At 42.8% G+C, this 72,089-nt stretch overlaps 1 long non-coding RNA gene and 1 other non-coding gene across 2 annotated transcripts; one reads left to right on the top strand and one right to left on the bottom strand.

Moving 5' to 3' along the window:
* The first annotated feature begins 13,565 nt into the window (after nt 1-13,565).
* LOC138740197 (U6 spliceosomal RNA) lies at nt 13,566-13,672 on the top strand. The gene has a single exon (XR_011342736.1). It is a non-coding gene; the product is annotated as a U6 spliceosomal RNA (small nuclear RNA).
* A 33,670-nt stretch (nt 13,673-47,342) lies between these two features.
* On the bottom strand, nt 47,343-67,476 carry LOC138739802 (uncharacterized). The gene is made up of 5 exons (XR_011342431.1): nt 67,421-67,476; nt 58,562-58,752; nt 54,710-54,808; nt 51,443-51,713; nt 47,343-47,437 (listed from the first exon to the last, which is right to left on the bottom strand). It is a non-coding gene; the product is annotated as an uncharacterized lncRNA (long non-coding RNA).
* Between the last annotated feature and the right edge of the window lie 4,613 nt (nt 67,477-72,089).

Raw genomic sequence — 72,089 nt, 5'->3', positions numbered from 1 at the left:
ACCCTTTGGAGCATTGATGTACTGAGACATGTTGGGGTGCAAGGTCCATAGCTTCATGAAAGTGGCAATGCAGGTAAAGAAGGCATACTTGCCTTCATCAGTTGGGACATTGAGTATAAATGTTGGGAGGTTATGCCAGAGCTTTGGTGAGAAAGTATTTAAAGTGTTGTGTGCAGTTCCAGTCATAGCTCTACAGAAAGAGTGCGGTACAGAAGAACGTCACAGCAATGTTGTTGAGAGGAGAGGTTGAGCAAACTTGCTTAGTTTTCTCTGGAACTGCCGAGTCTGAAGGGTGGCCTGATAGAAGTATATAAAATTTTGAAAGGTGTCGGCAGGGTAGATAGTCCCAGCGTGGAAATGTCAAAGACTGGAGGGCATAGGTTTAAGGTGGTGGTGGTGGGGGGGTGGAGTTTAAAGGAGATATGGGAGGTACAAAGAGTGGTTGCATGGCTGCCAGGGGAGATGGTGGAAAGAGAGGTGTGGGCAACATTTCAGAGGAATTTAGACAGGTAGGAAATAGAAAGTAAGTGAAGGCAGATTTGCAGTTAGAATTAGTGTCATGATGGGTGCAGACATGATGGGCAAAAGGACCTTTTCCTAGGATGTCAGTTTGTTTTATCTCTTTGAGACTTCTCATGATAATCATTCAAATCTCCGTTAATTCCAAAACTCCAGCATTGTTGGATCTGCCACATCAATGTAATTTTCTTCATATATTTTCTCTTCACCCTTTCTTGTGCTGTGGTGTGGCAATGAGAACTGTGCACAGCATTCCCATGGTGATCTATACATTTCCAACATGACCGATCTGCTCTTGCATTTAATGTCATTGATTTTCACTTTCCAACAGCGAAAAATATCAAGACTTCAGACTTTCAAAACAAAAATTGCTGTCCTCTCCGGCAAGTTAAAAAAAATGTATTCATTTACCATCTCTTTTACCAATTGCCCACCCATTCAAATGCTTCAATGTTCTCTGCTGGAGGGTATTTATAGGATCTCTTTCAGGTTAATACATTACCTGTTACTGATAGCTTTGAACCAAGTGCAATATAGAAACTTAGGAAAGGTGCCCTTCAGGCCTATGTTGTCATTCAATAAGACAGTGTTTGACCTGCAACCTAACTCTAACTATCTGGCCCCATTCAATACCCTTGGCAAGCAAGCTTTCAGCTCGCACCGACTGCTTTTACTTTGCAAGGAATGGTTGCACACAGCAGCAAAAGATTGGAAGAAAGAAGATAAATAGTCTTGAGACCTGTTCTTCCATTATATAGCATGGCTGGTCTGATTTTGGCCTCAAATTCACTTTCTTGATGGTTCTAGACCAACGTCAACTGTGATGGTCCAAACATCTATCTATCTCAACCTTGAATATATTCACCTTCCATATCTCTTTGCGAAGTCAAAAGGTTCACACGGAGAGAAGATATTTTTCTCTCCTCCGAAAATCCTTTCATGATTTTTCCGATCAAATTCCAAGAAGTTCACCTCTCAGTCTCCTCAATTACAGCCTCAAAAGGTCACCTGCTGAAGTAAATCAAAGGGTCAAGTTGCCGTGGTGGGGGGGGGGGGGGGGGGAGGTAAAAGGTACTATCAACGTTAAAGGACAAAGACCTTCACCAAGATTCTATAAATGACTAGAGCGAAACACAAAATCTGTAGATGCTGTGATTGTAGAGGAAATGCTGGAGGAACTCAGTCTCTCCAGTATTTCTGTGGGTTTTTTTCCCTATAAACAAACAAAGGCCTTCCCTCCAAATCAATGTCAGAACTGGGGGCATTCGGTGACGATTATTCTATGTTCAATTCCATTCACTCCAATACATCCAAGCACAAGCTGATGATTGGCAAGTAACATTTGCATTATACAACTGCCAGGTAATTCCTATCTCCAGCACGAAGGAGTCCAAGACTCATCCCTTGATAGTTAATGACATCATCATTTCCAAGTCCTCCAATATCAGCTTTCTCTTAGTCATCACTGATCTTGGTTTCTTTGGCAGCACAGCTCTATTACAGAGCCAGTGACCTGGGTTTGTATCTGGTGCTGTCTGTAAGGAGTTTGTTCGTTCTCCGCCTGTCTGTGTGGGTTTACCTCGGGTGCTCCGGTTTCCTCCCATCTCCAAAACACGTAGAATTATAGGCTAATTGTGTGTAGTAGGGAAGCATGCTTTTAAATGTCCAGCAATGCTGTTTATCATGTTGTAAATAAAATTTAAAATTAAAAACAAAACTGCACCAGCCATGTGAATTTTGGTGGCAACAGGTACCTGTCTCCGCTGTGAGCAACTCAACTTTTGACACACCAAAGCCTTTCCATCATCTTCCAAGTGAGAGATCAGGTGTGTGATGGATACTCCCCACTTGCTTGATGAGTGCATTCATAGACACAAAGAGTTATGGTGTCATACAGCATAGTAATAGAGGCCATTCAGCCCAACTTGTCCATGCGGATCAACAAATCTTATTTGCCTGCCCTCAGCCCACATTCCACAAAATCTTCCTATCCATGCACGTATCTTTTGAACATGACAATTGTCTCCATTTCTACCACATCATCTGGTAGCTCATTCCATACCCCCACCACCTTCAGTTATGTGTCCCTCAGGTCACTTTCAAACCTCTCCCCTTTCACCTTAAATCTATGCCCTCTTGCTTTGGGATCCCTTATCCCAGGGGGGGAAATACGGCTATTTAAGAAGACCTGTGAGGAGCTTGATCGAAACAGGACAACAAGATTGGCATCTACTCAAACACCCTAAATATTCATTCTCTCCACCAATAGTAGAGTTCTGGTGCTCACCAACTGAAACATGTCCCATACCTTCTCCCTTTGGCTGCCCTTTCTGCATCTCCCAAAGGTGCAAATACTTCTTAAGAAATAGTAAAGGGACAGGCTATTTGGTTCCTCCAGCCTACTCCATCATTTTTTATATTTAAATTTTAAATTTTGATGTACAGCATGATAACAGGCCATTCTGGCCCAGGAGCCTGTGGCACCCAATCACACCCAATTGACGTACAATTTCAGTATATTTTTAAGGGTGGGAGGACAAAGGGGCACCTAGAGGGAACCCAGGCAGACATGGGGCTTTACAAACTCCTTACAGACAGTGTCGGATTCAAACTCGGGTCACAGGCGCTGTAATAACATTGCTCTAACTGCTACAGTATCCATGCTGCCCATTGATCATTGCTGACCACTGCTTTCCAGCAAAAAAAAATGCACATGTCCTTCATTATTTCTCAAGGCTGATGCGGAGAGGTAATCGGGAGGTGGTTGCTGCTGTGGCGGAGGTAGTAGTGGTCAAGCCCACTGCAAGAAAATCCGTGGTTATGCAGAAAACAAGAGGAGAGGAAAACACCAGTATGAACAAGGAGAGCATGATGCCTATCCAGGGGTGTACCAGGAGGTAGTTAAAGCAGCTTTGGATGTCGCTCTTATCAGGAATATGAAGTTAAAAAAGAAACTCTCACTCAAAACCAAGGAGCTGATTGTAGATTTTAGGAAGGAAAAACCAGAGGTCATTATGGGATCAGAGGTGGAAAAGCTGAGCAAATTAAAATTCCTGGGAGTCACTATTTAGGAGGACCTATCCTGGACCCAACATTGTAATGGCACCATGAATAAAACATATTTGGCACTTCTACTTCCTCAGGAGTTTGTGGAGGTTCAGTGTGACAATAGAAACTTTGGAAAACTTCTACAGATGTGCAGTAGAATGTATGCTGACTGGCTACATCATAGCCTGGTATGGGGGTACCAATACCTATGAACAGTGAGCCATACAAAAGGTAGTGGACACAGCCCAGGACATCACATGCAAAAGCCTCCCCACCATTGAGAACATCTACATGGAAGGCTGCCGTTGGAGAGCAACAGCGATCATCAAGGATCCACACCATCCTGCAAAAATTTCACTAATCTATTTGCCAAGGCTTTGGCAACGATCTTATAATCTGAATTTAACAGTGAAATAGGTCTATAAGATGATGGTTTAATGGAACTCTGTCTTTTTGTTTGGTATTATGGTAATTATCCCCGTTGAGTATGATTCTGGGAGGGTATGTGTTTCTGGCCTAACACCTCCATAAAAAGAGGAAATGGCAAATATTTAATTTCTTGATAAAATTCAGGGGGGACAACCACCCACCACCTCCATATGGGTAAAGGAGGCATTAAGTTCTACCTGCAATTCTCGGTCTAACCTTGGAAGCTTAATTCGTGAGAGAAACTCTTCTATCTTATTAATGTCTCCTTGAGATTCTGATTGGTATAACCTGAAGTAAAATTGCCTAAAAGTCTCATTAATTTCTTGAAGCCTGTATTTGCATCTGTTTTTATTGCATTGATCATTCTTGAGACTTGTTCTGTTTTCAACTGCCAAGAAAGTACTTTATGGGCTTTTTCACCTAGTTCATAATACATCTGTTTAGTTCTTGTTATTGCTTTTTCTATTCTATAAATTTGCAATTTGTTATACTGTTTTATTAATAAACTGTCTATGCTTCTCTTCAGAACACCTCATCTGAAGGTCCTTTTTCAGATTAAGTGTATTTCTTTCCAATTGCTCCACCTCTCTTGTATATTCCTTCTTGATCTTAGAAGTATAGCTTATAAACAACAAACTCAATCAGAGACTCAGTTAAGGATTCTTATTTTGCACATTATTTATTACTGAATATTTATATTTCCTTTTTTGCACAGTTTGTTTGCATTTCCCTCTTTTGTAATTTGTATCTTTCTTCTTATGTACAGATTACAGTTACTGATAAGTAGAAATTCTGCCTGACCCAAAGGAAAAAGGATCTCAGGGTTATATGTGAAGTCATGTATGTATTCTAAAAATAAATTTGAAATGCTAAATTCCCCGTTCAAGGGCTGCTACGATTAATCTTTGTACCTGTTGTTTACTTACCATGTGAACTGGTGAACACAAAAAGGTGTTGGAGAGTGGTGACATTTTTGCAAGTTGCCTGGTTAGCGTGCTAAACTAAGCCTTCCACTGTATCTCTGTACACATGACAAATAAATGGAGCTAACCGTCTGGAAAAAGGTAGCCGGCATTTAGAAATGTAATCGTCACAGTCTCCCTTGAAGGAAAAGGTGTCGAGGTTCTGTCATTGCCGGCGATTTAGCTAATGGGATATCCCTACCCAATAGAACCCTCGGAACATAGATCTCGATGGTACTTCACTGCCTTGGTCTTGGGAGTAATTAAGGATGGGTAATAACTGTCAGCTTTAGCAAGTTCCCACAACTTGCAAATCAGGGCCAGATTAACATAGTTTCAAGAGTAACAAATGCTATGTGCTCCATAATTTCAAGGGCCCTAGCATTTATGAATTATGAGAAACATTTTAATTTTCATCTTTGTGAAGCGGCTGTGAGATACCACACTGATAGCCTGTGTTAATAACCCCATTTAAAGGTGATAATTGCCTAAAATCGCTGACCTTAAATTTAATCGGGTTAGTAACAGATTATCCCCGGCAGCTTGTGCAATAGCTCAATGTGGGAGCAATGGCCATCTTGGTTACCCATAATCCCCCATGCAGCTAGTACCACTGTGCTAGTGTCAGCGCCAGGGAAATGCAGAGTGGTTCCAGATGTGTGGGGGATTATGGGTAATAAAGACATCCATTGATCCCCATGCTGCTTTACACTGTCGTCATCTCCCTTGTAAGTTTTATTTTAACAGGGAGAGGTTGTGTCCCCCAGCCCCTTCCTCGTCCCACTGGGCAGAGAAAGGTCGCATCCCCCTGCTCCGTCCCCCACTCCACTGAGCAGGGAGATGTTGCGTCCCCCGTCCCGCTGGGCAGGGAGAAGTGGCGTCCCCCGTCCCGCTGGCCAGGGAGAAGTCACATCCCCATCCCGCTCGGCAGGGAGACGTCCCTGTTCTCCCCTTAAGGAGAAGGGAGGGGAGTAATTTCAGTTTAGGCGCTTCCCCCTCACTGCGCAGTGAGGGCCCCTTTAAAATATTTGCTGCAAGCCCCACAATACCTTAATCTGGCACTGCTGTAAATAAGTAAAACATTTAATTTCCTTCCAAGCTTAAGTGCAGTTATCTTCACCCACACCACCAACCCCCCCCCCCCCACCCCAGCCCCCACCCTCCCCCCCAATCACCACCCCCCATGATTTCTAATGTCTTAACCAGATCAGGAATTTCACTTTAATTTCATGTTTTAATTTTAGCTTACAAGTGCTTATGTGAATGCATTTGCAAGTTCATCTAAATTACATCCCAAGATATTCCCCAGTCTACTTTAGTTACTCTCTCAAAAAATATTCAATTAATTTTGTTACGCTTGACCTATTCTTTTCTTATCCAAGTTGGCTCCCTCTAATCAGCTCAAATTTCTTTTAAGTGCTCAGTCACTGTGTCCTCAATTCTGGATTCCAATAAACTCGCCGTAACCAATGTTCAAATAACAGGCCCCTAATCTCCTGCTTTTCTCTCACCTTTCTTAAATAACTTAGTTGCATTTACAATTATCTAATCAAAAGAGGGCAATTCCTGAACTGGATGAGGATTAAAGTGGAAATGACTGCAATTTCCTCAGCTGCTTCCTTTTTAGCCCTTGGGGTGGAAACCATCAGGTTACGGGGATTTGCGTTTGTTAGCGTCACAATTCTCTTTTAAATGTCTTCTTAATACCATTTATTTTTGCGAGTTCTCATTCCTGATTCCTTATTTGTTTCCCCGGAATGTCAGGTATATTATTCTCTTCCTCCCCTGTGAAAACTGCCACAAAGTAATTACTCACTGTCTGCCATTTCCTTATTTTCATTTCGAATATTATTCCCATCTGCTTTTGAAGGTTTCTCCATTATGCTTTTGCTAATATAATGGGAAACTTTGACATCGCTTACAAATTCTGCATTCATGAGTTGATTTGGCAATCTAGTGTTGAGGCATGGCAGAGCTGTGACATTTCAGGGCATTGTTCATTAAGCCTCATTCACAACTGGATCCTGGCACATATCCCAAGGTCGTAAAGACCAGGATCCTACAAAGTTCAAGGACTCAGCTATGGATCTGAATGAATCGGCCACTCTGGTGACCAAATTTATCAGAAAATATGTGGCCGGGTCTGTTTCTTCTCAGATTAGCCTGTTGTATCCTCACTAGAAGCCATGGATGAACTAACAGATCTGTAAACAGTTGAAGATCAGATCTGTGCCATTCAGATCCAGAGATTCAGAAATATGCATGTTCAAGTTTATTTGTCATCCGATTGCACAAGAGAAACCCGACAAAACAGCCTTCTCTGGTCCTTGGTGCAAAACATGCAAAAATACAACCAGATATAACCTACATACAGACAAGTGAAAGACATGCAGGACAAATATACATATAAATAAATAGATAGATAGATAGATAGATAGATAGATAGATAGATAGATAGATAGATAGATGTATATATAGAGTCTTCGATGGTTATTGTGAGCAGTTCCTTTGGTCATTCTGCATTCTTACTGCCTGTGGGAAAAATCTGTTCCTCAGCCTGATGGTTCTGGCTCTGATACTCCTGTATCTCTTTCCCAACAGGAGCAGCTGAAAGATGGTGGTGGGAGGTGCAAGGGGTCCTCAATGATTTTGCACGGCCTCTTCAGACAATGATCCCAGTAGATCACACTGATGGAGGTTGAGGGATACACCAATGATCTTCTCTGCCACTCTTATGGTTGTGTAGATTGACCTCAGATCCAATTGTCTACAGAAACCATACCACACTGTGATGCAGCCAGCCAGGACCTTCTCGATGGAGCTCCTGTAGAAAGTTGACGTGATGGTGACTGGTAGCCTTGCCCACTTCAGTCTTCTCAGGAAGTACAGTTGCTGTAGTGACATCCTGACAAGTGAGGAGATGTTGTGTGTCCAGAATAGGTTACTTGTTGAGTGGAGTCTGAGGATCTTGGTGCTCTCCACTCTCTCCAATACTGAGTTATTAACGTGTAGTGGAGGCTGAAGTATCAGGTGCAATTTCTGGAGGGCCCATCAACATTGCAAAGAGATAAGTCCCGACCTAATTGAAATCTCAGACAGATATTTGACAGTTGTGGCCTCACATCTGATAAGGCAAAACAAGGCTGTATCATAAACTGCAATACGTCCCTTCCAGAAAAGCACAATGCCTTCTCTGCTCACTTCCAAAATGTAAACAATGAAGAACCATCATAAGCCCCTACATCCCCTGGTGGCCTATACTCCCAGTCGCTGAAGCTGAGATGAATTTAGTTCAATGGAAACTATGATAGTTATAGTTTATAAGGACCTGTTCAACTGCAGCATGTAAAAATTTCAGTACATATGTACATTGTACAATGTATATGACAAGAAACATTACAGTAGTTTCACAAGCTAGCAGGACTATGGCAGGGCTTCTGCAATGTTCGACAGCCCACTAACCTCCACAATATCCCTATACTCTCTGACAATAAGTGCCTCCCTTCTTAGCTGAGCACTTACAGGGTCTTCTATAATTGGTGATCAAATCACTAACTAGTTGCCATTTTCTGGAGTGTTAAATCAAGATGGGCATCCACCCTAAACAAAAATGTTTCACGGTTTGCATCATTGGTTAAAAAAAAAATACCACAATCAGAAATCCAGGTAAGTAATTGGCAGTGATGAACATGCCAAAATACACCTACAAACCAGAGAATCACAGAACATAGGTAAAAGCGTAGGCTATTCAGCCCTTCAAGTCTGCACCATTAGTAAAATATTATCAAGACTGATCATGTGACCTCAGTACATGATCCATCACCTTTGGTCCCTTCCACCATAAGGGCCAGATCCAACATCCTTTAAGAATATATCTGCTGAAATGGCCTCTACAACTTTCTGCGGCAGGGAGTTCCACACGTTCACAGCTCTCTGAGTGAAGTTCTTCCTCATCCCAGTCCTTAGTGGGTTATCCTTGAACATTAGAGTGTCACACCCCCCCCCCCACCATCCTGGGATTTTCCCAATATTAGGAGCGTTCTTCCCGCTTCTTACCTATCTAGTCCTGTCAGAGTTTTATAGGTCTCCATTAGATCTTCTTTCAATCTTCTAAATTCCAATGAGTGTATTTTTTTAAATTTTATTCACAGCATGGCAGAAGCTTATTATGCCCATTTAAACCCATGCGGCCCAATTTCACCCAAATTAACCTACAAACCCGTATGTTTTGGACGGTGGGAGGAAAGCGGAGCACCTAGAGGAAAACCCATGAAGACAGAGAGAGAATGTACAAACTCCTTACAAACAATGCTGGATTTGAACCCTCTTCACTATCACTGTAATAACATTGCACTAACTGCCCGCAGTCTACAACCCTAGTCTATCCAGTCTTTCTTCATCTGTTAGACCTGCTATTCCAGGAATCATTCTCTGAACCTTCACCGCACTCCCTCAATGGCAAGTATGTATTTCCTCAGATTAGGAGAATAGAACTGCAGAAAATACTCAAAGGATGGTCTCCCCAAGGCCCAATACAACTGCAGTAAGATGCTCCTGCTTCTATATTCAAAACCTTTCACTATAAAGGCCAGCATGCTCTTTCCTTTTTTCATCTCCTGTACTTTCAACCCAACTTTCAATGGTTGAGGGCATCGTGTCCCCAGCTTTCTATGAACCTTCCCTTTTCCTGATTCCTCACCATTCAGATAATAATCCACCTGCCTGCTATTACCACCAAAGAGGATAACCTCCCATTTGTCTTCAATACATTGTAATGTGTCTGCCATGCCCCCCTTCCTATCTGTCCAAATAACCCTGTAGTCTCTCTGGATCTACCTCAGATGCCAGACAAAGGGAGAGAGGGGCAAGATAAACCAAGGGTTCAGGTGGAGGGAGATAACTCATGCAGGGTGGACTGGGTAATCAGAGGTAAAGCTGCCAGTACTGGTATCAGAGATGAAGGGAAGGTGAGCATGGTGGTATGAAGAATGCCCTAATGGAACCGAGGGGACTAGGAGAGGAGAGTGGATTGTGAGGCTCAATGCAAACTAGAGCAATACCTCATATTCCGCTAGGTCATGCTACAGTATGATCATAGAATTACCTCATTTTAGGTGTTGTGTTGCCCTTCTATGGGGTCATTTCATATTTCCACTCTCTCTCCTTTTTTTGACCTCTTTCCTGATCACCTCCATCCAGCCTCTCGCCTATACTCATTACACCCTCTTCTATTTCTCTCCCTTCCCCTCTCATCTCCTCACTGGACCCTTCCAGTCTCCACTCCACTCCCTGCCCTTACTTCCCTCTGGTCCTCTGGTCTATTTTATCATCACCATTCTCACTCTCCACTTATCAAATCCCAGCACTGGCAGCCTGATCATGCACTCCCCCTATATGACTCAACTCACTTCCAACTGAATCCTTTGTTTTTCTGATTTCCCTTCAGCACCACTCTCCATTTCATTTCCCCATCACATCCCCTAGTTGACATGCATGGTTTCCATGCACTGCCAGACTGAGACCACCCACAAATTGGAGGTACAACCCCTCATCTTCAGTCTGGGCTTGCTCCAATTGGATGGCATTAACAACAAGTTCTCCAGCTTCCATTAAACACCACCTCCCCCTCTTCTGCCTGTCTTCTTTCCTCTTGTTCTGCCTCTCTCTCTCTCTTTCTCTTGGATGGCACAGTTGGCAAAGCAATTAGCGCATTGCCTTTACATAGCCAACAATCGGGACCAGGATTCAAATCCCGTGCTATCTGTAAAGAGTTTTTACATTCTCCGGTAGCTTCAGTTTCCCCCCACCATTCATTCGAAATGTACCATGGTTGAAGGTTGGGGGTAAATTGGGTGGCACAGACTCGTGGGCCAAAATGGCCCATTACTGCGCTTTGTGTCTAATATTTTTTTAATTAAAAATTCCCTTTTCCCTCTGTCTCCTTTCACAGAGCCAAAATTAATGCTCACCTTTCCTCTGATCATATCCAAGTTACACCTATCTGGACCCTTTCTCCTCCCATTCTTCCCCCTTTCTCTACCCAGTCTTTAATTCAGAGACTGCCTGCATTTTGTTAATTCCTTGAAGAAGGGCTCAGGCCTGAAACATGGGTAATATATCTTTACCTGCTATGGACACTGTGAGACTGGCTGAGTTCCCCCAGCATTTCAGTGTGTTTTTTACTCTGCCTCTGGTTCATCATGTTTTACCTCTGTCTGGTTGGCCCATCCCATCTCTGGATCCTGTCACTCCCCTCCCACCTAGTCCTCTCTACACTAACTTTCCTCAGGTCCAATGAAGAGTTTCGGCTAGAAACGATAAACATTCTTTATCCCCCACTGATGCTGCTCAACTTTGCTGAGTTCTTCCAGCCGTATGCATTTGACTGGGCAAATGTCACACAGCACAGAACATGCTCTTCAGCCGGGGAGGATGTACAAACTCCTTCCTGACAGCACCGGATACGAACCTGGATCACTGGCATGGTAACTGTATCGCTAACCAAGCCGCCTGTGGTCCATTCTTGGAACAAGTCGTTTTAAGTGATTAAAGTGGACCTCAGCAATCCCAGAGCAACATAATGAGGTGCCCTGTCCCAGCTTGAGCACCTGAGAGGCAAGGTGCACCTCCTGCATTGCCATAGGTACAAAGGGAGGTAAGAGATCCCTGTTGCACTATTCAAAAGAGTAAAGCTAACATTCTTGAATCCTGACCAATTTCAATTCTTTGATCAACACATTTACCCCTATTACTCTTACTGTGAACTCGCTACGTGAAATTTTGTTGTGGCTTTTGTTTGCATAACAACAGGAACTACACTTTCAAAGTGTTGGACGTGCTTGGGACATGAATCACATAACGTGTCAGGCAAGGGTCAACCCATCTGATTAACAGGCAAGAATCATTATTCCCTGCAAGATTAACAGCAGTAATTCCTTCTGGCTTTTGTTCATTTTGGCTGATGCATTGTGGCATTGGTTAGATTTAATCAGGTGCATGGAATGTTAGACGAACAGCATAGCAATGAATCTGTGCAAGGCATCTGTGTGTTAATAATGGGGTTTAACGAAAGTAAATTGGGAATATGCTGGTAGTTGCCATTTCCTTATTCACACAAATTCCTAAATTGGATGATAATCCCTGCATCACTCCAAATGAAAACAAAGTACAGTTCAGAGAGCTAATGATTTATTGACCTCTTCATCCTGGATTAATATCATTTGTCACTATTCCCCATGCATGGATCTCCCTGCATCAAAAGCAACAACAACTCAGTTAGACAATGTTGTCATTCAACAAAAATACACACTGTAAATGTGTGGAAAAGAAAAAGTGTATATCATGGCTATTGTGATTTATGGTGTGAAAAATAAAAAAAAAAAAAAAGCAACAACAACTCATAAATATGAAAATCAAAAAAAAAACTCCAGTCACGGTAAATTCAAAGTAAAACCAGAAAATATTGGAAATACTCAGCACGTCAAACAGCATTCCTGAGTCCCATGGCCCCTCGTCAAAACTGGTAGAAAAATAAAGAAACCACTCGGGCGACAGTTAGCGCAACGCCGTTACAGCGCCAATGACCAGGATCACGGTTCGAGTCTTGCACTGTCTATAAGGAATTTCTACTGCATGGATTTCCTCCGAATGCTTTGGCTTCCTCCCAATGTTCAAAATGTACTGGGGATGAAGGTTAATTGGGCAGCACGAGCTCATTACCAGGCCCATTACCAGGCTGTGTGCCTAAAAAAAAACAAAATTATTTTTTTCAGTGGACAAGAAGCTGGGGGAGAGATTTTTTTTAACCAATGCAGCATAGTAGAAGCCCCTTTTGGCCCATGGAACCCATACTACCCAATCACACCCAATTAGCCTACCAATATGTTCTGGAAGGCAGGAGGAAACTGGGGAAAACCCATACACACATGGGAAGAATGTACAAACTCCTTACTGACAGTGCTGGATTCGAACCCGGATCGCTGGTGCTGTAATAGGGTGGCGCTGACCTTTACGCTAACGGTGCCACCCGTGGATTTGTAGAAAATAAATTTAAATGGATTACAGACGGATTATGCTTCTTCATCTGTACAATGTGTTGTTAATAGTGAGTCAACTACAGCAAGCCAGACCATATCAATAGAGTGAGAAGAACAACACGGTTAAGCACAACATCATTACAGTGCCAGTGGACAAGTCACAAAGTGTGAAATTACAGTATTTGTGTGCAATAACAGTGGTGGTGTTTTGAATAGGAAGCAATAACGTTCTCACAATCTTCTGATTTCTAAGCTCTATTCCTTTGATTGACACATTTTCTGATAGGGGTTTTGGCAATGAAGTCTTTCAGCCTGAAAATTAGGATGAAGGCCACCTAGACATGAGGTGTTCACAGGCTGCGTTACCAGCCGGACCTCCACTTTAAGAACTCACTTGTTTCTTCTCGCCACAGCTCCTGCTCCAATGAAACGTCCTCAGTTAATAGTCATTCTTTTTTTACAGGATGGGGGGAGCCTGTAATTGTATTTAATTTCTGATTTTTAAAATTCACATTGCAAACTTCAAAATCTAGTTTGAAGATTATAATCCACAAACCTTGAAGGAGGGCTTGTGCTCACTTCGGCAGCACATATACTAAAATTGGAACGATACAGAGAGGATTAGCATAGCCCTTGCGCAAGGATGACACGTAAATTCATGAAGTGTTTCATATCTTTTTGGGCGGCCGAGTCAGTGTAGCGGTTAGCGCAACTCCTTTACAGCACAAGCGATCGGGACTGAAGTTCAAATCCCACGCTATCTATAAGGAATTTGTACATTCTCTCCGTGTCTGCGTGGGTTTCCCCCCCTGGGGCTCTGGTTTCCTCCCACCATTCAAAACGTACCGATTGGGTTAAATTGGGCGGCACAGACTCATGGCCTGTTACTGTGCTGTATGTCTAAGTTTAATTTTTCTTTACCTTTAAATTTAAATTTAAATTAGGGCTCAGGTCCAAAATGTCAGTGATATATCTTTACTTCCTATGGACACTGCGAGATCTTCTGAGTTCCTGCAGCATTTCAGTATTTTCATTTTAACTCACAGGCTCAGTTGATGTTTGGAAAATAAGTTCGACATTATTGTGAGGTTAGACTCAGGCAAGAATTTTGCTGCAAAGTTGCACTCTCCACTTCCTCACCAGTCAGTTAAAATAAACAGATTAACAGAGTGGGGAAAGGAAATTGATACAAACCTACCAGAGGTGCTTCTACTAACATGAGGAATGTCAACACTTAAGTCTCTGCCATGGATTTTCCCACATTGGAAAGGGATCGGTATTTTCTCTCCCACAGTGTGTGGATTGCTATTTCTGCCCATTATTTAATCGACTATTAGGTGCTGACATGTGAAATTCTCGCTTTCTGATGTGATCACTTCAGAAGTTCTAACCTTGAATTGATACAATGCATCTAACTTCAGCCCACCAAGGTCAGAATCAGAACTGGGTTTATTGTTGTGAACGTGCCATAAAATTTGTGGTTTTGTGGCAGCAGTATGCTATAGAACAAGGTGCAAAATCACTGTAAATTACAGTTCCGTAAATACAAGATAAAAAAAAACTGTTACAAAAAAGAGAAAATGAGAGGTGGTATCCATAGGCCCATTGCTCGTTCAGAAATCTGAGGGTGGAGGGGCAGAAGCTATTTTCGTAACATTGAATGTGTGTCTCAGCCTCCTGTACCTTCTTCCTGGTGGTAGCAGTGAGAAAAGGGCATGGTCTGGGGGTGAGGATCCTTGATGATAGAAGCTGCATTCTTCAGAGATCACCTCTTAAATATATACTTAATGGAGCGAAAACTGAGGCTCATGGCGGTGCTGGCCAAGTTTATAACACTGTGTACAAGCCTGTTTCTGCCCTGTACATTGGCACTTCCATACCAAACAGTAATGCAACCAGTCAGACTGCTCTCCACGGTACACATACAGAAACTTGAAAGGGTCTTTGGTGACATTCCAAATCTCCTCAAACTTCTAATGAAATATATCCACTGGTCTGCCTTCTTCATGATTCCATCAACATAATGGCCCCAGGATAGGTCTTCAGAGATGTTGACACCTATGAATCTGAAGTTCTTTATACTATCCACTACTGACCCCTTGATGAGGACTAGTTTGAGTTCTCCTGGAAGTTAAACACGAAAGTCTGCAGATACAGTGACTGAAGTAGAAACAGAATACTGGAGAAACTCATCAGGTCAAACAGTATCCTTTATATAGCAAAGATAAAGATACAGAACCAACGTTTTAGGGCTGAGCCCTTCATCAACATGACCAACGAAGGGCTCAAGTCCTGAATTGTCAGTTCTGTATCTTTATCTTTGCTACATAAAGGATACTGTTTGACCTGATGAGTTTCTCCAGCATTCTGTTTCTACTTGCGTCCTCCTGACTTTTCCTTCTTGAAGTCTACAGTCAGTTCCTTAGTTTTACTGATGTTGAGTGCAAAGTTGCTGTTGTAATACCACTCAATGGGCTGATCTATCTCACTGCATTATGCTGTATGTGGTTCTGCCAACAACCGTGGTGATTCTCAACTCCGTGGTCAGACAACATGCGACACAGAGAGCATATATGACCATGTTTTGTGCAGTTGAGCTGTTGGTCAAGTTGGCCAAAGGGATGAGTGTTGTGGATAGTTTTGGAGGGCGAGGGCAAAAGAGAGAATTCAAGAGAGGGTCCCAGAGCTTAGCAGAAGGCATGGCTGCCAAAAGCTGTAGCACTTGAATTTGGAGATGCAAAGAGGCCAGAATTAGAGAAGCATAAGAACACTCAGATGTTGAGAAGTGTTGCAGAGGAGGACCAGGAACAGGATGGGATTAGGTTGGATAATGATGAGTTAGATTAAGCTAGGTTGAGTGGAAAGGGTTGGGTTGGGTTGAGTTGAGGTAAATTGAGTTGGGTTGTGTTGGTTTGGCTAAATTGAGTTGAATTGTTTATGGTCACATTGATATAGTGAAACAATTATTTTGTGCGTTAACCAACTGATCATTGTATACAACAGATAATGCAGATTAAAATAAAATTGTACAGTGTAAGGGAAAGAAGATTCAGTCAAAACAGTGGATACAGTTTACTAATGAGAGGTCCAAACTGAAAAGGATTCAAAATTCAATCAATCGTGTTATTTTACATTAAATTTTACTAAGGTGACTTAATACTAAGTAAATGACTCACAAATAGACAAATAAACTTAAATGAATGTTTTTTCACCAGCTATTATAATGCAGAAGGTTGGCATCACCCCTGCATTGAGCAGCATGGCAACATAGCAGCTAACACCACAGCTTTAGAGCCCCAGAGACACAAGTTCAAACCTGACCTTGGATGCTATGTGTCTGTTGGCACACAATCCTTGGGTTTGCATCAGTTGTTCCAAAATGCTTCCACGTCCCAAAGTAAAATTGCAGGACAGATTAGCTACTGCAAGCAAATTCTTCATGTAGGTAAGTGCCAAAAGAATCAAAGTTTGGACTTAATGGGCATATTGCAGGGCTATCAAAAACAATACGAAGTGGGGGATGGGGCTTATGTAATTGCTCTGCTGAGCACCAGCATGAGCACAATGGACAGAATGGCCTTTTGTGCTAAAATAATGTTAACTGTTCACCATCAATCAACTAGCTGGAGGTAAACAAGACATCGGCAGATACTGGAAAACTAGAGCCAGATGCAAAATGTTGGAGGAACTCAGCGGATCAGACAGGATCCATGGAAAGCAATAGGCTCTCAGTGTTTCAGGCTGAAAATCCGCCATCTGGACAACTTGCAAAACAAATGTTCTCACTATAACTCAGTCCCTGTGACAAGAAACTTGAACTTGGTGTTCCTCAGGCTCTCCTTTATCACCTTTGTCCCCATTTTCTATTTCCATTATGGTGCAGCGATGGAATTTGACATCTTCTGTGTCTGAAGCACTGACAGGCGAAAACAAGGAATAAAAATACTTCTCCAACAGTTCATCAATAACAAGATTGCTCAGCAGATAAAGCAACAGAAACCTCTTTGTTTTCTCACTCCCACAACCCCCCCCCCCCACCCCCCCAACACTCCCACAACCTGCCCACACACTCTTTTCTCTTGCTTAAAGATGCAGATTCTTTCTGGAAAACCAGTATAAAATCTACTGGGCTGTTGTGAAATTTGCCAGGACATTTGACAATGGAGAATATCACAATGAACCTTAACTTTTTGCCCTTTACAACTAATCGATATCACATACAAGCCCTTTATTCTTGATGAAGATGAGTCTAACAGATCAACATTTAATACTATCAAACCAGCAAAACGAATCATGAAGGAAGGTTCATGTTCAAGGTTCATATACTGTTATATACATACAGTAAATAGACACAATTTATTCACTTCAATTTGACCCAAGAGACACACAAAGGAGGCCTATTAGTCCAACTCTCCTACCAAAATGAGAAAGAGAAGAAAAAGAGAGTCCCCACAGAGACACTGATGTCTGTGAATCCCTCTACCTCACTCAGTGCAGCTGCCTCCCCCGGTCCTGTAACTTACGCAACCTCACGGCTTCTTGTCTAGACCAGCGGTCAACCTGAGCTCTGGGCTTCAGAATCTCTCTCCTCGGCCCCTGATTCCAAAACCCTGATATGATCCGGAAGCTATCAGCATCCAAGGACATTTGGAAGCCCTGCTCAATATCGGCACCCTTACAAATCCCTGCCCCTGTCCTGATGCCTGTTGGCCACAGGCCAGTCTCCAGCAGCCTGCAGCTTGATGCGAGTCCTTCAGCCTCTGCCTTCTTGCTGCTCTGCTGTGATGGTCCTGTGGTCTCCTAACTTGTAGAGCCTTCTCCCAGGCTTATCCTTCTCCGTGGAGTGGTGACCTCCTGCTCTGGTGCCCTGCACTAGTCCACTGCTCAAACTTAGGGAACTGGGATTCTCTTTGTAAATGGATCCTCAACTTTCTCATCAGTAAACCACAGTCAGAGCTGATTGGGAACATCACTCCTTCATTACTGACCCCAACATGGGACACCTCAAGCTGAGTGCTTAGTCCTCTGCCCTGTTCTTTTTGTGTCCAAAACTATGTAACCAAGTTCAACTTCAGTGCACGAACGACATCATCGTTACTGGCCAAATAACTGTTAATGTAGCTTGGAGATCAAGCACCTGGTTGTGTAGTGCCAGAACATCAATCTTGCTCTGAAAGTCAGCATAAACAAGGAGGTTATTGTGGAATTTAGGATAGGGAGGTCAAGGGACCATGTGCAGGTCAGCTGCAGATGGAGTTAGTAGCAGGTTCCTGGCCACACACATACTGGAGGACCCCTCCTGGGGCCAGCATATTGGGGCAAATATGAAGAAGGCACACCAATGTCTCTACTTCCTAAGTTAAAAAAAATTGGAGTAGCAAACAGAATGCTGGAGGAGCTCAACGAGTCAAACAGCACCCATGGAAGACAAGAAATAATCAACATTTTGGTCTGAAACTTCATCAGGAATATCTATGGAGATTAGACGTATCATCAAATACTCTATTGAATTTCCATAGATGTACTGTGGAAAGTATATGACTGGGTGCATCTCAAGTTCAAGTTTATTGCCATGTTCACCAAGGTACAGTGAGAAAGTTGGTTTTCAATGGAGATGTTTCACTAATTCATATGTTTTGGACATGTCTGAGTCTTGACAAGTACTGGAAGGAAGTATTTCAAACTTTTTCTGTATTTTTAAAGTAAATTTTAAGCTTTACCCTTTAACTGCCTTGTTTGGTATTGTTGGAGAGAGAAGCATAAAGTTAATTGCATCAGATTTGCATGTATCGGGTTTATTTCACTTATGACGAGGCGGGCAGTGTGGCATAGATGGAAGGACATTGCGCTGCCTACTCAAGCTCAATAGTTACGTGACTTTACGTCATGTTTAAGTTTAGAGAAGATTTGATGCTCAATATTCGATTTGAATTTGAATTTTCAAACACTGTGGGGACCCTTTTTGGATTACTTTCAAATTCTCTGATTTGGTATTAATGGAGAGGTGTTGGGTACTAAGGTAATTTATTACTGCAACGGGGAATTTTTTTTTCTCTTTTCCAAACAGCTTCGGTTTTGGTAGTGGGATTATATTTTCTTTTTATAATAAAATATTACTAGAATATAATTTGTTTGATTAAGAATGCTCGTACTGTGGATGAAATAGTATGATCTGAGTGCAGTGTACTCAGTACTTTCCTATTTTTTGACTATTAATATGTATTCTTAAGTACTCTGCATTTTTATTTTGATGTGAAATTTCAATTTCGATCAAAATATTGAAAAAGGGAAGTTTATTTTGACCAGGAGAACATAAGACATCAATCTCTCTTCTCCTTTAGTCATGGGTTCCTGGTCCCAGCAAAGACATGAAATTAAGTCAGTTTTTTTTTCTCCTACCTTATGTCTGAGTAAAGTAATTCCATTCACTAATCCATTCAGCCATTGATCTGTGAAGCTCTGAATGAATTCAAAAGCAACGTCTTTTGCATGTTTAAATCGCTCAATAAATATTTATTCAGTGGGGAAAGCCTTGAGGAAATTAACTTCTTCAAAATCATCGACTTGATTTGATTCAAAGCATTTCAGAATCAGAATTTGCTGTCATGGAAATTTGCGGCAGCGTGGCAGTGCAAATATTGCTATGAATTACATTTTAAAAATAAATAAATTAGTCCAAAAGAAGGGAATGTGAGGCTGTAGGCCATTTACAGTGAAAAAGTAGTGATTGTAAAGACAGATATTCACTGTCTTTAAAGTGCTTCATTTATCTCCATAAAAGGTCCAAAGGAGGATTGACTGGTTGAACTCACTCCATCTTCCAGGAAGTCACTCCACCTCCTCCATGAAAAGATTTCCGCTAATTGCGGCTACGAAGGGAAGGGTTGATGATGTCACGATGATGCCGTCAACCCACGACCCAACAGCGTGAATTTTAAAGAACCCATATGGTCAAAAAAGGCTATTACAGAAGGTTTGCCTGAGTCCTAAGGCTGCTTGCATAGATCTCCACTAGCACTCTTACCTGCTCTTCAGTCACCATTTTCAGTATAGGCCGCTTTCCCTTCCTGGCGCGTATGTTTAACAACACGGTAATGGGCAGCATTACTGCACTTCTCGCCCCGCCTCCTTCAGCTTCAGAAGCTGGCTCGCAAATCACGCAAACCTCTGCATGATCCGCAATTTTGGTTGTCATCATAAAAGGTAAATTCACCTCTTTTTAAAAAATTTGAGCAGCCAACTTTGTGCCTTTTGTGTATAAAAACCCCTAGTGTCTGTTGTCCATTGTCCAATCAGAAATCTAATGGCAGCAAGGAAGTAACTGTCCTTGTGCTGCTGAGTGTTCATCTTCAGGCTCCTGTACCTCCTTTCCAGTGTGAAGGGGGCATGGGCTGGGTGGCGAGGGTCCTTAAGGATAGAGGCTGCTTTCTTAAGACACTGTCTCGATGGAGTGTAGACTGATGCCCGTGATGGCACCGGCCAAGTTCACAACTCTGTAGTCCTTTTTTCCTGTACTATGCGCTGGCATTTCCATGCCATACAGTGATGCAACCAGTCCACCTGTAGAAATTTGAAAAAGTCTTTGGTGACATAACAAATTTGAAGGGAAAGCACTCCCTTTCAGGATAAACCTTCACTAAACTAACCATGAAATACAAATACAGATTAAAACCAATCCAGTTAACAGGCTGGTTCTTGACACAATCAATACAAAAATGCTGGAGAAACTCGGAAGGAGAGTCAATATAAATGTGTTCAGCTTCAGCAAATTGACGATTTTGGAAGAAATAGATAGGAAGCTTATATCCTGTGTGTAACTGTGATTAGTTAAGTGTTAAGTGTTAAGTCAGGAGCGAGGGGGGTGAAAAGAGCTTGAATGCAGAAAATTGTATATAACCGTATAATAATTACAGAATGGAAACAGGCCATTTTGGCCCTTCTAATCCACACCAAACTAAGTACACTCCTCTAGTTCTACCTGCCTGCACCCTGCCCATAACCCTCCATTCCCCTCCCATCCATATACCTATCCAATTTTTCCTTAAATTACAAAATTGACCCTGCTGCCACTACTTTTCCCGAAAGCTCATACCTCACAGCCACCACTCTCTAAGTAAAGGTTCCCCCTCATGTTACTTTTAAATTTTGCCCCTTAACTCATGACCTCTTGTTTCAATCTCCCCTTCTCACAATGGAAAAAGCCTATTCGTATCAACTCTATCTATCCCTCTCATAATCTTAAATGCCTCTATTAAATCCCCCTTCAACCTTCGACGCTCCAAAGAATAAAGATCTAATTTGTAGTCTGGATAATTGTAAATTGTAGTTAATGCTAATAAAACATTGACACTGATAATGTTGGTAACTATTTGAGTTTAAGTTTGGAAAATTATAAATAAAATATTCAAAAAAAGAATAGATAGGAAGAAATTATTTCCATTGGTTACATGCAGTGGTTCTCAAACTTTTTCTTTCCACTTACAAACCACTTTAAGTATTCTCTATGCTATAGGTGCTCTTAAGGTGATATATGAGTGGGAAGGGAAGGTTGAGAATCACTGCTCTAGACCCAATTGTTACTGAAATACTTTGCTTGAGAAAAATTGTCATTGGCCCATTTCCTTTGGAGATCTGAAACCGTGCACATTAGGTACGATTAAAACAGTAGTTTTCAAACATTTTCTTTCCACCCTTACTAATCACAGAGCACCTGTGACATAGGGAATACTTAAAGTGGTATGTGATTGGAATGCAAAAGGTTGAGAACCATTGGGTTACAGGATCCATCATCACAGTCCAAGATAAATGGCAAAAGTTCCTGGATCTAGCAATTTATTTCTATTTATGAAATGGGTGCAGGTCAGCGGGACTAGAGGAATGATGTTTCTGCACGGCCTAGAAGGCCAAATGGCCTGTTTTCAGTGCTGTAGTTTTCGACGGTTCTAGCTGCAATAAAATAATTTTACTCAGGGATTTGCTTTCACTATGCTGTGCTAAAATGAGTGAGGTAAAAGATCAAGTACATACACCAACACCCACCATTTCATGCATTTATTTTATACTGAGACAATTACCCATCTTCATTGAGAGATCAGCAGTAGAGAACTTTAAATCCACAGGTGTCAACATTTCTGAAGATCTGGCCTGCGACCTTCATGTTGATGGAACGATGAAAAGGTTAATTAGCAGCAATATTTCATGACGAGTTTGAGGAGATTGGAATGTCATTAAAGACTCTTTCAAATTTCAACAGGTATATCATGGAGAACATTCTGATGGGTCGCATCCCTGCCTGGTATGGAGGTGCCAATGCACAGGACAGGAAAAGGCTACTCGTCCAGTGCCATCATGGGCATTAGTCTCCACTCCATCGAGGACATCTGCAAGAGGCAGTGTCCCAAGAAAGCAGCATCTTTCATCAATGACCTCCACCTCCCAAGCCAAGCTCTCTCTCTCACTAAATACCACCATCCCATTGCATCCCACCCAACAGATCCCATCCCAACATCCCCAATCCAACACCTCCCACCCCAGCATTCCGAACCTAACACCTTCCACGTCGACATCTCCAACCCAACATCTCTCGCCTCAACCCTTCCACCTCAACATCCCCCAACCCAACACCCCCACCCCAACATCCCCAAACCAGCACCTCTCACCTCAACTCTTCCATTTCAACATCCCCCAACCCAACACCCCCCACCCCAACATCCCCAAACCAGCACCTCTCACCTTAACTCTTCCATTTCAACATCCCCCAACCCAACACCCCCCACCCCAACATCCCCAAACCAGCACCTCTCACCTCAACTCTTCCATTTCAACATCCCCCAACCCAACACCCCCCACCCCAACATCCCCAAACCAGCACCTCTCACCTCAACTCTTCCATTTCAACATCCCCCAACCCAACACCCCCCACCCCAACATCCCCAAACCAGCACCTCTCACCTCAACTCTTCCATTTCAACATCCCCCAACCCAACACCCCCCACCCCAACATCCCCAAACCAGCACCTCTCACCTCAACTCTTCCATTTCAACATCCCCCAACCCAATACCTCCTGCCCCAACACTTCCAACCCCAATGCCTCCCACCCCAAAACTTCCAACCCCAACACCTCCCACCCCAATGCCTCCCACCACAATGCCTCCCAACCCAATACCTCCCACCCCAACATTTCCAACCCCTAATGACTCCCACCCCAAATCTTCCAACCCCAATGCCTCCCACCCCAGATCCCATCCCAACACCTCCCACTCCAATGTCTCCCAACCCAACTCCTCCCAATCATCACCTCCCACCCCATCTCCTCCCATGCCATCTCACTACACTGTGATTTTCAACTCCAGCCGTGTTAAATGACTTCTTTCATGTTCTAAAAGTTTGCACTAAATAAACAACTGAGTAAAGAGAGCTATGATTATTTTACTTCAAAAACTATCCTGTTTGGCAGTAGGATAGTTGCTGGGAAGCCAACTTTTATTTAAAAATGAATTCCAGAACGCCTATGTAATAATCTCCCAAAATCATTGGATTAGGATGTGGGATTTCCTTTCCTTTGGGCATGGTTTCCAATTCAGATTTCTAGGTACACTTGGTTAATCCTGCAAGCTCAGAAGCATTGAGTCCAGACCAGATGGCAAAGAAGGCATATGAGATACTTGTTTTCATCGGCCATGGCACTGAGTACAGGAGCAGAGACATCATAATACAGTAAGTAGTACAAGTCATTGGTGAGACTACAATTAGGCTATTATGTGCAGATTAGCTCTCTCAGCTAGAAGAAGGATGTTATTTCAGCAGAAAAGATTCACAATTATGTTCCTGGGACTGGACGGCTTCAGTAAAATGAGAGACTAGATAAGGTGCATTTTTTAAAAATCTTCCAAGAGCGTAGGAGGCTGAGGAGTGACCTCATTGAGGCATGAGATAAGGTTTACAGTGATGTTGTCAGGACTCAAGGAACTGAGTTACAGAGAAAGGTTAAACAGGTTGGGCCTTTATTCCCCGGAGCATAAAATAATGAAAGGAGATTTGAGAAGTACACAAAATAATGAGGGGTACAGAGAGAGTAAATGCAAGCAAACTTTTTCCAGAGGATCAGTGAGACAATAACTAGAGGGCATGCGTTAAAGGTGAAAAGTGAGACACTAAGGGAAAATTAAGGGGAACTTGTTCATGCAAAGAATGGTGAGAGTATGGAATGAGTTGCCAGTTGAAGTGATGAATGCGGTCCAGGTTTTGACATTAAAAAAAAATTGGATAGGTACATGGATGGGAGGGTGTGGAGGGCTATGGTCTGGATGCAAGTCAGTGGGACCAGGCAGAATAATAATTTGGCATGTGGTGATGGTCTGAAATGTGTGATTTTGTGCTGTAGTTTTCTATGGTTAACTCATGAGGGCATCTATAAAGTGAATAGTCATGGTCTTCTTTCTCAGGTAAGATAAATCTCACACGAGAGGATGTTTATATGAGGTGAGAAGATTTAAAGAAAACCTGATGCACACAGAGGGTGGTGGGTAAATGAAACAGGCTACCAGAGGAAACATGCACAATTACAATTATGAAAGACATTTTGATAGGTACATGGATTGGAAAGGTTTAGAGGGGCATGGGCCATAGCTCGGCAAATGGAATCAGCTTTATGTCTTTTTCCCTTTGCTATGTGAAGGACCCTGTTTGACCTGTTGAGCTTCTCCAGCATTTTGTATTTTTACTTCAACCATGTTGTCTACAGATTTTTGTGATTTACAGCAAGGCTACTTGGTAGGAATGGATGTAATGTGCTTACTTCATACTGTATAGCTCCAGGAGTCTCTGAATGAATGCACAGAGCAAATTAGGAAGGTGTGTGGGTCAGGGGAGTCTATTCACTCTTCAAGTTTCTCAGCTATTAGTGAGCTTGTGTCTAATCTGGGCAATTTCTTCTCAATTTGGTGGTCTCCCAATCCCATGCTAACTACGAGTTACCCACCTCCAGTAATCCTTCAACAATCCCATTTCTTCTCCCTGCACTCCCATCAATCCTTCTCACCTGCCGAACCTAGTGGCAATATGAGCCCACATAATCACAAATTTTGAAATGAGGAAGGCTCACCAGCAGCTGAAGTGGCTGATTAGAAACTGGAGCACCAGAAACGAACCCATATGATCTCTGTAATTGCGTGCAAACTCCACGTGGACAGTGCCAGAAACCGGTATTGAACCCGAGTCCCTGGCACTGTGAGGCAGCTGTTTTACTAACAGCTCAACCTCTCATTACTGAAGATTACCAGTTGGGGGAACTGTGAGGCTTCAATAATATTAAATAAATTGGTTCGAAAGTTCAGAAAAATATTAAAATGTATAATGGAAAAGCTCTCAGCAAACTAGCTGTCCCCGCCAGAGGTTCCTTGCAATTCCAAGGGATCCCCAAGACGCATCCTGGGGAGGACCACCCAGGATATCATCACCAGAGAAAAAACTACGTACAAATAAGTGCAGATTTCTTTCAAGAAGGCGAGGAATCAATGAGCTCACAATTTCTATCTCAGCTTTGAGATCTCAAAAGAACTTTCCACTTTGTGACCTTTTGAAGGAGACAGGGAGCAGGAGCTCCTAATTTCAATTTTTGTTTTAAAACAACAAAGTCTGCAGATGCTGGGGTCAGGACCAACACACAATCATGCCGAAGAAACTCAGCAGGTCACACAGCATCCCTTCATCAGGTACAAGCAAAAACAGGCAGGTGTCTGAATGAAAAGGCGGGAGGAGGAGAGGAAGAGTTACGGGGAGGAGCACAGGCTAACAGGTAAGAAGAGGTCGTGGGTGGATACAGGTGGAAGGGTAGAAGAGACAAATAGCTGAGAAATGATGGGGAAAGGGAAGCTCTATGAAGTTGGGGAAGGGGAGAGCCTCTACTTCTTTTGGATGCTGCATGACCTGCTGAGTTCCTTCAACTTCCTTTTTGCTTTCTAATCTCATTATTGAATAATCTAGTTGTGGTTTAAGGATCACCATAGGTGGTAAACCATTGTTACACTGTGATTGGCTGCTACTGACTGGACACGCCTTCTGAGACTGATCCTACCCTAAGACCCTTGCAGGCTACCCCTTTCCTTTTGCTCTGACCAGTCAAGAAGGTGGATGGTTGTTTGAAAGTGTTCCAGTCTTTAGCAATTAAAAGCCTGATTGTTTCACTATTCAGCCTTTTGTGAATTTTTAATGGTTCATCACCTTAACTGGAAGGAGGATTATGTAATTCGATGTATTGAATCTGCTCTGCTTTATAACAAGATCATGGCTGAACTGACCTCTTTGGCAACCACAATCCTTTGCAGATCAAAAATATGTCCATCTCCATCTTAAATATTGATCAGCATGGGGTAGAAAATTTTGAAGATTCACAACTCTGAGGGAAAAGATTCCTCCCTGTCTGCATCCTAAATAGATGCCCATTTATTTTATAACAATACTCCCATGTCTACAACAGTGGTTGTCAACCTTTTTCAGACTAAGGCTCACCTGGCTTCCAGCCTAACATGCCATGGCCTACTAGTGACAATTTGTGGTGCACTGTCGGTCAGAAGCAAACACACAAAACCAAAAGACTGTACAGCAGGCTTTATTGGATGTAAACTTCCACAGAGCCAGCTGTGAGGAGAGCTGCTGTAAACTCTGAGAGTGTCTTCGAAGGGCCGGCTCAGGCATATATCCCGGAGGGTGATTGACACCTGACCAGGTGTTGTCTTGTCCCCATGCTCTTCTGCAGGTACAGAGGTTTCCCCCTGCAGTAGGCCAATGGCGTACCACCACACAATTACTGAGCAATATTTTCAAGTCAAAAACAGCTCTGTAAGAAACACATCTTTATCTAATTTAAAGTATTTTATTTAATACTTTTAATGAACAAAAACTACAAGCATATACTGAAAGTAAAAACTCCAAAGGAAAATGAAAACTCAAGCCACTTACCTTATAAACAGGAATCTCTTGACTGAAGAACAGAAAGCAGTAGGACAGAAAACACACACTTCTGAATCACTCTGAATCTGTCTAGAGGTGGACGTCTGATAGGAACTGTGACTGAGTGCTGAGCACCAAGACGCTTATATTGAGAGATAGCCAGGTGACCTCACTGACCTCAGTGGCACATTGCTCGCCACCCCACCAAAGGTCATCAAGGAGGAACAAGATATGACCTCAGACCCACCCTGACCTCAATGGAATGGGAAGTCTGGGTGGCCCATCAGTGGGCCACCCTTCAACCTTCAACTCCTGCACAAGGATCATTCTTTCTGCCTACAAACTGGAGCAGACCATGTATGAAAGCTGAGATGGAGCTCAATATGACCTCATGGAAGGCCAGAATAGGTTCAAGGGTATGAATGGCCTCCTCCCATTCTTACCTAGCCATTTCCTGAAAGCTTCTGCCAGCTGTCTGAACTACATGGTGGATCCAGCCAAAAAGCAAGAACAGAAATTGTACAGGAGAGAGGGAATCACACATCTGAGTCCGATTATCACAAGATATTATAACTGTTATAAACTCTTCCATTAGATCACTCTTTAATCCTTCATATTCAAGGGAATTGTAAATTGCAATAGTGTGCGTCATCTTATCAAAAGGCATTCAGTCCCTTCATTTAGCTGAGATGTTCTGTCTCCGCATTCAGTGGACTGATGAACAGGAACAACTCTAAGTTGTGCAGCACCAAGTGTCCCTCGTAAAATGGCCAACCTAAGCCAAGCTGGCAAATCCCTGAAGGGGAAGTGGCCCTGATTAGTAAAGGGTACCATTGGCTAGAAAGGTATGGTGGGAAAGATTGGGGTGGGGGGGGGGGGGGTGGAGAGAGGGTATATAGTTGGGTGTGAAAGCTCAAAAGCCAGAGAGAATTGAGGTAAATGTGGGAGACAATTCAGTACAATAATTGTAAAGCATTGAAACTCCTGGACAGCAAAAATGGATTAATCAGGATGCTGGTAATTGACTACAGTTCGGCATTTAACACCATCATCCCCTCAAAACTGATCAGAAAACTCCAAGATCTGGGACTCAACACCCCACTCTGTAATTGGACAATAGATTTCCATACCTCCAGACCACAACCAGTGAGCATTGGAAGAACATCTTCTCCAGAATCTTCATGAGTACTAGAGCACCACAGGGCTGTGTTCTTAGCCCTGCTCTCCTCACTTTACACTTATGACTGTGTGGCTTAGTATACCAATAACACCATCTACAAATTTGCCCATGATGCCACGGTACTGGGTTGTATAAAAGAAAGGCAATGAGTCAGCATTCGGGAGGGAGATTGAGAGCTTGGCTAAATTGTGCACATCAACCTCACCTTCAATGACACTGTAACCAAGGAGATGATTGCTGACTTCAGGAAATGAAAACCAGAGGTATAATTCAATCCTGTATTCTCTGGGGGAATCAGGGGGTGGAGAGGGTGAGCAAATTTAAATTTAAATTCTTGGAGTCACTGTCTCGCAGGATCTTTTCTGGACCCAACACACTAATGGCATCGTGAAGAAAGCAGGTCAGCACCTCTACTTCCTTAGGAGTTTGCGGAGGTTTGGAATGACACCAGAAACCCTGGAAAATTCTACAGATGTGTGGTGGAAAGTGTGCTAACCAGCTGCATCACGGTCTGGTATTTTGACACCAATACCCCTGAGTGTAAAGCCCTCCAAAAGGTAGTGGACACAGTCCAAGACAAAACAGGAAAAACCCTCCCCACTATAGAGAACATCTACAGGGAACATTGCTGTCGGAGACTAGCTGCAATCATCAAGGATCCACCCCACCCAGCATATGCTCTGTTCTCACCGTTGCCATGAGGAAGGGGGTATAGATGCCACAAGACTCACACCACCAAGTTCAGGAGCTGCTACCCTACTGTACCAGCCTCGTCCACTGCACCTGGCAAAGCATTCCAGGCACCCACTACTCTGTGTAAAAATAGCAAGTCTGATGTCTCCCCTAAACTTTTTCCTCCCCTCACCTTGTACAGATGTCCCCGGTATTTTCTGCTGTCACCCCAGGAAATAGGTGTTGGCTTTATTAAGTCATTAAGCCACCTTTCATCCTTCTTTCCTCCAAGAATAAAAGCCCGAGCTCTATTTAGTCATATTCTCCAATCCAGACAACATCCTGGTAAATCTTCTCTGCAGAGCTTCCACATCCTTCCTGTAATGAGGCAACTAGAACCCAGCAAATGAAGGTCAACATAAGATAGGCCTTCTGAAGTACCCTGTCAATCTGTGTGGCAACCTTGAAAGAGCTATGGATTTTGATCCCAAGGTCCAAGAGCTTTGTGTCACGACTGTCTGACCACAGGGAGGCTTGCAATTAACTGGATTTTTCTGAATTGCTTCACACATCAAGAACAGTGTTATATTGGAAGAACCTGCATGTGCAACTTAACAGTGTTATTATGGGCACCCTACCATCCAGCTTTAACGTGGCTTGGGATTCTTACATCTCCTCAATGATACATTAAAAGCCTGCATTCAATGTGGAGATCGAGCCACTGTCGGGGTTTTTTTAATAAAGGCAAACATGCCATTTTCCTTGGCCTAAAGTTAGGAGTACTGAAGAAAGAAGTCATGACATGACCTCCATCTCCCACCTCCCCGACAGTCTTCATCAACACACATCTCTCTTACCTCCCTCCTGTCACAGCATTGTTGTGGGGTAGCTCTCACAATGAGGGAGAGCTTATTTTGTTCAGTGGCAGTGCTGAATGATCAATTACCACAAAAAATTGGTTGTGAAAATGATAGGCTTTTATTGACTCTTGACTGGAGCACCAACCGACCTCATCAACTGATCATGGCAGGAAGACTAGCGAACATACAAAGGGGTTATGGATAGGATCAGTCTCGAGAGGTGTGCAGTAGCCAATCACAGTTTACCACATTCACCCCTCCTTTTTCAGAAGAGTCCTGCGGGGTGAGAAAAAAAAAACAAATATCTACACTTCTACAGGTAAAATCTGTCAGGTGGTCTCCTCTGCCATGGCAAACAACATGGTAATGGTTGAGGTGCAACTGTAAGGAGCCTGTGAGGTTGGGTGACAAGAGTTTCCGGTGGTGCGGTCAGCTGCAGGGTCAGGGACCCCCAAGATAGCAGAAGGGGAGAGTGTCTGTTGGTGGTCAATAGCGCTCAGAGGAGCTCCCGACGGTGGCAAATCCCAGATCAAGACAGTGTCCTCAGCCCCTTCAGGGAAGGCCACGTAGGCGTACTGGGGGCTTGTGTGGAGGAGGCGAACCCGCTCGACCAGTGGGTCAGACTTAGATTTCCTGGCGAGCTTCCCAAGCAGGACCAGTCTCGTAGAGGTCAGCCAGGCAGGCAGTGTAGTCCCTGACGTAGACCCTGGGGAAGGTAAACATATGTTCATGAGGAATATTGTTAGTGTCCATACATAAGTGACCATATGGAGTGGACCATGTCTGGAATGACCTCTTACTAATGGGACACGGGGAGGCTCCTTGACTTCAGTGACAGGAGGATGGTTTTGCAGACCTTAGCATTCTCCCTTTCCACCTGCCCATTTCCTCTGGGATTGTAGCTGGTGGTCCTGCTCGTGGCGATGCCTCTGGCCAACAGGTATTGCCGCAGCTTGTCGCTCATGAATGAGGTCCCCCAGTTGCTGTAGATGAAGCAGGGTTACCCAAAGAGTTTGAAGACATTGCGGAGGGCCCTGATGAGTGTAGCCGTGGTCACGTCCAAGCAGTGGATGACAAAAGGGAAGCATGAGAATTCATCGATGATGGTGAGGAAGTAGACATTTCAATTTGAGGAAAGGAGAGTTTCCTTGAAGTCGATGCTCAGGTACTCAAAGGAGCTGGTAGCTTCAATCAGATGTGTCTTGTCGGAATGGTAGAAGTGCAGTTTGCACTCGGCGCAGACGTGGTAATTTTTATTCATTGTTCTGACTTCCTCAGTGGAGTTTGGCAGGTTCCAGGCTTTAATGAAATGGAAAAGCCATCACTTCAGGATGTTGTGGAGGGTCTGCAGTTTGTCCTTTTAGATACTGGCACAGGTTCTATGGGATAGGGCATCAGAGGGCTTGTTAATTATAAGTGGACAGTTCGATTCTCCACCTGAGGATTTTATCATTCTTGATTTTGCCCCTCTGCTTATTACTGAACATGAAGGCAACCGCCCGCTGGTCCTTAAGAAGGGTGAATCAGCTCAGTAACAGGCCAGTTGGGCTCACGAGTCCGTGGCACCCAACTTACAACCAATTAATTTACAACCCGGTATTTTTAAAAATGTAGGAGGAAACTGGAGCCCCCGGGGAAAACCCAAACAGACATGGGAAGGACATTCAAACTCCTTAGAGACAGGGCAGGATTCTATACCCATTTCTGATCGCAGGCACTATAAAGACATTGCGCTAACTGCTATACCAAACGTGCCACCCCAGGGTCCTGTGCTCCTCTAGTGTACTTGGCTTCATGGTCATCTCTGGAGTAGGCTTGATGAACAGCAATGTGCATAAGAATTGATATGGTTTGGCAGGTGTTGGATGATTGGTTCGGTCAGTTGTTCCAGAATGTTTCTCCAGGGAACATGGGAACCTGGGAACTGCAGAATGAGATTAATGTAAACCGACGCTTCATGCTTGGCATGGACTTAGTGGGTAAAGTTTTTTTCTGCCAATTCTAAGACTCTAAATCTGTAAGGAGTTTGTACGTTCTCCCTGTGTCCGCGAGGATATTCCCCAGGGTTCCTGTTTCCTCCTACTGTTCAAAACATACTGGGTTCATAGGTTAATTGGGTATGAATTGGGCAGCATGGACTCTTGGACCGAAATAGCCTGTTACTAAGCTGTATGCCTATTTTTTTTAATGGCTCATTAACACATGATAGTGTTACTGGAACTACAGTTTTGAGGCTCTCCATCCTTATATTTAAATCCCACTAAAGCCTCCGTTCTGCCTTCCTCCAAGCAGCTAACCTCAGTCATAGAGCATTTAAGCACAGAAACAGGCCCACAGAAACATCTTGAAAATGCTAAACATGCTTTAGTCTCACTTGCCTGCATTTGGCTCACACCTCTTCCACCTCCCACCAATGGATTTATCCAAGGACCTCCCTATTCTGACAACTCATTCCATGTGCCCACAATCCTCATGTTCCTTCTTAATCCCATCCTCGTCACATTTTAGTTATGCCCTCTCGTCTTATATTCTCTTCGCCCTCAATAATGACCCATCTCAATCTCCTACGCTCTTATGAAAACAGGCCTAGTATTTCCAATCTCCCAATGATAAGTGAACTTCTTTAATGCTTGTATCAACTCGATAAATATGGTGGTGGACTTAGGAGGGGTTCCGAGGCTGAAGAACACACATGCGGCGAGCTGTTGATGACTAAGGTGAGGAACCCACGCAGGCTGTGAGCTACAGGTGACTGCACTCCACTGGTCCCGGACTTCAAGTCTGATAAAACTGTCCTCCACAACCACTCTCTGATTCTATCATTGAGCCAATTTTTAAGCTGGTTTACTAGTTGGCCGCCTCTCCTATGTGCCCTATTCTTCCGTAGCAACCTACTATGTCAGACCTTATCAAACACTACACTAAAATCCAGATAAATAAAATCAACTGCCTTGATTTCATTAATTCTCTGTGTCACCATTTCAACAAATTTAATCAAGTTTGTGAAACACGGTTTCCATTGCACATATCCATGCTAGTTCTCCTCAAACTTTTTTTAAATTTCGACATTTAGCACGGTAACTGGTCATTCCAGCCACAATATCCCAATTAACCAATTAAACCGGAGCACCTGAAGGAAACCCATGCAGATACAGGGAGAATGTACAAACTCCTTACAGACAGTGCTGGATTTGAACCTGGGTCACTGGCGCTGTAAGAGCGTTGTGCTAACCACTACACTAACTATGCCTCCCATTAACTTTCCTCTAGTCTTGCAAACGTCGACAGATTCTACTCTTCAGAACCCATTCCAGAAGTTTCCATCCCATTGACCCCCTGTCTTGGGTAAACTTATACCTCTCATTTTGTTCATTTTAGATTGGTCACAGTGTTTGAGCTACCGAAAGAAAATAGACACACACACCGAGAGCAGTTCAGTTTATACAAATGTTTATTACTAATTCAAAAGCTGATTTCACACTACAATATGCAAGCCCTTCCCAACTATACTTATCAACGCTTGGGCTGGTCCCAACTGCCGAAGCGAGGCTACAACTGCACACTTGTAGTAGGTTGTCAGGGCGCCGGTAGCAGCTTCTCCACCTCCCCCGACCGGGACGTTGCTCGGACTCTGGCTGTTCTTCCTTCTTGACAAGGGGTGTTCCCACCCCTCGGAGAGTCTAAACTTCAGCAGCAGGACCACAGGCTTATATACCCCAAAAACAATTAATCATGTGCCTACTCCTTCTAATATTTGTCAGTCAAAATCAAAACTGAACATTACATTCTACAATTTAGAAGATTAATTATTATGGAACCAGGATGTTATAATTTCCTGGTTTATCTCGTAGATACAAAGACTTATTAAAACTTCTCGAGCAAGACAGGTTGTGACCAATTCGTCAATTTCAGAGTGTTGCATTTGACAACTGCATTCCCTGGGCCTCACAGTGGAATTCCATTTCAAAGTGTATCTTCAGATAAGTCCCCATGGCTGAGTTTAATTACATCTGCTAGTTCTGAAAGTAAGGTGACCTGCGTGTGGACCCAGTGTCGTCAGTTCCACATAAGCAAAAAGCATCTGGGTACATGGTTTTAATCCTCCATTACATCCCACCCCTTGGTCACAATCTGTCATTTGCGAGGCCTAACCAGTATTTGAGTACAGAGGGAGCGAAAAAAGAGAAATCAAAACAACAGTTACAAAGATAAGCAATGACGCGAGCCACCAACGGAGGATAGTGTGGCCCACCCCCCCCAAATGTAGCAGTTAGCCATGAGAAAGGATTCCAACCAAGGCTCAAATTATCCTTGTTGGCCACAATACCCAGGTATTGGAGCTCACGAACAGATTTTGAAACATGCTGAACAATAACATATTTATATAAGCTGCACTTGAGGCTGGTGACCGAGGACTTCCTTGGTGTAATGCATCGGACTGTGTTTCCCACGGGTAACTCCCTTGGAACGTCCTCGACATTACAAATCCAATTGCTGGCATCAAAGCAGCTGTTAAGCCAGATCACCAGGAGTGTAAAATGGAGAACCTGGAACAAAGAAGCCTGACACATGTCACTCACGATACCATAAGCGTTCAGTGTTTAAACAGACTAAATCATCCTGTCCCTCAATAGCTACCCACTGAGTGTTACCCTGGGCAGGTGTCACTATTTCCCCTTTTACAGGAGGGCCACTACCTGGTGGTGCCACCCATACCTTTTGTCCAACATTCTCTAGTTCGGGGATGGGGGGCAATGACTGTTATTCCTCTGGAATAGGCTGTAATTCAGGAGCGTGAAGAAGTCGGTGGAAAGGTATACCTCCTTTTAAAGGGTGATGATTCAAATTGTCGACTGCCTGCTGCAGCACATGGCACCATCCCTTCTGGGTCCCCAGTGATGTTTCCAAACGAATTTGTTCCTTCAGTAAGCCGTTCATTTGTTCAACTAACCCGGCAGCCTGCGGGTAATAAGGAATATGGTGGACCCATAAAATACCGTTGTCATTTGCCCAATCACAGATTGCTTTCCTGGAGAAGTGCGAGCCATTATCAGAGTGAATCTCCTCTGGAACATCATAACGATAAATCAAATGGTTTAGTCCTTGGATAGTGCTAGCTTGGTCAGCCGTCTTGGTGGGAAAAGTAAAAACCAGGCCCGAAAAGGTGTCAACCATTACTAGGATGTAATATTTACCCATACAGTCTAGCATGGGGCCTATGTAATCAATTTGCCAGACCGCAGCTGAGTGAGCACCCCGTTTTATTCGGCCATGTGGACCAGGTGGAATGGTATGGAACTTCACAAGCTGACATTCTGGGCATGTACGTACGACCATGCGGACATCATCCTGATGGACGGATAAAGCATGTGTACGGGACCACATAGCTGATCCCTTCTCCCCCAAATGACCACTCTGTTCATGTGCCCATCGAGCCAGGGGGACGGTATCAGCACAGCTGATAGTGGCAAGCTGATCTGCTACTGCATTATGTTGAGCCATGTTAGTCGCCATATTGGTATGGGCATCAACGTGATAAACGGTTATCTCACGATGGTGGGAAGCATCCCACAACAGCTGCCACAACTCTTTGCCCCATACTGGGCGGTCATGTATCATCCAGTTGTTCTTTTGCAAATCAGGCATCCATACCACAAGTCCATTAGCCAAAGCCCAGGAATCAGTAAACAGGCGAAGAGGGTGATCATGGGGATCTAGTGGTAAAGTGACTGCCTTCAACTCAGCATACTGACTGGAGCCACCATCCCCCTCCTCCGATAAGTGAGTTCCTGACCTGGGATGGTAAGCCACCTGTTCGTGTACGCGGCCCACCCCTTCAGGCCCTCTGGTCGCACGACTCTGAATATACCACTTCCATTTAACAATAGAAGACTGCTGAGCCCGCCGGATCTTTAGATTAGCATCATTAGCCAGGACCCAATTCATTATAGGAAGTGCAGGTCGCAATTGAACATCTGCATCACCTGTCATTCTTTCAGTCTCTAGCAGGGCCCAGTAACAGGCTAGTAACTGTTGTTCAAAAACAGAATAACGAGTGGCAGCCTCGGACATGGTACGTGACCAGAATCCCAGTGGGACTCGGCGACCCTCTTGTTTCTGCCAGAGGCTCCAGGAGGCCACATCATCAATATAATGGTGAATTGAGAGGGAAGGCGATACTGGAAGGTGGGTGAAGGTATACTGGCGCCCCTTCCAGGTAAAGGCGAACTGATCCTGTGAATCCTCAGCTATAAGAATACTGAAGAAGGCGTTAGCGAGATCAATGACAGCATACCATGTTCCTGAGTTCCCAGTAGCAATGTTTTCAGTAAGGGTGACAATGTCCGGAACTGCTGAAGCAAGTGGTGGGGCATGTTTGTTCAAAAAACGATAATCAACTGTCATTCTCCAGGAGCCATCTGGCTTCTGGACCGGCCAAACAGGGCTATTAAAGGGCGACGTTGCGGGCCTCACTACCCCTTCTTCTTGCAGAGCATCGATGGTGGCAGTAATCTCTTCCTGCCCCCCAGGGAGACGATATTGTGGAATGCACACTGGTTTCATGGGGGCTGGCACCATCACAGGATCCCACTTAACCTGACCCACTACTAGTTTTTTTGTAATAGTTCAAATTCCAAATTCAAATCCCCCTTGGCTAGTATTAAGGGCCATACCGGCCAACATATTAATACCCAGGATACACTCGTCAGTAGCAGCCACCAGGGCATGTAACCAGACAGGGGAAGGGCTATCACCCACCATGGCACAGACTTTTATTTCCTTTGCCAGGGTGACCGCTCCTCCCAACCCCTCTATTTGAAAGGCCGGTCCAGTCCAGAGGTCGGGATTACCAGGAATCACCGAGTGTTCTGCACCAGTGTCGACCAAAGCCAAGTATTGGCGATCATTACCCCCACCCCAGTGGATTGTTAACGGTATGTAGGGCCGCGGATCCCCGTGTGTGCGCCGTGTCTCGATGGAGTAGACACGGGAATCCTGCCCACACCTTGAGGCTTCAGAAGGGTTCGGAGGCTTCCAGGACCACATGCTATTGTTATCTTTAAGAGCCTGTTTAACCCATTGTTTTACCTCATCATGAGTAACTGGAGCAGGAGAAGCCAGCTCGATAGAAGCAGCAGTGGGAGCAGAAAGCACAGCTGGGCCAGGAGGACTCAGCAGCTGGGGATGATGTTCCCCTGCTTTTTGCCTAAATCGATCTCCAATGGCAGCCAGCTCTTTTACAGAGAAATCACGGATCATTGACTCCTTCCGACCCCTGTTCCCACTTTGACTCACAGGGTCCTCCACCCAGTCTAGGGGAGGAGGTGGAGGCCATCCAACAGAGGGAGTAGGCCATAGAGCATAAGCAGGGGTTTGGGTATTTTCCCCTGGGTCCACATGGGAAACCGGGGTATCTATCCCTTCCATCTCTACCCTTACATCATCCCCCCTTCTGTCTGTTTGGGAAATCTGCTGCCTTATAGGGCGGGCGTGAACAGCAGATGGAGAGGGTAGTATGTTAGACACATGCTGAGGAGTATCTGCATTATTACCATTGTCATTCCAGATATTCCCATCCCAATCCTCAATTACATCAGGATCGTTACCATTCCTTATCATGGCATGAAAACGATATGGATCGGGTTCTACTCCATGCCTTTCCTTATCTGCACAGAGCTGCTGCCGGAGTTTAATATTACGGCAAATCATTTGGACATGCTTATCTTCCCATTCTTTGGCTCTGTCCTGACTGGTGCGAACAATCTCGCTCATCATGGAACAGCATTGTCGCAGGACTTCTAGCTCCTCCTCTAATTGCTTTCTTTTGCACTGAGATTCTACTTCTCTTTGAATTAATTCTGCTTCACGCTGAACGGAGTGGCGTAATGCTGTGGCCAGCAACCAAACACCATTCGTCAGCGTTCCCTTTTTATCAGGAAATTTACTTTCTCGAAGGAGAGTGGCAACCCGCTCTCCCAGAGGCACACTTAAGGGTTCTAACCTTTCATCCCAACTGATGGGTGGTCCCAACAAAGACAGGGTATTAGCCAGCATGCCAAACCCATCATCTTTGGAAGTCCATCCCGGAATCAAAAACTGCTCAGGGCTCACCTCTTTCTTTCGGCGGAACATCTTGAGACCAACCCTGCTCGCTGCGCCAATTGTCTTGGGTAAACTTATACCTCTCATTTTGTTCATTTTAGATTGGTCACAGTGTTTGAGCTACCGAAAGAAAATAGACACACACACCGAGAGCAGTTCAGTTTATACAAATGTTTATTACTAATTCAAAAGCTGATTTCACACTACAATATGCAAGCCCTTCCCAACTATACTTATCAACGCTTGGGCTGGTCCCAACTGCCGAAGCGAGGCTACAACTGCACACTTGTAGTAGGTTGTCAGGGCGCCGGTAGCAGCTTCTCCACCTCCCCCGACTGGGACGTTGCTTGGACTCTGGCTGTTCTTCCTTCTTGACAAGGGGTGTTCCCACCCCTCGGAGAGTCTAAACTTCAGCAGCAGGACCACAGGCTTATATACCCCAAAAACAATTAATCATGTGCCTACTCCTTCTAATATTTGTCAGTCAAAATCAAAACTGAACATTACATTCTACAATTTAGAAGATTAATTATTATGGAACCAGGATGTTATAATTTCCTGGTTTATCTCGTAGATACAAAGACTTATTAAAACTTCTCGAGCAAGACAGGTTGTGACCAATTCGTCAATTTCAGAGTGTTGCATTTGACAACTGCATTCCCTGGGCCTCACAGTGGAATTCCATTTCAAAGTGTATCTTCAGATAAGTCCCCATGGCTGAGTTTAATTACATCTGCTAGTTCTGAAAGTAAGGTGACCTGCGTGTGGACCCAGTGTCGTCAGTTCCACATAAGCAAAAAGCATCTGGGTACATGGTTTTAATCCTCCATTACACCCCCGACTACCAAGTCTGTAATTATCCACATTATCCTCACAGCCCTTTTTAAAAAACAGCACCATCCTTGCCATCATCTTGCCCTCATCAATGAGATAAAAATATCTGCCAATAATCCAACAATCTCCCTCCTGCATTCCTACAATATTCTGGGATTCATCTGGTCTGGACCAGAGATTTATCCAATTTGATACAATCGGTCCTAACCAACATCTTCAGTTCTGTCTCCTTGCACAATCTTCTCCTTGTTACAATCAGTTCCAGAGCAAAACATCACATGCATACACAGTGATTGAAGTTGCGCAGAATTTTTGTTTATTCTTCCACATAGTTAGGTGTAAATCTGCAGATGATACCCCAAAAGAGGCACAATCTAGCTGTCTCATTTGGTGTAGCCTGGATGCCATACAGTACTAAAGGGAGCTCTTGAGATCAGGGAGTAAACAAAAAATTACTGTGCTGCCAGAGCAGCTATAATCTCAGCACTGCCACTGGTGCAGACCCAGGTGAGAGTTGTGGAGGGTGGGTCACTGGGTGTATTTAAGGCAGAGATTGAGAGTTTTTTGAATTGCCAGGGCATCAAAGGTTATGGGGAGAAGGTCAGGCAGTGGGGCTGAGTGGGAAAATGGATCAGCTCATGATGGAATGTTTGGATGAATAGTCTATTTCTGCTCCAATGTTGTACAAGGTCCAATGTAAAGTAGAGAAACATCTCTCCATCTAGGAATGTTACAGTCTTCTGGACTCAAACAACTTCAGGTGACCCACTTCCTCAGTTTCTGTCGGAGATATGCTGTGGGTTACCTGTATGTAATCTTGGCTGTGTTTTCAATCTTCTCCACCATGACCTGACCTGGTGTACACTTCCTACATCTCCGCATTTCACAGTTTTTACATGTTTCTTCATTCTTTCTTAATTCTCTCATTAACTTATCAGCTATTTGCTTTCATTAACAGCCTATCCTGTTGGCAACCCTGTCCTTATCCTATCAATTATATCCTTATCAGAGATATTCCATTTATGCTCTCCCATTTTCTCCGGAACTTAAAACAAACGTTTTCTTTCTTTCTCTTTCCAACAAAGAGTCTTCAACCAAAATATTGACTTTGCTCTCTTTCTATAGATGCCAGCTGGCCTTCCGAGAGCATTCATTATTTTCTATTTTTTTTCTCCATTTGTTTGTTCCATCCTCCTTTCAATCTAATAATCGGTTCAAGTTTTTGCAGGTTAAATTTTATTCTCTATTTGTTCCAGGAAATAACTTGAGATGCTTTACTTGCTTGAAGGCATCAGGCACAGTAAATGGATGTTGTTGCCGTCATACACCACTTTCAAATCCGAGGACTAAAACAAGCATTGGCATGCTTAACTCTAACATCAACTCCCTTCCTTCCCTCCCCCCCCCCCCCCTCCAGTTTCCAGCATTCTTGCTTTCATTTCATTCATGGCTTGCATTGCTTGGAACTAAATTTTCAACATAATGGGCCGTCAGTATCGGCTCTATCAGCTCAGGTTACTTGTCACATTAATCCTGGCATGCATCTTCCCCACACTAGTTCTAACTCTCTACCAACTAGTTCTCTTTTGACAACTCAAAGGCCAGAAGTGTGCCTGCATTTTAGAGCATCTTAAATTGCCTGCATCTCCATGTCATTGTTCACTGTTCTAAAAGCATTGGCTCTGATTCAGGTGTGGTTTTGTGCATCGGCCTCCCTGAACTCCACCCAACTATCCATGCCTTATACGAGGAGTGGTAGGGTAAATGCCAGCTGTCTAGGTAGTCATGCCATTACACAAATCCCAAGCCAACCCTTTCAACATACCCACACAATGCACATTGCTCAATAAGAATCAATGGATTATTGTCTGGAATGAGAATCCAAGCCAAGGTTCACTTCCCAATTCCCAGGAATACTGACACCATCGTAACGTTGCAATCTGTACTCCCACTACCCACTGAGCTATGTTAAAAATCATTCCTAAAACAACAGTATCCAGTCTAGTGGAGACCAATGTAATACCACAGTAAAGGCCGGTGAAGCCACTGGAATGCTACAGGTCTAACTCTACCCCCCAACTTGAAGTTTTCAGTTTCAACAATGAAAGACTACCACCAACCTGCTGAGAAAACTGAGATGTGAGAGCATTCAATGGATACCCACATAGCCAGAGGAAAAATGTGCAAGTGTCATCGAGATGTCACCCAAGTTCAGATTGAACCTGCAGCCCAGAAGCTGTCTTCAAAGATTTTTTATTAAAAAAAAACACATACAACTCTGAGATTGCTTTTCCTGTGGGCGAGGCAGAATTTCTAATTACTGGTAACTGTAAAAAGCATTCAAGAAAAAAGAGATGTATACAAAAGAAATGTATATCTGTGCGAATGTAGAAATAAATATTCAGTCATAAATAATGTGAAAAGTTATGAGTTCTGAAATGAGTCCCTGATTGAGTTTGTTGTTGAGGGGTCTGATGGTGGAGGGGGAGCAGCTGTTCCTGAACCTGGTGTTATCTTGTGGCACCTGTGCCTCTTTCCTGATGGTAGCAGCGAGAACAGAGTATGTCCTGGGTGGTGTGGATCCTTGTTGATAGCTACTGCTTCTGATGTCAGCGTTCCAAGTAGATTTTCTCGACGGTAGGGAGAGTTTTGCCAGTTGTACTGGGCCTTAACCACTATCTATTGCAAGTTTTCCATTCAGAGGTATTGCTGCCTCCATACCAGCACACTTTCCACTATACATACGAAGAAGCACTAATTGCTGATTGACCATGATACTCATTTCCCCTACGTCTGTAATTGCAGAAACACGAGAAGAAACTTTGCCCCTCTGAATCGGCTGTTGTTGGAACAAATGTTGCTGCTACCATCGGGCAGGCATGTTTCCAGGCCATGTATAGCAATGCTTCAACTCACAAATACTTGGGTATTTGTACAAAATACACAATGTAAAAAAATAAAACAATATTGCAGAAACTTCTGGAACACTTTGTACCCAGTAAAGCTGTATTAGTATGCTGGCAGTTGCTTCGCGTTATCGGAGACAGCAACCCATAGCAGCTGCCTCACGCTAATCCCCTATGGTAGGATTGCCATAGCAACGTAGCAACCTTATTGTAGCTCGACAAATTCAGGAAAGCCTTGCGGTCTTTCCTCTAATCTTTTTATTTTTCCCAATGTCCAAAGTTAATTACAATCAAGATTATTCTCTTGCAGTCCAGACTCTTGAGGTTTGTGTGACAAAATTGCGTTTAGCAGATGCCGGTCATATCCTGGGGAACAATCAAACAGCTCGCATCAGCATCTTCATTACAGGGATAGATTACAGAACCATAACATTGGAAAGTAACCTTGCAAGGGAAAGCTGCTGATCGCGGCAGTGTTTGAGACCGAATCTAAGATTACCGGGTCGTTAGGGATCAGTTTGAGGCAAATGGCGTGATTGCATTTTTAAGACACAGCCAGATAAACAAGTGAGAGGAAAAGGAACAGAGAGATATGTTGATGAGATGTGGATGGAGCAAGCACTTGAGAATAGTTGACAGAGCCAGGGCTTTTCTCTTAGGAGTGATGGAGGATGATAGGTGACTTTATTGAGGCATATAAGATTATGAGGGGCTTAGATGGAATCGGCAGCCAGCACCATTTTCCCTGGTTAACAGCAACAAATACCAACAAATGCCTGGAATGCATTTCTAAGGATTTATGATGGAGACTGGTACAATAGGGACATTCAAAACACTCATGGTGTTTTTATGGAGGCCTCTGCTTCGAGACTGCTCCATCTGCTGAGAAAAATCTGAACGCCTTTTTATACAGCAGCCGCCCCAGCGGCTCTTTTATGTGGAGAGGCACCTTGGTGTGTCCTCCTGAGCCGCTGTAGACAGGGCGACTGTTGCCATGGCAGCACCCATCAACATGATGGCATAAATATGCGATGAGCAATGGCCGCCTTCATTATCCATAATTCCCCACTCAGCTGGAACCGCTCTGGGAAACGCAGAACAGTTCCAGCTGCATGTGAGATTATGGGTGTCGAAGTTGGCCATTGATCCGGCGAGGAATAGGGAGAATGGGATTATTAGAGACCAGGACCATGGGACAAAGACAGCCTAAAACTGGCGTCCAGCCATGCGTCCCCAAAAAGAGGCAAACTCCCCTGTGTACAAGGTGGTGGGAGGGGAGGAGAACTAGCACAGGCAGCTGTGGGAGCAATGAACTCGGGAGTGGCTGATTATACAAATGTCTACAGGAGTTACCCAGGGCTCTGCCTGAACAAACTGTTTAGTGCAGATTCACTAAACATCTTTGATAGGTCATGGGTCACAGGCTCACAGCGTCATTGCGACAACATCACCCCCCCCCCCATCCTGCCCCAGCCAGCCACTTACAACGGCAATACATTTATGAAGCGAGGTGAAGTGCTCCACTCCACCCATGACACAAACCTGAAGAGGGATTGGAGTTGGCATCTTGGAGCTGCTCACAGAGCATTTAAGGTAGGGTCTGTGATGTGATGTTGGAGAATCTCTGCCTTCATGGACACATTTTTTTTACTCTATAAAAGAGGCTTTAATTAGTCATGTAAGTGTCTGAAAATTGAGATTTATGGGTGTGAGGCGGGAAAATTAGAATGTTGTGGAGTGGGTTTCCTTAGGTCAGCACAACATTGTAGACTGAAGGGCCAACACTGTCCTGTAATGTTCTGTGTTCTATGGTCTAATGTAATGACATAATAAATATTGCAATTTATTATGCAATTATTGCAATTTTGTATCTGTAATGCACAGTGACGCTCCGTCAACTTACTATAACATTCAATAAAAGAGTGGCTGATCTGATCCCAGTCTTAGCATTCTCCTGTTAAACCTCATGTACTGCTTGACTTCTTGATAACAGAAGGTATAGCTGTCACAGCTGTACACACGACTTCAGCATTTGCAGATTTCCCTGTTTAGCTCCAGGATGGAGGAATTTCCAAATAGCAAGAGGTTACATCAACAAGACTCGCTCCACACCCTTGAGTGTCTGGCTAGGCCCAGATCAAATGACATCTACAGATTTGATGGTGACACCATGGGTTGTGAGTAGAATCACAGGCAGCAAAGAGGAAATGTACAGGAGGGAGATAAATCAGTTGAGTGGTGTCATAACAACCTTGCACTCAACATTACCAAAACTAAGGAAATGAGTATGGACTTCAGGAAAGGGAAATCGGGAGAATGCAACCCAGTCCTCTTCAACAGTGGAGAGAGTAAAGAGCTTCAAATTCCTGAGTGCCATCATCACTGAAGATGTATCCTGGGGTCATCATGTCGATCCAATGATGAAGAAGGCCCACCAATGGCTATACTTCATGAGGAGTTTGAGGAGATTTGGTAGGTCACCAAAGACTCTTGCAAATCTTTTTACAGGTGTACCATTCTAACTGGTTGTATCACTGTCTGGTATGGAGGTGCCAATGAACAGGACAGGAACAGGCTACAGAAAGAGGTGATGCCTCAAGAAAGCAGTCGCTATCATCAAGGATCATTACCACCCAGGCCATGCCCTCTTCTCACTACGACCATTGGGAAGGAAGTACAGGAGCCTGAAGATGAACACCCAACAGAGACATCTTATTCCCCTCTGCCATCAGATTTCTAAACAAAAAATAAACCTATAGACATTACCTCACTTTTTTTTTCTCTTCATGCACTAATTACTTATTTTTAAAATATGGTATTCGCAGAAGCATAATTTATTGCAATTTTGTATTTGTAATGCACAGTGATGCTGCGGCAAAACAACAAATTTTGTGACACAAGTTATTGACAATAAACCTGATTTGTAGATGTCATGATGTGCCTAGCCTGACAGTCATGGATGTAGAGCAAGAGGAGCAGTGGGCTAAGCACACATCCTTGAGGAGCGCCTGTATCGATTGCCAAGAGGAGCATCTACACAGCAGCCTGCTGCCTAACATAGGAAGCATTATGTGAGTTTCATTTGGGTCCCTTGTCATTAGTTCCCTACATTCCACCCCTCACCAGAACATTAGAACAGAACATCAGAATCAGTCTCTGGATATTGGATGGGAGGTTTAGGATGGAGATGAGCAGCAGTTTGATGATAGAGAAGACAGGGAGGTTTCTGCCATTGGAAACTTTTGGTGCCACTGTGAATGAATACATTTAAGGAGATAAATTTCGGCACATCAGGGACTATGGGAAGAAGCATGGAGACAGATATCCAGTTGAATGACCTGTGGCATGTCTCTGTCATCTCCATTCTTATGAAAAGTCATTGACCTGAAACATTAATTTCCTTTCTCTCTTCATGTATCTTGCCTGACTGCTGAATTTCCAGAATTTTCTTTTTGTTGTCATGGCAAGAGTTCCTGACTGTCACATTGCAACCCCTTTCTAAGTCCTCCAGGTTACCTGTTTTGCCTGCAAGCTTACTCGATCATGTACCAGGACATTCACATCTCTCTATGACCATAAAATGCAGGAGCAGGATTAGGCTATTCAGCCCATCAAGTCTGCACCACCATTTAAATCATGACTAATGTATCTCTCACCTACCTTCTCTGCCTTCTCTCTACAATCTTTGACATCTTTAATTATCAAGGATCAGCATCTACAGGTTGTCCCCTGTTTAACATATTTCACTTTTTTTTTATCCTGCCACATCACAGTATTTACTCTTCTGCCTATATTTTGTCTGTTCAGACTATCTACAGGGCCCTCCATAATATTCGAGACAAAGACACTCTTTTCCTTTATTTGCCCCTGTGCTCCAAAAAGTTTTAAATTTGGAACCGAACAATTCAAATCTGATTAAAGTGCACATTCAGATTTTATTCAAGGCTATTTGTACATATTTTGGTTTGACCAATAAAAAATTACAGCACTTTTTATACATAGTTCCCCCATTTCAGAACACCATAATGTTTGGGATATTTAGTTTCACAGGTGCTTGTGAGAACTCAGGTACATTTCATTGCTTCAACGGTGCAGAGCTGGCCTTGGTTCTAAGCTCTTGATCACCTTTGGGGTCTGTAGTTGCCATTTTTCAACATGTGCCAATGAAGGTCAAAGAAGCCATAATGAGGATGAAAAATCAAGAATAAAATACTTTAGGACTAAAAAAAAGGCCTCCATTGCTGATGACAGAAGAATTCATTCATGAGCTGATCCATTTTCTCACTCAGCCCCAATGTCCGACCATCTCCCCATAACTTTTGATCCCCTGGCTAATCAAAAACCTTCTCAATTACTGCCAACCCTCCCATTGTTTCAGGTAGATGGTAGAAAGAACAACACATTCCATTGAACTCTTGGTGAACCATTTTGCATTAAATAACCCCCACAATTAGATTTCAGATGGTACACTGCTCCCATGACCTGGGTTTAACACTGATCACCGATGCTTATCCATTTGGAAGATAGTAGTTTGTCTGACTTCTTGAGTTTCCCCTGTGTGCTCTGGTTTGCTCTCACCTCTGGAGTGATTGTAGTGCACAGGTGAGTGGTTCAATCATCATGGGAATGATGGCAAAACAGGTTACAAGAGACATAGTGCGGGTTTGAAATTCCAATGGGTTGGCACATATTTGATGGGCTCAAGTAAATTTAAATTTAGACATCCAGCACAGTAACAGGCCATTTTGCCCATGCCACCCAATTTACACCCAATTAATCTTTTGAACGGACGGTGGAAACCGGAGCACCCCCACCCCACCCCGGGGAAAACCCACGCAGACACGGGGAGAACATACAAACCCCCTATAGACAGCACGAGATTTGAACCCCTGTCCCAATCACTGGCACTGTAAAGACTTTGTACTAACCACTAGGCCAGCCATCCCGTATGTTTGAAGGAAATAGAGAAACTCTAAAAAATATGTTATTGCTCTCTTGCTGGGTCCACATTCCATAATATTAGTGATAAAAACAGAAAGAACTTCTTGTTAAATTCAACAGTGAATAATAAGATGCTAATTTAACATGGTGAAACATGGAAGTCTGCAGACACTTTGGTTGTAGGAAAGATACAGAAATGCTGGAGTAACTCAGCATTTCCATGGGCACTTGGAGACTGTCGATGTTACTCTAGCATTTTGGTTGTTTTTGCCACAATTACAGTATCCACAGACTTTTTTGATTCACTCCAGAATAAAGTCCTAACCCGTTTAACCTTTCCCTGCATCTCAGTTTTCAAGTCCAAGAAATATCCGAGTCATTCTTCTTTGCACTCTTTCAGTCTTTCTGTGTTTTTTGGTAGTTTAATGTTAGTGCTTTATTGGAGTTGAGGCTTCATAGACATAGGCAAAAAAAATCAAGCAGTCCAAAATTCTTCAGCTTCAAAATGGGAAAAAGATTCATGGGGACAAGATGGAATGGTTCAACAAAAACTCCTGAAGATTGGTTTTAAATCATCAGTCTATTCATCTGTTAGTTATATGACAGCATCTCTGAAAAATGTTTTTTCGCAATTCCCCTTAATTCCATTTGGATGCATCCAAAAGCCAAACATAATTTGAATTGAATTTGTGATTATTGGTCATGCAATGTCTCATAATTGCAAGGATGTTGGACCTTGTTTTCATTTCACGCCTGAATCGGTTTTCCACTCTATGATCCGACTGTTCTGGTAAACCTTGACCACTGGTCATCAAAGAGGAAAGGAGGGGTGATACACAATGTCACGCTGAGCACTGACACACCTCACGGCACGCCTCAGTGCTGTGTGCTCAACTCATTCCTGTTCACGCTACTTACCCATGACTACATCATGCAGGCTCGACAGAATCATCAAATTTGCAGGTGACACAACAGTCGTCGGCCTCATCAGTCGCACTACAGAGAAGAGGGGGAAAATCTCGTGATGTGGTGTAAGAGAAGCAACCTGAGGCTCGCTCCAATTTTAGTATATGTGCTGCTGAAGCAAGCACAAACAACCTGAGTCTCAACAAAATTCTGGAGTGCTTGTGTTAAAAGAAGGATGGATAGGATAGGACATGTTTTTTTTTCCCCCCTAGTGTGTACAAGGTTGAGATATATATCATGAAGGCTAGAGATAAGATGAATGCTCATTGTCTTTACCCCAGGGAAGGGGAGTCTAAAACTAAAAGATTCAGCGGAGAGATAATAGGTTTAAAAGGGAGATGTGGGGCAATTTTTTCCACACAGAATGATGCGTATATGGGACCAGCAGCCAGAGGAAGCTGCAGAGGCAGGAATAATTGCAACATTTTCGAGGCATATGGCCAGGTACATGGAAAGGGGAGGTTCAGAGTAGCCATTCTCAACTCGCACCATATCCCCCCCCCCCCCCCCCCAGGAGCCACAACACAAGCTAAAATCAAAAAATATTATTATATTTTTTATGTCATCGGTAGGAGAGAAGTATGGAATAAACCAACGAAACTTGATTGCTTCACAGGGAAGGGGGCCCATAAACTTTGATCAGTGTCCTTTAGGATCAGAGCCAAAAAAAAGGTTGGGAATGGCTGGTTTTTGAAATTCGCGTGAAATCAGGAAGCTTGGACTGAACAAAATGTCTAATTTGTAAATATCTAAAAAATGTCTGTTAGAAAGATTACATTTGGCTAATAGTTGATCAAAAGAGGAAAAATTATCTCAAATAAATTATCATTAAAACTTTGGATGTCTGATCTACACTATTCCTTGAAACCTGCATCCAGTAAGGATGGCTGAAAAAGATGATTATCTATAATGGGACTAGCCAAGAAAAAAACCATTAAGCCCAAAGAATTTTCTAAATTGAGTCCATATTCTCAACTTATTTCTCATGTGCCAATGTAGAGAAGGAAAATGGTAAAAAGATCCTAAAATTGCCAACACAGATTTTTTTTCGAGAACTGCAATTCCATTTCTACCGAGAATGGCCAATTCCCTGACTTATCCAATGTAATAATAAACGTAAATTATGCATGTTAATCACCCAATAGTAAAATCTAAAATCCAAAAGTGATAATCCTCCATTCTTTGTAGTCTTTTGAAGATGGGTTATATGTGGTTTCTTCCCCTGCCATGTGTAGGAAGAAATATCAAAATCTAGTGAACTGATAAAAGATTTGGGAATAAAAATTGCTAACACTTGAAAAAGATACAGAAATGTAGGTACAATGTTCATTTTAATCAAATGAAGACAACCCATCATAATCTTTAAAACAAACAATTTTTAGATATTTACATGTTAGACATTTTGTCCTGTTAAATTTTCTGATTTCCCGCAAATTTCAAATACAATATTATTTTTTATGAACACTTTATTTATAGATTTTTAACCACAATATAATTACACTACATTCAATTTTAAATTATTTTAGAAAAATTATACATGTGGTATATATCCTCCCATCGCCCTCAACCCAACCTCCCACCCTCCCAACCCACCCCATAAAAGAAAAAAAGAAAAAAAAAGAAAAAACTGGAGAATGCCAAGAAAATAAATCATTTCTACAGAAAAAATCTATTGGAGGTTGCAAAGAAGTGAGGTCTTCAGAGACTCAATCATACATGCAGACCAAAATTTCGTAAATGTGGGCTCCATATTTTCCAAAAAGCATGATATTTATCTCACAGATTATGTAATCTTCTCTAATGGTATACAACTACGAAGTTCTGCATGTCATCTTTTCAAACCTAACTCTATTTCTAACTTCCATGATATTGCTATATGTTTTCTGGAAGCTGCTAAAACAATTAACACAATTTGATAAATATTTAAATGTAGTTTTGGCCTTATAACCTTAATATTGCTCAGTAATATTAACATCGGATCCTATGGGAATTTGACCTCAGTAATTCATCCCCAAAAATTATCTACCCCTAACCAAAATTGTCTAACTTTAGGACATTGCCAAGTTGAATGAAAAAAATTCCAACCTCAGATCTACATCAAAAGCATAAATCTGATATGGCAGGATTTAATCTATTTAATTTTTGTGGAGTCAAATATAACTGATGGAAAAAATTATACTGAACTAACCTATATCCTACATTTATAAGTTTAGTCATTTTATTCATACACAACTCTATCCAATCCTTTTTACTTATTTGAGTACTTAAATCTAATTCCCATCTTAATCTTGATTTGGGGGGCCTTTGAAGTAAGTTATACATTACTGAAATAAATGTATTTACAGTAGAGTTAGAAATCAGTAATTCTAATTCACTTTGATTAGGTAATGTCAAAGTAGGACCTATTTTGCCAGATAAAAAAGCTTTAACTTGGTAATAAAAAGATAAATTATTACTCGATACATTAAATTTTTCCCTCATTCTTTCAAATATTATAAATCTCCCATCCTCAAAACAATCTTCAATCTTCATCAAAAATTAAGAAAGATTATACCAAAGAGGTTAGAAAGGGAAATACAGGATTTGGAAAAGGTATTACAAAAAAAAACTTTTGGATGAGAAAAGAAAGCAATCAATAAAGAAAACATTTCATTTTAATGCAATTCATGTATTTATGATAATTTATTGGATTTAAAATCAATCTCCATGGCTAGGATCAAGAGTGATTAGAAATGAGATTTGAACATAATATTTTAAGAAGAAGATTGATGCTCCACTCTCAGCTTGATTAATGATTCTTCATTTTGTGCAAGGCATTGCTTATTACAATTTAAGGTGATGCATAGAACTCATATGTCCAAACTTAAATTATCTCATCTCTAAGCTGATATTGAACCACTTTACGAGAAATGTAAAATTTTTAAAGCTTCTCTAATCTATATGTTTTGGGAGTGCTCAAATTTAGAGGGATTCTGGAAAGATATTTTCCAAGCATTTACAATGAGTCTAAAGATTAATTTAGAACCTTGACCATTAATTGCTGTTTGTTTGTTTCTCATGACCCAGATAAACGTATGTCTGCATCTCAGGAAAAAAAGTTTTAGCTTTTACCACATTGATAGCCAGGCGAGCAATCTTACTAAAATGGAAAGATGATTCATCCCCTACTAATACGCAGTGGCTATATGATGTAATGTCCGATTTAAGGTTGGAGAAAATTAGATATAGTAAAGATAGAAAGTTTCAATTTATAAAGTTGCGGGGCCCATTCTGAAAATTTTATTATAATTGGAAGAATTAAGAATTATCGTGTGCTCCAGAGATTCACTGTCCAATGTTTGAGGATCACCATTGGATCCACATTTTCATTTTTATTTATTATCTAAGGTAACTTTGATTAGAGGGAGGGGGTAGATTAGATGTAGCTTTTAGGGTTTTTTTTCCTTTTTTTAACTTTTTTATTTGGCTCAACTCAGCAAATGTGTTTAACATAGTTTTACAAGATCAATTCAAAATATTGTTTCTAATGTTTATTAAGGAATTCTCGACTGAGTTTCATCTTTTTTTGTGTGCTTACATATATATATAAATGATTTGTCATGTTCTTCCTTCTCTAAAACTCTGTATGTGAGCTTATATGTTAAACTCAATAATAATAGTTTAAAAAGAAAAAGAATGGCTGGTCTATGCGCCAAATGCAGGCAAATGGAACAAGTTCAGATAACCAACTTGGTCTGCATGGATGGGTTAGGCCGAGGAGTCTGTTTCCCTGCTGTATGACTCAATGCCCCCAACAACAGACATTGGATCTTATACAGTTTTATTTTTTTTTAAATAAAGCCCATTTGTCTCCTCCTTGACTCCTATAAAATTGATTTGATTATCTGTATTCCGGAAAAAAAAGTTGCTTTTGACATTACTTATGAAACACACATCATTTTAGAATTAAAGAAGATTTAAATGAATTGATTTTTTTTTTCAAAAATTCAAAACAGGAATCAATATTTTAGGATACAATCCATGAATATTTTGTACCTATCTTGTTAGAAGGTCTTTGCTCTTAGGATGTAATCGATGAATGTTCTGTTCCTGTCACGTTTGTAGTCTTTGGATAACTAGAAGTGCTGAGGTACACAGGTGTTTCTTGCAAATAGTAGGAGGTGCTGCAGGCCAGATGAAAGGGATCTCTTTCAGTTGGGACAGGTTGGCACTTAGCTCAGACATAGAAGAAAGTCACTAGACATCTAGACGGTGGGTAGAAAATGCAACTTGCTCACGCAAGGAATGGTTGAGGTTAATGGTGAAACTGGAAGTAAAAGAAATAAATGATTTTTTAAAAAGGCTTTGTTAATGTGCATAGAGCATTACATCACAGTACAGCCCCTTCAACCTATGATGTTGTGCTGACCAATAGCAACCTACTCTACCTCATACCATAACCCTCTATTTGTTTGTATCCATGTATAACCATATATAACCATATAACCACTTACAGAACAGAACAGGCCAGTTCGGCCCTACTCGTCCATGCCATAACAAATCCCCGCCCTCCTAGTCCCACTGACCAGCACCCGGTCCATACCCGTGCAGTCCTTTCCTCGCCATGTAACGATCCAGTCTTTCCTTAAATGTAACCATGATCCCGCCTCGACCACGTCTGCCGGAAGCTCATTCCACATCCCCACCACCCTTTGCGTCAAGAAATTTCCCCTCATGTTCCCCTTATAATTTTCCCCCTTCAGTCTTAAACCATGCCCTCTAGTTTGAATCTCCCCCACTCTTAATTGAAAAAGCCTATCCACATTGACTCTGTCTGTCCCTTTTAAAATCTTAAACACCTCGATCAAGTCCCCCCTCAATCTTCTACGCTCCAGAGAAAAAAGCCCCAGTCTGCACAACCTTTCCCTGTAACTCAAACCTTGAAATCCTTATATCTTTCCTATAATTTGGTGACCAAAACTGTATTGCAAATTTGGCCTCACCAATGCTTTGTACAATTTCATCATAACCTCCCTACTCTTGAATTCAATACTCCGATTGATGAAGGCCAACATTCCAAGTGCCTTCTTCACCACACCATCTTCCTGAGTATCAGCCTTGAGGGTACTATTTACCATCACTCCTAAATCTAAATGTGACTGAGTCTTGTAAATGCTCCTATTATACCAGCCTCCATCAACCCCCTTATCAGTGCAATCCAAGCACCCACTACTCTCAGTGTAAAAACTTACCCTTGACATCTCTCCAGAACTTTCCTCGTGCAGATATCCTCTCGCCCCAGGAAAAAGGTGCTGGCTGATCAACCTATCCAGGTCTCTCATAATCTTGTAGACTGTTATTAAGTCACTTCTTAACCTTCTTCACTCCAAAGAGAAAAGCGCTAGCTCTGTTAACCTTGCCTCATAAGACACTTTCTCCAATCCAGGCAACATTCTGGTAAATAGCTTTGCCATCCTTCCTGAAATGAGTTGACCAGAACTGAACACAAATATTCCAAGTGTGGTCTAACCACAACTTTAGCTAATGAGGGATGGGAGGAGAACAATTTGTGGCATGAACACCAACATGGACCTGTATGGCCAAATAGTCTACTTCTCTGCTATAAATACTGGATAATACTTTGTACCATTGTAAGGTTAATTAGAAGTGTGGCCTTGCTTCTGCAGGTGTTTGCATCATTAGTCTTCAGATTGAAAACACATCAAATGGTATCAATATCCAATACAGATGATGAAGGATTACAGATTATATTTTTCTTCTACAGATGCTGCCTGACCTGCTGAGCAGGTGAAACACAACAGGCTGGAGACACTGTGATTGTAGTAAACACACCAAAATGCTAGAGTAACTCAACTGGACTTTTCAGCATCTACAGGAGACAAAGATATATTGCCAACATTTCAGGCCTGAGCCCTTCTTCACAGAAAAATCAGAAAAGGTAGAAGGAGGATATACTAGAAAGTCTCAGAATTCAAACAATGGGGGAGGAATCCAGACCAACAAAAGGTGTTAATTGGATATGATAAGGGGCCAGGAAGAATTTTCATGTCTGTGCAAAAAGTGACAGGGAATGGAAAGACGATGAGACTGGGCACCCTTCAACTGAATGGCACTAATATCGACTTCTCCAACTTTCATTAAAACTTCCACACCCCCCCCCCCCACCCTCTTCTTACCTCATCTTTTCCTTCCTTTTGCACAGATTTGATAAATTCTACCAGTGACCCGGGTTCAAATCCAGCACTGCCTGTAAAGAGTTTTTAAGCTCTTTCTATGTAGGTTTCCTCTTGGTGCTCCGATTTCCACCCATCCTCCAAAGCGTATTGTAGGTTAATTGGGTGCAATTGGGCCACACGGGCTTCTGGGCTGGGAGAGCCTGTTACTGTGCTGTAGCTCTAAATTTAAAACATTCAAACTTAAGAGTGACCAGGATGATCAAGGTGAGAGACCAATTCCTCTACTAGGGGTAAATAATTTAGGCCAGGTTCCATCCTGACCTCGGGTGGTCTGTATGAAGTTTGCATCTATTCCCCATCACTGACTGGGTGCCCTAATTTGCGGCCACCTCCCAGAGATGTGAGGGCCAAAAGGTTAATTTGCCCTGGGTTGTAGGTTGTAGGAGGCAGTTGCTGGGAATTTGGAGAGAATAAAATGATTAGCGTAAATGAGGATAGTGACTGAGAGCATTTTTCTGTGCATTTTCAACTCTATGACTTCAAATCCAAATGACAGCAGAAAATTTAATCAATATTTTTAAAATAAGTTGACAATTAAATATCTGGTATCAGTCATTGTGCCAGTGAAAGGAATGATTTATTGGAAAATTCAGTTGGATCCCCAAATGTTTCTCAAGGAAGATAAAAGTTATTCCAGACCAACCAAATGCGATTGTCACGTGACTGCCCTCATCAATGGCCAAACCTGTTGCTAAATTCAGAGGTTAGAGTTCAAAACAATTACAGATGACCTTTTCCATCCAGCACACAGTATCTTTGACCTATTACCATCTGAAAGGAGGTCCAGGAGCATCAAAATAAGAAACTGGGAAATAGCTTCTTGCCACAGACTGAGAGACTGATGAATGGTATCCTATATCTGAGTAAATCATCCCAAAATATTTATATGCTGGTATTTATTTTAAATGATATCTTTATGTATAAACAGTAAGTGATTATTATGTGCTGTCTATTGTGTGTGGAGCATGGCCCAGAGAAATGCTGTTTCAACGGGTTGTATATATGCAGTCAAATGATAATAAACTTGAAAATGAACTTGAAATATAGTTCGATAATAAACACTGACCTTGCCAGCAACATTCTCTTTCCATGAAGCAATTAAGAATCACATTCATCTGTCCTCTCCACACTAAAAGGAACTTTCAATGGATTTGGCCTGAAATTTCTGAAATAAGCAAGGGAAAAGGGTATTAAATATCACGTAATCACTAAAGCAAGAAGGTATTTTCACAAGGATTTTTCATTCAATAAGCGCACTATAAATAGCACTGATATTTTTTAACTGGCAGGTAAAATATGAGCAAATGTGTAATTAGTGAAAGAAACTATGTACATTTAAATTGAATGAGCATATGTACTAAATATGTTTAATATCTTAGTGTGATGGAGAGATACAGAACAGACCCAAGTCCTTCAATCCACTAAGTCTACAATAACTATTAGGAACTCATTTTCACATCAAACCTCTCTTCACTCAATTTATTCTCCATCAGCTGAGAGAACTGCTGGTATCAAAATCTCAAGCATGTGACACACGAATGGCATCATGAAGAAAGCCTTACTTCCTCAGGAGTTTGCGGAGGAGCTAGTGGAGTTGTTCAAGTGAACCGGTACGGACTTGAAGGGCCGACATGGCCTGTTTCTGTGCTGTAAACGGTTATATGGTTATATGGTTATATGTTAGAGCAGCTAACCTGGCTCAGGGTGTTGAAGGGCATTGCCCCCAGATGAACATGATGCCTAAACCCCTCATGTGTACACAAGCACATGAGCAACATCTAATTAGAGTCAGTCATCTGGATGAATCCACCATCCCTTTGAATCCACCAGTGCTACTTGACTCATCGAGTTCTATGCTTATTGCAGGAATAGTGGGGTAAGTTGGAAAATTCATGATCTCTGACTGTATATAGAGCATGGTTAGCGTAGCAGTTAGCATTACACTGTTACAGTGTCAACAACATGGGTTCAAATCTGCGCTGTCTCTGGTTGGTGTAGTAGTTCGCACAATGCCTTTACAGCACCAGTGATCAGGACTGGAGTTCGAATCCCGTGCTGTCGCTAAGGAGTTTTCTCCGGGGGCACCCACTGTTCAAAATGTACAGGGGGTGTAGGTTAATTGGATGTAAATTTGACGGCACAGGCTCGTGGGCTGAATTGCCCTGTTACCGTGCTGTATGTCTAAATTAAACTAAACTAATTAAATTAATTAATTTAAAAATTAAAACTGCTTCTCCAGACCACAGTGCACACATATCATCTTTCTTTCTTTGGCTTGGCTTCACGGACGAAGATTTATGGAGGGGGTAAAAAGTCCACGTCAGCTGCAGGCTCGTTTGTGGCTGACAAGTCCGATGCGGGACAGGCAGACACAGTTGCAGCGGTTGCAGGGGAAAATTGGTTGGTTGGGGTTGGGTGTTGGGTTTTTCCTCCTTTGCCTTTTGTCAGTGAGGTGGGCTCTGCGGTCTTCTTCAAAGGAGGTTGCTGCCCGCCAAACTGTGAGGCGCCAAGATGCACGGTTTGAGGCGTTATCAGCCCACTGGCGGTGGTCAATGTGGCAGGCACCAAGAGATTTCTTTAGGCAGTCCTTGTACCTTTTCTTTGGTGCACCTCTGTCACGGTGGCCAGTGGAGAGCTCGCCATATAACACGATCTTGGGAAGGCGATGGTCCTCCATTCTGGAGACGTGACCCATCCAGCGCAGCTGGATCTTCAGCAGCGTGGACTCGATGCTGTCGACCTCTGCCATCCCGAGTACTTCGACGTTAGGGATGAAAGCGCTCCAATGGATGTTGAGGATGGAGCGGAGACAACGCTGGTGGAAGCGTTCTAGGAGCCGTAGGTGGTGCCGGTAGAGGACCCATGATTCGGAGCCGAACAGGAGTGTGGGTATGACAACGGCTCTGTATACGCTTATCTTTGTGAGGTTTTTCAGTTGGTTGTTTTTCCAGACTCTTTTGTGTAGTCTTCCAAAGGCGCTATTTGCCTTGGCGAGTCTGTTGTCTATCTCATTGTCGATCCTTGCATCTGATGAAATGGTGCAGCCGAGATAGGTCATATCATAAACAGCAAATAATTACCATTATATATATAAAATTTAAAATAAAAATATTTAAATATTTTGTGATTATTTACTCAACTACAAGATCATTCTCTCAGCCTATGGGAAGAATCTATTTCCCAACCTGGCAGTCTGATTTTGATGCTCCTGCATGCTGTGATCTAACATTTTCAAATGTAAAACTAATTTTAAAGTCTAATATTCACCTTACAGGATCTATACTCCAAAACCAAGGCTACAAGAGCCTCATTAGTTGAGCTGGAGCACACAGACGATGGTTACATTTGCACAAACCCGATGGCTGGGCTCTAAGTTTCCTTTGATTCATTCATTGATCATACAAGAGGAAGGAACTTACACCCAACATATGCAACACCAAGTTGCTCCATGAACCTGCCCTTGCAGCACCACACTTCTGCAACAAACCTTCATGCTGAACTCTTGGAAAATGTCTACTATTTCCCATATCTCAGGAGCCAGGTCTCAGAGATGGCAGATATTTTCACCTTCATTGCACCAGCAGAGCCTTTGGCCAATTAGGAGAAAAGATGTTTGAAGACCTCACAACTTTCATGGTCTACTGAGCAGCAGTGCTACCTTTGTGTATATGGACTATCTCCTGCCGTAGGGATGGTATTTCGACCAATTCACCAGAAAGGCAAGCTAGATTGATTTATTTTTTTTATTACCATGTGTATCGAGATATAGTGAAAAGCTTGACATTATGGGCCCTACAGGCAGCTCTCAAAAGGTTGCCATGCTCCAGAGCCATTATGGATCCATTTTTGGCAAGTAAACTGACATCAGTGTCTTCTCCCACACCAACATCCCCAGTACTGAGGACCTAACTAGTCTCGTGCTGCTATTTGGGGGCCAGATATGTCGTTCACACATCCAACACCTCGTGCCTGAAACATACAACTCCAATCTTTTTGTGGGAAGAGCCTTCGAGGCAAACAGAGGAAATGATTCAAAGGATGTTCTCAAGGCTCCCTTGAAGAAATCCAAGATCTTCACTGGCTCCTGTGAATCTTTGACCCATGATTGCTCAAAGCACAGGAGGGGCATTTCCAAAATTTGGGGCACCTTGAGTCCATGTATTGGGAGAACACAAAAACCCAGTGTAAAATGAACAGACCACCTCAATAATGATCCGTCCTTCATCCTTCCCCTGTCCCATCTGTAGATATGTTGGTGTCTCCCTCATAACCCTCATGAGCTTCCTCAGAATAAGGGATCAGGCAAGTCATCCTCAAACCCAGGGACTTCACAAGATTACTGATGAAACACAAGAACAGGTCCTGTCCCAAAATGTCGACTGAACATTTCTCTCCATGGATGCTGCCTGACTGGGCATGGACTGCACTTCCCAAGAAGACTGAAGCAGTAAGGTTACCAGCCACAATCATGTCAACCTTCTAAAGGAGCTCTATCAAGACCATCCTTACCAACTGCATCACAGTGTGGTACAGTTACTGCAGAGAAATGAATCGGAGGTTAATCCACAAACCATAAGAATGGCAGAGAGGATCACGGGGGTCTGCTCCCCCTCCCCCCACCCCATTACCATGCTCTACTGGGATCATTGTCTGAGGTGGACCCACTGAGGACCACTTCCACTCCAAACATACCATCTTTCAGCTGTTTGTGTCTGGAAACCATGAGTACCAGCACCTCTAGACTGAGGAGCAGCTTCTTCCCATAGGCAGTGAGAATGCTGAATGACCAAAGGAACCGTTCACACTAACCATCCAAGACTCTCATATTTATAAGACAATATTCATTAATTTATTTATCTGAATATTAGTCTTCCATATGTATTGTTTGTCTGTGTGTGCATTTTATTTGGCAGTGTACCTGGATGTTTTACACCGAGGACCAGAGAACACTTTTTCATCAGTTGTACTTGTGCAATCAGATGACAATAAACTTGACTTGTTTTGACTTGGCTTGATCTGCTGAGTCTTCCAGCTCCCCTTTATTTACCCAAGGAGATGTTCTATACACATTTGGTAGATTGTGGAGAGGCCCCTGGAGTCGATCTGTCTCTGCAGAAAAAACCACAATAAGAAGACTTGCCTTGCAGACTGAGCATTTTTTTTAATAAATAAAGCACATTTGTTTATGAGCTTAAATTACTGGCTGCCCTCCAGTGCCTTGGATGGCGAATGGGAGAAGACACTGAGACGATTTCAGACAGCTGATTAATTGAAACTTACGAAATTCATACTCTGTGCCTGGATTTGGGGTATCAAATGCCAGGCGTGACCACTCCCAACTTAACATATTAACTGAGAGATAATTTTCTGTCTCAAGTGAGACAGTACACAATGGAGCAGATAAAAGACCCACGCTACTGGATTTCCAGGCAAATTAAAGCAATGGAAGGAGGTGAGATTGTTTTCACCATGTATTACACAGACTACGGCTGATACTTCAGAACAGATGAAAGTGAATATTGTATTGTACCACCCTGGTCAAAGTCATCAGTCCTTAAATTTCAGAACCCATATGGAATACTCTTTCAAAGTGCCAGCACAGGTATTCAAAAATAAATTTGTCTTGTGTTTAACATTGAGCTGAACGATCATGGTGTCTGTGTGGATTCAATTGGATGGGTTCACCCTTGATGCTATATATTTTTAAGTATGTATCCTATGTGTGCCATGGCCCATTGTGTGTGTGTGTGTGTGTGTGTGTGTGTGTGTGTGTGTGTGTGTGTGTGTGTGTGTGTGTGTGTGTGTGTGTGTGTGTGTGTGTGTGTGTGTGAGCACGTGTGCATGTGCATGTATGTGCGTGCGTGCCATGTAACCTGAGCATGATGGCATAATTGAGCGATATTCCCCATATGCCAGCCTGCAACCGAAGAAATACAACGGCAAAGAACAAAACTGAATAAAAGACGATCAATCTGCAGCTGAATTGCAACAGCTGGAACACATTGTGTGACCCCGAGAACTATAGTCAACAAACGCGCCATATTCCCCAGTAACCTATTCCATTTCTTGATTACTCTGGAATGGCATTTTAATTTTTGAAATATGTTTTTTGGCATCCTCGTATGTAAGAGCAAGGGTTTGGACGTGCAGCATTGCTCTAGTCTCCTGGCTATAATACTGATCAAGTTTTTCTTTCAGAATATTTTACTTCTGATTATTTGTGTTTGAAAGAGGAGGATATTGTGCTGGTGGCGAAGATGCCATCAACATAAATGAATAGAACTTCCTTTTATCACCATTGTCAGAAATGAAGATTAGAATACGTGGAAGCGGAGTAATTTACTGCTACAAATTCAAACTGAGAAACTCAGCAATCACGCAGTGATCCAAAAATTCCAAGAGATTCGCAGCCATTAAAGACAGCCAGCCTAACTAAGAGTGTCTGCAAATTATTGGGGGAGAAAAAGCCGATTTCCTTAACTGGCCAACACAAGGTGCATGAGCATTTAAAACACAAGCCTCACTAACATAGTCTAATTCAACTGGCGTGCTCCCGATGGTCTCCACCATTGTTAATGTGAATTATCTAATGCAGGAACCATGGCTCCACAATGGCATTGAGCCATAGAACAATAGATAATTACAGCATAGAAAATAGGCCTTTTGGCCTTTCTTGTCTGTGCCAAGCTATTATTCTGCCTAGTCCCACTGACCTACACTCAGTTCATATCTCTACATATCCCTCTCATCCATGTACCTGACCAAAATTTTCTTAAATGTTAAAAATGAGTCCTCATTCACCACTTAAGGTGGCAGCTCATTCCAAACTCCAATTATTCTCTGCGTGAAGTTCCACCTAAACTTTTCCCCTTTCACCCTTAACCTGTGTCCTCAGTGGAAAAAGCCTTCTTGCATTTACTCTAGCAATTTCAAATACCTCTATCAAATCTCTCCTCATTCTTATACTTCTTCTTCTTTGGCTTGGCTTTGCAGACGAAGATTTATGGAGGGGGTAAATGTCCACATCAGCTACAGGCTCGTTTGTGGCTGACAAGTCCGATGCGGGACAGGCAGACACGGTTGCAGCGGTTGCAGGGGAAAATTGGTTGGTTGGGGTTGGGTGTTGGGTTTTTCCTCCTTTGTCTTTTGTCAGTGAGGTGGGCTCTGCGGTCTTCTTCAAAGGAGGTTGCTGCCTGCCGAACTGTGAGGCGCCAAGATGCACGGTTTGAGGCGATATCAGCCCACTGGCGGTGGTCAATGTGGCAGGCACCAAGAGATTTCTTTAGGCAGTCCTTGTACCTTTTCTTTGATGCACCTCTGTCACGGTGGGCAGTGGAGAGCTCGCCATATAACACGATCTTGGGAAGGCGATGGTCCTCCATTCTAGAGACGTGACCTACCCAGCGCAGTTGGATCTTCAACAGCGTGGATTCGATGCTGTCGGCCTCTACCATCTCGAGTACTTCGATGTTAGGGATGAAGTCGCTCCAATGAATGTTGAGGATGGAGCGGAGACAACGCTGGTGGAAGCGTTCTACGAGCTGTAGGTAACCCATGATTCGGAGCCGAACAGGAGTGTGGGTATGACAACGGCTCTGTATACGCTTATCTTTGTGAGGTTTTTCAGTTGGTTGTTTTTCCAGACTCTTTTGTGTAGTCTTCCAAAGGTGCTATTTGCCTTGGCGAGTCTGTTGTCTATCTCGTTGTCGATCCTTGCATCCGATGAAATGGTGCAGCCAAGATAGGTAAACTGGTTGACCGTTTTGAGTTTTGTGTGCCCGATGGAGATGTGGGGGGGCTGGTAGTCTTGGTGGGGAGCTGGCTGATGGAGGACCTCAGTTTTCTTCAGGCTGACTTCCAGGCCAAACATTTTGGCAGTTTCCGCAAAACAGGACGTCAAGCGCTGAAGAGCTGGCTCTGAATGGGTAACTAAAGCGACATCGTCTGCAAAGAGTAGTTCATGGACAAGTTGCTCTTGTGTCTTGGTGTGAGCTTGCAGGCGCCTCAGTTTGAAGAGACTGCCATTCAACTCAGTTCCTGAAGTCCTGGCAACTTCCTAGTGTAAGTCTCCGCTGCACTCTTTCAAAGTCATTGAGATATTTCCTGTAATTAGGTGACCAAAATTGCACACTGCAATCCTCCCTCACAGCTTCAGATACCTGGTTCAATCCCCAACCTCAGGTGCTTTCTGTGTGGAATTTGCATGTTCTCCCTGCGTCCTTAGGAGCTTCCTCTGAGTGCTTTGATTTCCTCACATGTTCCAAGGACCTGTGGTTAATTGGGCATGGTGATTCGGGCACTAGAGAGGGTAGCTTGGAGGAAAATAAGGTTGATGGTATTGTGAGTTTAAAAATTGGTTAGTGAGAAATAAACTAAAGATTGAGATGGATGAGATCTCCGTGGAGACCATTTATGGGTTGTGTATTACAAAGGGATAGGAGCTTTGGATTATATGTTCCCATTGTTCTGATGAGAAGCTCCTACTCCCCACTATAATTCTTTTACCTTCCTCCAACACTCCTCTTCCTCTTAGATACCCCTTCCAGTCAGATTCCTGCCCTTTTCCTCTTAATCCCCAATTGTCAATGGGACATCAACCATCTGGACCTCTCCAAGACCCTCCATTCTTTCCCATCCCTGAAGACGCAGCTCTCCACTCACTCCTCACGAACCCCACCTTCATCATTAAACTGGAGGCACAAGAGACTGCAGGCGCTGGATTTGGGAGCAAGAAAGCACTTTGCTGGAGCAACTCAATGGGTCGAGCAATATCAGAGAGAGAAAAGGGAGGGTCTCCATTTTGGGTGACAACCTGTCATCGAGACGTTATCATTAACCACACAGACAAGATGATGTTGTGGTCTAGTAGATTAACCTTTACCTTGCAGAGGGTAGACAGAGCTCTTGGATGCCTTCTAGTATCTACCACTTGACAAAGACCATCTGGGCACTCCATGTCAAAGGAATCTAGGATGAATTTTAATTCTTTCCTACCTTGTTTTATCAGATCTGTTCCTCCCAGTGATCCTCTAAAATCTTGGACCAGTTCTGGTGTATTCACTTTCCATGCACTCACTGGCCAGTGGTTCCTCTGGTTTAATTGGTCCCACTGAGTAGTGGACCATCTGGTAAAATGGTCCCTGTGAGCAACGGACCCTCTGGTAAAATGGTCCCGCTGAGCAGAGGTTCCTCTGGTAAACAGCCTGACTGAACAGAGGTTCCCCTTGTAACATGATCCCATTGACAGCTTATCGAGAAGCTGCCTAGGGTTCTGAATGACTACCACCTCTCCTAATGTCAGGGTGAGAAGTTGGAACTCACCCCTGCCCTTGTCGAGGGGTTCAAGGGACAGGAGTTTGATTTTTATAAAATCGAGAAGACTTGGAAACGTTATTACTATAGCAATTCATGCAAAGGTCAAAATTACTTCAAGACTCCTTGAAGTCAAGTAACGTGGTCTGTGGTCTTTTGACATTCTCCACTAAAGGCTATGCTCATAAATTGTAAAAATATTTTTGTTGTATTCAGTCATAGTAATACATAGTGAGCACTTTGAGCCTCTTGCTTTATTAAACAAAATCTGACACTTCTCATGTTAATTGATATGGAGACACATATTCAAAATCTGGATAAAGAATTAGATCTCAAGGAGAAACTTAAAGAGGGGCAAAGATGGAAAGAAGTGGAAAGGAAAGATTTTAGACAAAGCTTAGGGTTTCGGCAACATGGCCACCAGTGGTAGACTAATTAAACTCCAAGATATGCAAGGTTTGCGAAGAATCCTAGGGAAGAAGATAAGGAGAGGTGGAAACATGGTGGGATTTGGAAACAAGGAAAAGAATTTTAAAATTAAGAAGATGCTAAAGGCAAAGGTCATGTTGTAGCAGGCACAAGATATGAGAGGTGAAGGATACAAGGTGCAAGTTAGGAGGATGTTTAGATGGATGAACCGTCTACTCATCTATTCCCGAGGTGGAAACCTGACAATTTCAAGGCCAGGAGGGATCGATGAAATGGGGCTGAGTCTCCTCATGTACATTTGGAAGCTGATTCTATCTGCCCAGGTAACATAGCATACTGATGACACAAGCAAGAGAAATCGAAAGGGATTGAGAAAAAATGATCATCTGATTGTTTATATACAGCTGGACAAAGCAGCATTTCTCCAGTCCACGATGCACATACATCATACACAGCATATAATAATCACGTGCATAAAGGTAATATAGTATATATATATATATATATATATATATATATATATACACACATATATATTCTAGAAATATTTTGGAATCATTTATTCGTTCAAGGGAAGAAGCAATTACCTGGATTGGCAATCCCGATTTTGATACTCTTGTAACTCCCCCCCCCCCCCCACCCCCCTTGATGGTAGTGGGTCAAAGATTCTGTGTGCTGGGTGGAAAGGATTCTCAATCATTCTTTGAACCCTATTTAAGCAATGCTCCCTGATAATTCTGCTAATAGCATGCTAACTACACATCTGCTTTCTTGTACACCAGTTGCGATGAACTCTTCCCTTTCTGCAGTAGGCTTCAGCTTGTTGCTGGAGTTTATTGTCTTCACAGTGCCTTCGTGGTCTGGTCCTCTAGCTTGGTAGACCTGTAGTGTTCTTTACACTGTGTAGTCTTTTCTTTTTGATCAGAGACGAAAAAGAGAGAACGCACCTTTGTTTGGAGCTAGAGTCGGCACTGCAACAATGAGTGCCACCATTTCTTTTTTTAAAAGTGCCCAATCAGTCATGTAACTTTTCCATGGATTACCCAATGGAAATCAAACATTTCTTTAGAACTTCATTTTATGAAAATAACTTGAATTTGGCTGAACAAGAATTAGCAAAACATCTAAACTTGCCAAGTTACACATCTCAGCATTGTTTCAAAGCAGAGATTTAAAGTCTCACGAGGTGTGCACTCCAATAAACAATGTTTACATTTGAGGCATTTTCCTTCATGTCCCAACACCTCATGTTCATTACCTGTTGTCCACCCTTTGGATCTTTGCTCCCATCCCTCCAACTTCTGACCTCGGGCTCAAATGCTCCCAGTACCCCACCTTCAAATGCACTCCACTGCCAATTCCTGGTTCCCTTTTCTTTTGAATGCCTTTCTTTTCCACATGCACTCTGAGATATTTTCCTTCACATGAAAGAAACTATAGAAATAGTTACTACTGCTGAGGTTTGGTTAAGTCCCAGCTGGCAAACCAACACTGATTCGAGGAATGATAGCTTATGGTAAATTTGTAAAACCTAGCTTTACTTTACAATTGGAAAGTTCTTTACAAGGGACTTTCTTTTATTTCTCTTTATTGCTGATCTACACCCACACCTCTTACCCACTGAGACAATTACCTGGATAACGAACCCATAATGTTTTTACATGGTTCTCCTGGGTTTCAAAATATTGTATCCACATGTAAAAAGTATTAACTATACTGAACAAGCAGCCTGCATCATCTGTGGAGGCAAAGGGATAGGTAATTCAGAATCATCGATATTTTCCTCCACAGATGCTGCCTTGACCAGATTTCCTCCAGTATCTCTGTTTCGCTCCTGATTCCAGCACCTTCAGTCTCCCCATTTAATGCCTTGTCTGTGATGTGGATACTGGACCCTCCATTGAGCAGTGGAGTTCCTTATGCACCACAGGGCTTTCGAAATGGTGGAACAAATCCAGAAGCAGTGGTTCAGCGGTAAACTGTTAAAACTTTGTGCTGAGCGGAAAACAAATTGTGCGAATATAATGATCTAGCGTGAGAAGCAGTGGGATAAATCCTGATTTCCAGTGCAGACCAGACTCAAACAAGGATGTGCCAAGACTCACGCCTCCATCTCACTGGAAAGGAGTTAACCTGTATGATGAGCAGAAAGCAAAACCATCTACTGGAGAAACTCAGAGGGGGTCAAGTAGCACCAGTGAGAGAAAAAAGAACACATGGAATTTAGGGACAACTTTGCTGCAATCAGGCATCTGCTTTGCTTAGTCTGGGTTCAAGGCTCAAAAATAGTTCAGCATAGACTAGATGAGCTGAAGAGCATGTTACTATGGTGTAGCGTTTCATGGTTCTAATAAGTTCCATTGAAAGGCAACAGACATTCTTTTATGGTGGGAGAGTTTAGGGCAAGAGGGTACAATATCTGGATTGAAGGGCGCCACTTGGAGCAGAGATGCAAAGGAATTTCTTCAGCCAGAGGATGGAATTGTTGCCACAGGTGGTTGTGGAGGCAGTCATTGGGTGAGTTTAAGGCAGAGATTGACAGGTTCATGATTAGCCAGGGCATCACAGATTATGGGGAGAAGGCTGGGCAGTGGGAAAAATGGGTCAGTTCATCAAAGGGATGAATAGCTCTGATGTCTTATGATCTTATGGTTTAATCACAAGTTCAAAAGAAAAATTAGAGTAGAAAGAGAACACGGCCCCTGATACCCTTCCCAATATTCACCATCATCTCAACCCATCCTCAGACCTTGACGCTGCCCATAGCCATCAGTCTCCTAATCTTTGAATTAAATTTAAATGTTAAGTTTTATTTACAACACAGTAGAAGCTGATTCTGGGCATTGAGATCTGTGCTGCCCAATTTCATCCAATTAACCTTCCAATCCTCTTTGTTTTGGAGGGCAGGAGACAACTGGAGCACCTGGAGAAAACCCATGCAGGTCACCAGGGGGAACATGCAAACTCCTTACAGGCAGTGGGGTGGCATGTTTGGCATAGTGGTTAGTGCCACACCTTTACAGAGCTAGCAAATGGGACTGGTATTCAAATCCTGCACTGCCTGTGTTTATACGTTCTCCTGGTGTCTGCGTGGGTTTTCCAAAGGCCTTCTGGTTTCTTTCCACCCTTCAAAACATACCGGGGGTGTAGGTTATCTGGGAGTAAATTGGGTGGCATGGGCTCATTGGCCAAAATGGCTTGTTCGCGTGCTGTATGTCTAAATTTTTTTTTAATTAAAAATTTCAAAAAAACAGTGCCGGATTCGAACCCCGGTCACTGGCTGTGTAATGATGTTGCACTAACTATGCCACCCAAAATCCCATCTACTTCACTTTTAATACAGTGTACTTCTGATGAGCTAGCATCCACGCCACATTGGAGGAGAGAATCCTAGAAGTTCACCATCCAAATAAGGGAGGCTAGTAGAATGCAGCTGATCCAAGCAGTAGGTTGATCCAGTTGCAACAAAGAGCCTATGCTGACTGACAATTCGATGCTCCAAGACCAATCGATTACATTGAGGTCTTTAAGCCTGCTCATTAACCTCACTGTGACTTGCTTCACATTGCTTCACATTCCAGCGAATGGATCATTTCACAGTCAGGGGAAGCTACAGGTCATTCCATCCAAAAAATGGGATATGGGTGGTAATTGGGCAGTACTGGGTGGTAAAGATTTGATGATGGGAGCTTTTTTTTATTTAAATACAATAGATACAATGCAGTATGAGATGTTCATTTTTTTTAAAATTAGAGAAACAGCACCGTAACAAGGCCCTTCCGGCCCATGAGTCTGTGCTATCCAAGTACACAAATTAACCTATAGACCCTGTGCATCTTGGAGGGTGGGAAGAAACTGGAGCACCCAGAGGCAACCCACTCAGACCCCAGGGAGAACATACAAATGCCTTACAGACAGCGCCAGATTCGAACCCAGGTCGCTGGTGCTGTGATAGTGTTGCACTAACTGATATGTCTTGAGTGCTATTGTTTATCGCGAGGGAAAATGAATATTAGAATTGGGAGATTATACTTACATTACAGCAGGTATTGTGGAGCCCATGTCTGGAGTATTGTTCTCCTTAGAAAAGAAAGGATGTTAATGCATTGGAAGCAATTCAGAAAATATTTAAATTTTAAATTTAAAGATTCAAATTTATTTTTCTTAAAATTATTTTTTTACAATGTAGACATACAGCTTGGGAACAGGCCCTCACAGCCCTAGAGCCCAAATTAGCCTACAACCTCCATACATTCTTGACAATGAGGAGGAAACCAGAACACCTGGGGACAACCCACTCAGACACGGGGAGAACGGACAAACTCCATATAGACAGCACTGGATTTGAACCTGGGTCATTGGCGCTATAATAGTGTGGAGCTAACCGTGCCAGGAAGATCAAATGCCTCACGAGCAAAGGTTGGACTTTCTCAGCTTGTTTCTGCTGGAGCTTAGAGAATAGGAGAAAGCTTTCATTAAAATACGTGGGATCTTGAAGGTGGATGGTTCCTTTAGTGGGAGAAGCCTGAACGAGCAGCTATTGTTTGAAAATAAGGGGTTGCCTGTTTAACACAGATGTAATTTTTATTTCTCAGAAGATTGTGTCTTTGGAATTCTCTGCATCTCACAGCCGGGGAAACAGGAAGAATATTCTTATGGCAGATGGAAGTATTTTATAAGAGGCTAAAACATTATCACATAAAGAGGAGAAAGTCAAGTGAATATGATAGTCAGGTCAGCTATAAAACTGTAGAATATAAAACCATGAGGGACATAGATACAATGAATGGGAGTAGTCTTTTTTTTTTCTCCCAGGGTAGATGAGTCTAAAACTAGATTGTATAGATTTAAAGTGAATAGGATAAGATATTTTTTAATAAGGGGGAACTGAGGGGCAACTTTGACCATGCAAAAGGAGGTGGGTATATGGAAGTGTTGGAAAAGGGTATAACTGTAATGTTTCAAAGAATTTTGAACAGGTACCTGCATAAGAAATGTTGTGAGATACATGGATCAAATGGAAGCCTATGTAGGCAATTTGGTCAGCAGAGATAAGTTGGGCTGAAGGGCCAGTTTCCATTCTATAAAACTCTGACAGCCTAGGTTTGAGGGTCAGATTAGCCTGATGCTGATTCACGTTTATTTGTTCTCCTAATCACCAGGCTAGAGTCGAAAATAACTTAGCAACTAACCAACCCATTTAGACACGGGGTCAGACACACAATGTTGGAGAAACTCAGCAGCTTAAATGGTGTTCAAAAGCCTGAAACGACAGTTATGCATTTTTATATATAAAGGACACTGTTTGGGCTGCTGAGTTTCTCCAGTATTTTGTGTTTTTACTTCATCCATGGTGTCTACTGATTTTCATGTTTTACATCTGGATCAAAGAGCCTTGGAGACCCACCACTGGTTGAGACACAGGCTCTGTCCATTGGTCAATGAATGGCCTCCCTGAGCAGGAGGTGCTGATAAATGTCGGGAAAGGGAAGGGTGGAATCTCTGAGCCAGGGGGAGACAAAGTAATCCAAGGGTTACAATTACAGCAACATTAGTGGGTTGGTAGAAAACAGAGCAGTTGTGACAGTGTCTTTGTTGCCAACATTTCTGACCACAATTATGCCTGGAATGCCACAAAAGACCAGACAAGTTAGGAAAACAGTCAGGGAAGGAAAAACCTCACTCTCTAATTACTTTATTTTTTTTAACTGATAAATGTGAGAGAGGCAGATGGTTTGCATTTAACAAAAATAAATATAAAATGGCGACACAAGTGTGTTCAGTGCGCCTATGTTTGCAGAGATGACGGAGGGTGATCGGGCCTTGAAGTAGGAGATGTGAAATGCTTGGAAGGCAAAGGTTAGTGTAGCGGATAGCACAGGTCTGTTACCAGTGATGATGGTTCAAATCTGGCGCTATCTTTAAGGAGTTAGTATGTTCTCCCCACGACTGCATGGTTTCCTTTGGTTTCCTCGCACTGTTCAAAATGTATTGGGTTTGTAGGTTAATTGGATGTAATTGGGCAGCAAGGGCTCATGAGCCAAAATGGCCCTATTACTGTGCTGTATGTCTACATTTTTAAAAAAATTAAACACTTCCTTTTCAACTGTTTACTCTCCGCTCATCCTGGAATTCCATTCGCTCTCAATTTATCTTCCTGAAATTTCTGAGGGGCTTTAGTTGTTGCGGTTCTCTGCTTCCATCAGATCTTCGCTCACGCTGACTCCTCGGTCAAGTCTGGACAGTGTCTACCCTCCAACCTGAGAGCTGGCCAGAAAACCGAGAACCACAACACCTCTTTATCTCTATTTTGGGTCGGTTGCAGCTCTGTAGGTGGTATTCTCAGTCATAACGTGGTGAGCCCAAGCTCCCCTTTGAGAGACTGAAGTGCACAAGAAGCAAAAACAGGAGTGGTCTCTTACCTTCCACAAAAACACAGAATATTGCAGCGCAGAACAGATCCTTTGGCCCACAATATTGTGCTAACTCGTGTAAAGATGCTCTACAATCTAAACCTTCTTTACCTCATACCTATAATGCTCTATTTTCTTGCACCTATGTGCCCATCTGAGAGTCTCTTAAATGTCCCAACTATGCCAACCTACACCATCACCCCAGGCATCCCACTACCGTCTGAGAAAAAAAAAAGCTTACCCTTAACATCTCCCCTATGCTTTGCTCTCATCACCTTACCCAAATATCCTCTGGTACTTGCTACTGTCACTCCAGGAAAAAAGGTGCTGGCTCTCCACCCTATCTGTGCCTCTCATAATCTTGTCGAGGTCTATTAAGTCATCCATCATCCTTCTTCACTCCATAGATAAAAGCCCTAACTTTGCTAACCTTATCTCATAAGACACTTTCTCCAATCCAGGCTTCATCGTCATAAATCGCTTTTGCACCCTCTCCGAAACTTCCACAGCCTTCCTGTAATGAGGCATGGCCAATCATTTATCTTTATGCAACTTTACACATGTTAATATTTTAAAATCTATTGATAAAGTTTCCAATGCCAGTACAGAGGGAGTTGCTGTTTTGTTACAGGAGACATAAAGCTCAAAATGAACAGAGAAGCTGGAGGGGCTCAGCAGGACAGGTAGCATCCATGGAGAGAAATGATCAGTCAGGACTTTTACTGAGATTAAAGAAGGTAGCGTCTATATCAACCAGAGAAAGGCGAGGAAAAGGAAAAGGTACAAGCAGTGATGATACCCAGTGATGACAGAAGAGGGTGGGAGAGATGGGGAGGCAGGAAGAGGAGTAGATGGGTGAGGGAGAAGAAGGCTAGGGAGGAAAGTGAGAACAGGAGAAAGTGAAGGAGAGGTGGAAACCATAGAATTGAATGATATTATGCAGTTGGGATCAAGGCTGTTTAAGATGAATACAACACTTTGCTCCTCCAATTTATATTTAGCCTCACCCTGAATGAGGCCGAGGGCAGACATCTTTGTCAAAGCTTGTCAGATGAGAGTAACTTATTCATGGCACCATTATGAAGAACTCAGTGCATTCTGACCAACATTTACTCCTCAACCATCATCAGCTAACCAAATAAACACACTAGTCAGTCATTATCACCATGGTCTTTGGAGGAATTCAGGATGCAACTTTATTGCAAGGTCCCTTTTCAGTGCGGGTTACAGTTCAAGCAATAAATCATTGGGCTGTAAAGTGCTTTAGGAAATCCCAGGAGCGTGAAAGATGGAATGTAAAAGTGCAGGAGTCACTTTCTGTATATTTAAATCAACATATTGAGAAAATAAAGCCAGGAATTTCCTGGCCTGCGATTTCTGATACCAGGTACTCTTGAATCAACATCCCAGTGCCCAGTAATCTGCTGCGACCTGTAATGTCCATTCGCAAACACTTGAAATGAGAGCAGCTCAATACTAATGGAGACTTGTGTGCCTCTTCTATCAATCCTGAAACTGACCAAAAAAACAGCCCAGCTGCCGATGATTTTGATCGACTCATTCACTCTTCCCAAAGGAGAAGTGAAATATGCAAGGGAGTAAACCTTCAAATATTTCTTCCTGGTCTTCAGCAGGTCTTGGGTTGTGTGCCAAGATGTCCCTCTACCATCAAGCTGGAAGTGAACAAGATAGACGAAGGTCCAATCTGGACGGTCCTCATCTTTATTCACAGCTAGGCCCAGCCACATACATTTACCACAGCAACAAGCCAATTAACAAATAATAAACCAACATTGATAAACATACATTAACAAAACCAGCAAACTCCGAAATTAGGAGTACTTCCTAAATAAATTCACAATCCTGTAGTTTCATCTTTACCATTGCCGCTACTATTTATATTCCAGATTTAAATACTTGAGATTGAATTCCACACCTGTTGGTATTTCTCCGAATCAATGATCTATGTCTCTGGATATTAGTCAGGGAGCTCAAGCATTATATGACCTCATTCTTTTTGAGGAAGCTGAATTGGAGACTGAAGTCTAAATGACGTTTTGTCTGTTGGTTATGCTCAGTGAAAGATTTTGACATCTATGCTTTGGGTCTGGAAGTGGCCCTCGTCCATTGTAAGAAGCCAAGTAGAGTCATTGTAGTGAAGGAGCAAAAAGAAAATAAATTGGTGAAAACAGAGACCATTAATTTCCTGGCTGTAAACTCAAACTGTGCATATGGATGCTGATTGAAAGGAGAACAGAGAGGAAGAATATAGCAGCAGAGAGGGTTCAAAAT

This window comes from Narcine bancroftii, chromosome 7 (assembly GCF_036971445.1).
Source record: "Narcine bancroftii isolate sNarBan1 chromosome 7, sNarBan1.hap1, whole genome shotgun sequence".
Lineage (NCBI taxonomy): Eukaryota > Metazoa > Chordata > Chondrichthyes > Torpediniformes > Narcinidae > Narcine > Narcine bancroftii.
Note: the sequence above shows the minus strand (reverse complement) of the source record. Positions and strands in the feature narration are given on the sequence as shown.